General features: G+C 39.2%; 5 protein-coding genes and 1 pseudogene across 5 annotated transcripts in view; 3 read left to right on the plus strand and 3 right to left on the minus strand.

Moving 5' to 3' along the window:
• The window catches only part of LOC141613168 (DNA topoisomerase 6 subunit A-like), a 4,757-nt gene extending 1,550 nt beyond the window's left edge, over positions 1–3,207 (minus strand). The window contains exons 1-5 of the mRNA XM_074431909.1: positions 1,969–3,207; positions 1,385–1,463; positions 1,158–1,276; positions 1,000–1,073; positions 625–686 (exon numbers count right to left, since the gene is read on the minus strand). Coding sequence (XP_074288010.1) covers positions 625–686; positions 1,000–1,073; positions 1,158–1,276; positions 1,385–1,463; positions 1,969–3,207 — 1,573 coding nt within the window. The remainder of the gene's footprint in view (positions 1–624; positions 687–999; positions 1,074–1,157; positions 1,277–1,384; positions 1,464–1,968) is intronic.
• A 5,112-nt stretch (positions 3,208–8,319) lies between these two features.
• LOC141613169 (uncharacterized) lies at positions 8,320–9,627 on the plus strand. Its single transcript, XM_074431910.1, has one exon. It carries the CDS (start codon positions 8,320–8,322, stop codon positions 9,625–9,627), a length of 1,308 nt encoding a protein of 435 aa, XP_074288011.1.
• A 3,080-nt stretch (positions 9,628–12,707) lies between these two features.
• LOC141613171 (DNA topoisomerase 6 subunit A-like) lies at positions 12,708–13,941 on the minus strand (annotated as a pseudogene).
• Positions 13,942–23,716: 9,775 nt separating this feature from the next.
• On the plus strand, positions 23,717–24,946 carry LOC141613172 (DNA topoisomerase 6 subunit A-like). Its single transcript, XM_074431911.1, has one exon. The coding sequence runs from the start codon at positions 23,717–23,719 to the stop codon at positions 24,944–24,946; it is 1,230 nt and encodes a 409-aa protein (XP_074288012.1).
• A 184-nt stretch (positions 24,947–25,130) lies between these two features.
• On the plus strand, positions 25,131–35,046 carry LOC141613173 (cyclin-H1-1-like). The gene is made up of 8 exons (XM_074431913.1): positions 25,131–25,295; positions 25,461–25,539; positions 25,648–25,766; positions 25,851–25,924; positions 26,238–26,358; positions 32,740–32,808; positions 32,963–33,004; positions 34,969–35,046. Exons 1-8 carry the CDS (start codon positions 25,131–25,133, stop codon positions 35,044–35,046), a joined length of 747 nt encoding a protein of 248 aa, XP_074288014.1.
• Positions 35,047–39,004: 3,958 nt separating this feature from the next.
• Positions 39,005–39,730, minus strand: LOC141613174 (uncharacterized). The gene has a single exon (XM_074431914.1). It carries the CDS (start codon positions 39,728–39,730, stop codon positions 39,005–39,007), a length of 726 nt encoding a protein of 241 aa, XP_074288015.1.
• Positions 39,731–72,089: the final 32,359 nt, after the last annotated feature.

The raw sequence follows: 72,089 nt of genomic DNA on the forward strand, positions 1-72,089 counted from the left end.
ACTAATACAGTCTCAGAAAATGATATCAAGAATTTACACACACATTGAAGGTAAAAAAGATTTCTTGATATCTTTCAGCATATGATTATAAAGTAAAAAGATGCAAATGTTCATACAAGAAATATATTATAATGAAGACCAAAAAGGGATGCATCTTTAGAAGTAAAAGTTCTTAATACCTTTAACAAGTCCATTTGGCCACCTGTTGAATAGCAAAAGTCCTAGAAAAAACAAAATCAAACTTTCTTAAATCAAATTTTCACAAAGACATAATGTCAAACTGTCAAGGCAGCTGAATGAAATATCAAAAACTGCAGTGCAAGGGTCACACTTTGACAAAAACACGTCAACCAAAAGATTTGTAATTGAACATACCTCCATATCGTCAATAAACCGTTCAATTGAGCGGTACGGTGTGTAAACAATTAGATCAAATCCTAAACTCTGTGAAGAAAGGTTACACATAAGTCAACATAATAGTATTGAAATCAAACCAAAAGAGGTAGCTTATTGCTGTTCAAGATTTATTGATCCAAGATGAAATAAAGCCGAGAATGCATATGTACCTGAAGGACTAGCATCTCATTATCTAAAATCAATTGTTATCTAGCTGGATAATCTTACCAAGGTCCTCAGAAGACGAGTGATTCTCTTCTATCTTACAAGCTAGATATACACAGGTAAGCCTGCAATTTTAAAGAGAAGAATAGATGCTACAAGTCAACAAAGTGGTTAAAAATGTCTTCAAACAATAAAACTAAAAAGTGATGGATAGTTAGAGCTGTCAACATGATTTCTTCCCCCACATTTCCCAGTTTGATTTAGCCAAAACCTGTTTGTCCTCTTTCTATAAGTAACCTAAAATGGTGATGTCAACTCAAACGACCGAGTAGAAACGGGGTCTATAGTAAGATTGTTTATATTAACAATAGAGGACAATCTTTCTGGATGATAATATAGTTATTAATGGAAACACAAACAGCTAGTTAGATATCGTACATTACATATTTTGGATCATGCTCCATGACTGACCAATGTAGATAAAACCTCTTGTAATAGATCAATGCAGTCCCCTGAAAACCACCCAGAAATTAGGCAACTATAATGAACCATTATAAGAGAATTGCTTGAAATTGCCACATAGCACAACTACGGACCTGAATCTTATGTGGAAAAAAGAAGGCTCGGCAAACTTCATGAATCTTGTTTTCATAAAATGCATGCAACATACGTTCAACTTCAACCTTGAGTGGTTTAGCACTAACATGTTTATCACCTTAGCTCAAACAAAGAAGTCCCTCAAAACATCAGAAATATAACATTGAATAGATTATAAAACTAGCTTCAAGAGAGAGTAAAAGACATGATCTTATCAAAGCATTACCATTGTTTTCTGAATCCCTTTTCCGTTTAGGATGAGAGAATGATACATCAGCGTCAATCTCCAAAGAAGATGTACCATACTTCACCAACACCGAATATCAATGCACATTTTGTTATGTGGGAAAATGGATTACATAGCCTAGTGTACATATTCTGAGAATTTTGAGGTGCCAGCCAAAAGAAAACTGAAAAATCTATGTAAAATGTGCACAATAATCAAATTTTAAAAATGAATTGCATTACACACTACACGGGTCGCAAAGATCACAGTCAGTGAATGCAATTTCATCAGCTCCATCAATCGAAGACTGCTGCTTCCTATGTGCAAAATAGAAAACATAAACATGAAGGCAAGTGGGTATGCATGCAAGAATATTACCACAAACAAAAGAGATGCAACATGAAACCATTGTTTTTCATTCAACTTTCAATGATCACATACAAGAAACTCCACACCTTTGGTTTCTAACAACTGTAATTTTTAACATTCGAATTCTAAAATGCAAAGCACAAATAAAAATACAAAACACATAAAACCATCTTCCTGAAACAACCTCTCTAGGGGATCTAATAACACGAACCAACAACTACTACTGACACCCAATCGAGCTTCTGCAACTTATGAGGCAAATAATACTCAGTCAAGTACTGAAAACCAAAAGAACTAAGCGCCTGAATTTCAGCCTTTTTCTTTGTCTGAACCATCCGCTTCAGCTCCTTAACCCAGCCAGGATTATTCTTCACAAAATCCTCCTTCAACAGATCGTTCCCCACCTTAATATCCTGCTCGGTCATAGGCAACCTACATTGCTCCGGAATCTCATACTTCTCCAAATCACTAGGCCTAATCCCTAACCACTTAATATCCTGTGTAATCAAACTATAACTATCATACGACATATTCTTCGACCCACACCCATAAACCGACAATATCTTCAACCCATATGGATCACCATCCACCAATGCCAAAACACGTAACCCCAACTTCCGCTGAATCTTACTAAGAAACAACCTGGTAGCGACATCAGGCTGTCCTTTCCCCGTAATAATAATACAAGGAAATCGATTATAAAACTCATCCTCGGCCAATCTCAAAAACACATCATCTTTTTCCACTATTAGAACAAACAATGCATCAGTTTCCTGGGTAATAATCTCAACACCATCAATATTGACCGGTATCACTTTCCCACTTAGTCCCATTTTAGCACAATCAATCTTATGACCCTTTTCGGTAAATACTAATCTTCCGATCACCGCTCCTTTTGTCGGCGCCATCACACCCAAACTTGACCGAGTAAAACCAACCATACACGCAACATCATCCAAAACGGCGTCGCTCTGAGTCTGATCCTGAAACAAAGGCACATCATTATAATACAAATCACGCTTCGTAACATGAATACCTTTACGAGCCACCTGGTGAAGAAGCGCAAGAATACGCGCAGTAATGGTTGCTTTACGAACAGTAGAGACGGATTTAAACATGCGACTAGATGGATTGTTTTTAGGAATCAAACATTTCCGTGTAGGATGGAAAAGATGGCTAGAAGGAGCACGTGAAGGTACCGAGAAGCTAAAGCCTTTACCGGTGTTGATTGATTCGGCAGCATCCGAAATTAGGGTTTCGATTTTTTCCTGGACTTGTGAGGGTTTGGCGCGGGTGACTTCAACAAAATTACAATTGCGTGTGGATGTGAATGCTAACTCATCGGGGTCGCGGTCAGAAGGTGGTGTGAGTGCGATGTCGTAGGGGATATCGTAGGGGTCGTTTTCAAGCTTGGAGTTGATATCTCGATCCGATTCAAGGTCGGTGAGGATCATATTGTTGGATTGATGATGTTTCAATGGGTTAATGGGTTAATGACTTGATGTTTTGGATGCTCTTTTATATGATGGTAATGGCGTGCGTACTTAGAAATCCTAATGGGCTTTGTATGTTATCTCGTCTATATTTCTATCTAGACATGTGATTTGTAAAACCCGTATTTATCGGGGTTGAACCACAAGGATGGCGGGCGTTTCTACCTAGCTCGTTCAAGTCTCAATTTAGCCTAAGCAAATAAAACAGGTTGTTGATTATAAACTAATATGCAAACTAGATATGAAAATAAGGTAATATAAAAAGTAATTGATCAAATATGGGAAAAATTAAAGCCTTTGGGTTCACTTGGGTAATAGAGCATGAAATAAGGTTAAAATGAGATATGACCAAACTTCTTGAATCTTGTTTTCATAAAACGCATGCAACATATGTTCAACTTCAACCTTGAGTGGTTTAGCACTAGAATGTTTATCACCCTAGCTCAAACAAAGAAGTCCCTCAAAACATCAGAAATATAGCATCTATAAAACTATATTAAAAGGGTAACCTTAAAAGGCCACGTAGACAAAGCCATGTAGGCGGAAAAAAAAACCATGCGTGCATTACGAATGCCACATTGGCTTAGAAAAAAGCCACGCACACTCTTCCAATTGCCACGCACACACTCCCTATTGCCACGCATATCAATTTATTTAACCATTTTTTCCTTTATTTAATGAAATGACCTTTTAACTTTCCTTTCATCATTACTATATATATACTCAGTAGTTATGTACCATATTTTTTATTTTCCCTTCATTCATAAAATTGAGAGAATTAGTAATAGAATTTTTCATATATATAACTATTATATTCACCCTAATTTTCAATTTTATTCAAAAAAAATCTATAAAATCTTATTAAAAGACTAATCTAAAAAATGTGACATGGCAAGTTTAATTCTGATGTGGCAACTTTTAATGTGACATGACAAAAAAACGTGACATCAATTACCAAATTAAGAAAATTAAAAAATGTAAGTTAAAAAAATTAAGGTATAAACACAAAAAAAAGAAAGAAAAAAATATGGTAAACTATTGATCTCCTCTCATAATTTTTGTTATTTATTTACCTTATTTATTTAACCATTATTTCCTTTATTTAATGAAATGACCTTTTAACTTTCCTTTCATCATTACTATATATACTCAATAGTTATGTACCATATTTTTTTATTTTCCTTTCATTCATAAAATTTGAGAGAATTAGTAATAGAATTTTTCATATATATATATATATATATATATATATATATATATATATATATATATATAACTATTATATTCACCCTAATTTTCAATTTTATTCAAAAAAATAGCACCTAAAGTAAACATAGAAAAGTAAATTAATTATTCCGTTTTTTATTATTCTTATGTTTTGTATTAATTTGTTATTATTTTTTGTGTTTGTATTAATATTGCATGGGAATGAATTTCCAACTTTATTCAAAATTAAGGTATAAATTAAACACAAAAAAGAAAGAAAAAAATATTGTAAACTATTGATCTCCTCTCATAAATTTTGTTATTTATTTACCTTAGTTATTTAACCATTATTTCCTTTATTTAATGAAATAACCTTTTAGCTTTCCTTTCATCATTACTATATATACTCAGTAGTTATGTACCATATTTTTTATTTTCATTTCATTCATAAAATTTGAGAGAATTAGTAATAGAATTTTCCATATATATAACTATTATATTCACCCTAATTTTCAATTTTATTCAAAAAAATAGCACCTAAAGTATACATATAAAAGTAAATTAATTGTTTCATTTTTATTATTCTTATATTTTGTATTAATTTGTTGTTATTTTTTGTGTTTGTATTAATATTGCAGGAGAATGAATTACCAACTTTATTCAAAAAATTGGTAGGTAAGGTATAGCTAAAGAACTAAATTAATTATTTCGCCTTTTGTTTTTATTATATTTTGAATTAATAAGAATATTATTAGTTATTTTTTTTTTGTGTTTATATTAATATTGCAGGAGAATGAATTTTCAACTTTATTCAAAAAATTGGTAGGCAAAGTATACATAGAAAACTAAATTAATTGTTTAACTTTATATTTTTGTTATATTTTGAATTAATTAGAATTTTATTAGTTTTTTTTGTGTTTGTATTAATATTATAGGAGGATGACATAATCACGTATCAATAACAATGCACGAGATTGGAAATAATGGCTATGGATCTTCTTTATAGATTTTTACTTTGTTTCAATGACTTTCACTTTTGTCGGTTTTTCTTTTTTTCTATAATATTGTATTTGAAATATCGAATGGTAGCAAAAATCTTTAATAAGTTGTTGACATGTTGTTACATTATTGTCTTTCACTCTTTCCTACACTTGAGTCTCCTTTGTAACACTTATGTTCTATTTTTATTTTGTCAAACAGGTTACAAATCAAACTGCTAGCCAAACTGTTAAAGTATGCACATATGTCAATTTGATCTTATCATAGTGTTATAATATGCATAATAAATGCTATGCATAATTAGTAATTAGTTAGAAACTGATTCTTATTCTCCAATTCATTGTTTCAATTCCAATGCTTCCAGGCCTTTAAATCATTTTTTTTTGTTTTCTATCAAATATACTATTCTGTAACTCACAATATTTTTTGGATAAATAATTTTTTTTGAATGATTTGTTTATATTTTATTTTCTCATGAATTAGGAAAGGCTAATATTTCGTATGAAGTATAATAGTATTATTTTGATTATAATTCATGTCACATGAATTCGCCATGTCATATTAAAAATATGCAACATCATATTTAAATATGCCACGTCACATTAAATTTTAATCTAGGTGGCTTTTTGGATCATATGTTACTTTGTCTAGGTGGCGTTTATTTGTCATTTTAGGGTAGCCTTTTAATTACATTTTATAGATTAAACAAATGATTGAGAGAGAGGGACTACTCCATATAAGTTATTCACAAATTAAACACTTAAACACAATCAATTATTAACGATCCCGTGATTTTCACGGGCTCCAAAACTAGTTGAATAGATTATAAAACTAGCTTCAAGAAAGAGTAAAAGACATGATCTTATCAAAGCATTACCATTGTTTTCTGAATCCCTTTTCCGTTTAGGATGAGAGAATGATACATCAGCGTCAATCTCCAAAGAAGCTGTACCATACTTCACCAACACCGAATATCAATGTACATTTTGTTATGTGGGAAAATGAATTACATAGCTTAGTGTACATATTCTAAGAATTTTGAGGTGCCAGCCAAAAGAAAACCGAAAAATCAATGTAAAATGTGCACAATAATCAAATTTTAAAAATTGTTGGCATAAAAGATACTAGAAAATTTTCTAGGGTTTCTCCTAGGGTTCGTGTCGAGGTCTAGGGTTTAGGTCTTGGTTTCCTCCTCCGGTTCGAGGCTTCTCTCACGCTTTCAAACGTGAGATTGGCTTGCTTTTGTTTTGTTTTCTTTTGTTTGCTTTTTCGTTGTTGTGTAGGATCAGAATTTAGGGCTTTTTCCGATAGCTTCATCTTCGTGGAAAGGGAAAGGTGTTGTGGGAACGACTGTTGATGCGATTGCGTGGGACGAAGGGACTGATGAAGAAGATGCGAGGGGGCAGTTGATGTTGGTGGGGAAGATATGGGCACAAAAATCTATCAATGTGAAGGCGGTTGTTGAGACGGTGATCAAGATTTGGAACCCTATCAAACCAATTATTTGCAATATTATCGATGCTAAGGAGAAGACGTTTGTGTTTCGTTTTGGAGCAGCGCGAGATAAGGAGAAGCTGTTGGAGAATCAACCTTGGCACTTCGACAAATTTTTGTGGTGTTTCAATGAGCCAAATCATGCGGGTAAGATCACGAATACTCTTCTTTTTCACGTTCTATTGTGGGCGAGAGTATATGATTTGCCGATTTCTGAGCGAAAGAGCGAGGCTAATTCTATGAGGATGGGGACGATGTTGGGTTCGTACATTGGGATGGAGGTAGGGCCTAATCCTGAGATGGATAGGGCTATTCGGATCAGAATTTTTCACCATGTTAGAAACCCTTTGAAGGCTTCGATTCCCATTCGTCTGAACTCTGGGAAGGTGGAGTCTTTTGAGGTAAAATATGAGCGTTTACCGACGTACTGTTATGGCCGTGGGGTGCTAGGGCATGGGGAAAAGTATTGTGAAGAAGGTCCGTTCGAGGAAGAGGATTTAAAATTCGGGGATTGGCTTCGAGCTTCTCCGTGGAAGATTACAAAAACAGTGAAGGAGGGGACAGGGAAAGTTATGCGGTCTCTTAATACGGTTTTAGAGGAGGAGGGAAAGAAAGATGAGGAAGATGTTATTGCTAAAATTATTGATAAATTGCAGCATATAGCAGTGGGTTTAAGGGGAAGGAAGTCAGGGGCGGAGGAAAGGGATGATGTTAACAGAGGAGGGAAAGGATTGCAAGGAGGGTTGCGAGAGAATGTTCAGGTGGTAGTGGATGGAGGGGACATTATTGATGGTAGTGGTATGGGGGATTCTGGACAACACGTTGAAGGAGGGAGGAGGATGGAGGATCGTGGTGGAATGCAACAGCTGGGTGGTAGCAGTGGGAGGGGAGTAGACATTGTGGTGGAAGAGAGTGGAGATCGAGTGGAGGAACGGATGGATGGGGGAGTGTTGGCAGAAGCTTAGACAATGGGTTAAGGGGGCACAAAGAGGGGGATGCTGAGAAGACGAATATGGGGGTAATGGCTGGTCTGAGGGGAGGTGATATATTGAATGTGATGGGCGATAAAAAAGGAGGTACAGAGGGAAGGGGGAGTAAGTGGGTTTGGTTGCCAAGGGAAGGAGGTAGTAGGGAGAACCAGGAGGGCGAGAAGGTGTTGGGGGAGAAGAGGTGTCGTGGTTCGGAGGACAGATTGGAGAGCGGGAAGAAAGCGAAGAATTCGAAAGACGGGGGCGTCATTATACCTGAGGCGGTGGTTGAGAGTGCTCAACCCTGCCGGGCCCAATGAGTCTTTTGAGTTTAAACTGCCGGGGATTGGGCCACCCCGATGCAGTTGGAGCACTCCGTTACTTAATAAGACGGGAGGCCCCGGCCATGGTGTTTCTTTGCGAGGCGAAACTAAGTGGTCGTGAAATGAGGACTGTTCGCGCAAAATTCGAAGGGTACGCGGGATTGGAAGTTTATAGTGTGGGCAGGTCTGGAGGTCTCCCTTTCTGGTGGAGAATGGATATAGATTGTGAGTTTGTTTCAGCTTCGGTTCATTACATGGACTTTATTGTGAGAGATGGGTCGGGAGATTGGCGAGTGACTTGTTTTTATGGGTGGCCCGTTGTTGCTGATAGGCACCTTTCTTGGCAACTCCTGTGGATTCTTGGGAGGCAATCTTCGCTTCCGTGGATGTGTATCGGGGATTTTAATGAGATTTTGTTTGCTAATGAAATGAAGGGTGGGAATCGGGCGCAGTGGCAGATGAACAATTTCAGGGAGGCAGTGGAAGAGTGTGGTTTGGCTGACATTCAATATGAGGGATATGGGTATACTTGGGACAATGGAAAATCGGGTGAGGCTAATAGGCAAAGCAGGATTGATAGGGCAATGGGAATGGGTGAGTGGAAAGATAAATTTCCGTATGCTAGACTTATCCATCTTGAGCGAGAGTGGTCAGATCATTCACCGCTTAAGCTTATTTTGGATAGGCGAGGGGAGAGGGAAAGTTGCACATCTAAGTTCCGTTTTGAGCAAGTGTGGGTGGGGGAGGATGGTTGTGAGGAGGTTGTGGTAAGGGGCTTTGACCGTGGGGGTGAGGACTTGGTCGAGGCTTTACGAGCTAGTGCGATGGAACTTCAGTCGTTGAAGAAGATAAGTATCGGTAAAATTGTTAAAGCTATTGCCATGAAAAGGAGACAAATTGCCCGGCTAAATGAAGGAGGGAGGTCGGTGGAAGAGGTAAAAAAGCGAAGGAAATTGGTAGGCGAAGTGGCGGATTTGTGTCGACAAGAGGAGCAATTTTGGAGGCAACGATCGAGGGCGTTATGGCTCAAGGATGAGGATCGTAACACAAGTTTTTTCCATCGACAAGCAGGGCAACGAAAGGCGAAAAATCACATTGCTAAACTGGTGGATGACAATGGTGTGACGAGAGTGGGTGATGTGGCTGTTTCCGAGGTGGCAACGGGGTATTTCCAGAACCTCTTTAGGAAGTCGCAGGTGCGGGATTTTGGGGAGGTGCTGGTGGGGATGGAAGGACGGGTCACGACTGCTATGAATAATATTCTTAGGCGTGATTATAGGGAGGAGGAGGTGTTAGAGGGGTTGAACCAAATGCACCCGCTCAAGGCACCGGGACCGGATGGTATGAATGGGTTTTTTACCAAACTTACTGGCACATTGTTGGGCCATTAGTGACACGCACAGTCCTTCGAGTCCTTGGTGGAGATCCTATGCCGGAGGGCCTTAATCACACGCATATAGTTCTGATGCCGAAAAAGAAAGCCCCGGACAAAATTCAAGACTTTCGCCCGATTAGTCTCTGTAATGTGGTTTATAAGCTTATCTCAAAAGTCCTTGCGAACCGGTTGAAGCTATTCTTAGGTGAGGTCGTATCCAAAAATCAAAGTGCTTTCACTCCAGGAAGGTTAATAACGGATAATGTTCTTATTGCGTTGGAGCTTTTCCATTTTATGAAGAATTCTAGAAGTGTGGAGTGTAATATGGCTATTAAGCTTGATATGGCCAAAGCTTATGACCGAGTCGAGTGGGATTTTTTGGAAGCTACTCTGAGATAGATGGGGTTCGATGAGGCTTGGGTGGGAAGGGTGATGTTGTGCGTTTCAACGGTATCGTCGGCTGTTCTTATAAACAGTAATGCGAAGGAGTGTTTTAGTCCAGAGAGGGGATTAAGACAAGGGGACCCTCTCTCTCCGTATTTGTTCATTTTATGTGCCAAGGTGTTGTCCAATCTGTTGAGGCGTGCGGTGGAACGAGATGCTCTTCATGGGGTTCGGGTTTCGATGATGGCCCCTGTGGTTTCGCATTTACTTTTCGCGGACGATAGTATTTTCTTTTTGCGGGCTACAATGGAGGAGGCTGCTACTGTTAATCAAATTTTTCGCTGCTATGAACACGCTTCCGGGCAGCTTGTGAATTTAAGCAAAACGACGGTCTCCTTTAGCAAGGGGGTGGGAGAGGATCGAAGGGTGCGAATTGCGAATTTTTTAGGCGTGGAAAAAGTGGAGCAGGCGAGGTATCTCGGGTTGCCAACCGTGGTGGGTCGATCCAAAAAACCAATTCTTGATATAATTCATGAGAAGCTTCAAAAGCGATTACAAGGGTGGGAGGGAAGTACTTGTCTAGGGTGGGTAGGGAGGTTCTCATAAAGGCAGTAGCCAATGCTCTTCCTACTTATGTTATGAGTATTTTTATGCTTCCGGCGACTTTTTGTGATGAGTTGAGGAAATTGGTTTCGAGGTTCTGGTGGGGGACGGAGGAGGGGAAGAAGACGATCAGTTGGGTGGCTTGGAAGCGGCTTTGCAGACCAAAGAGCATAGGCGGGATGAAGTTCAAAGATTTTCGCAAATCGAACATGGCTCTTCTCGGGAAACAAGCGTGGAGGCTCCTTACATCCCCGGAGTGTTTGTGGGCACGGGTGATGTGTGGTAAGTACTTCCAAAATTGCAGCTTTCTTGAGGCCCGGGTTGGCCACAATCCGAGTTATACTTGGAGGGGCATTGTGGAGGCAAGGGACGGAATGGGTAGAGGGCTTCGTCGTAGGATTAGGAACGGGCAAGATACGCTTATCTGGGGTGATGCTTGGCTGCCTTCGACCCATTCAGGTAGGGTGGTCTCTCCATGTGTGGCTGGAAGGGAAATGGCGCGAGTGGAGGAGCTTTTGAATAGTGATGGGTATGGGTGGAACGAGCAGAAAATTGAAGAGTTTTTCCTTCCGTTTGAAAGGGAACGGATCAGAGATATTAAACTTGGGAGACTACCTCGACCGGACTCGTGGTATTGGGCGCTTGAAAAGGATGGTAATTATAGTGTTAAGTCGGCCTATAGGATGTGGGAAGGGACCGATTTGAGTATGGCGGAACCGTCAAGCTGGGAAAGGGAGAAGTGGATTTAGAGCAAGCTATGGAACACGCGGATTTGGCCTCGGATAAAGCTCTTTTTCCGGCAAATGTGCAATGACGCGATAGCTACAAAGGTAAATATTTCTTCTCGAGTCGGTAGTGAGGATGCTATGTGTCCTTTGTGTCGTTGTCACTATGAGTCGTCTCTTCATCTGTTTAGGGATTGTTGGGTGGCAAAGGGGGTGTGGGAAAGCTTGCAGGTGGAACCTCAGTGGGGGGGGCATGGTTATGGGTATCCGTGATTGGGTGGAAGGAAGGTGGAAGGAGATGGATGAGGAAGGGCGTGAGTTTTTGTTGGTGGGGTGCTGGGCTATTTGGGAGGCGAGAAATCGGGTTGTGTTTGAAGATACGCGGGTGGATGTGTGTGCCATAGTCAAGCGAGTTTGGGATGTGGTAGGGGAGATGGAAAGAGCATGGTTGGAAGTGTTGGGGCAAGATCAGGGGGATGATAGGAGAGGATATGTGGCGCGGCAGGAGGGTTGGCGGGTTCCGGAGGAGGGGTGGGTGAAGCTAAATGTGGATGTGGGGGTGAAGGAGGGCGTTGGAGTGAGTGTTGGAGCAGTGTGTCGGGATGCGATGGGAAGTGTTCTTTGGGGGCTGTCTATACAAAGGCGTTAGGTGTGGGACCCGAGGATAGCGGAAGCAGTGGCAGTGCTCGATGGCATGGAGGAAGCAGCTCGGATGGGGCATGATAGGATCGTGGTTGAAGGCGATTGTTTAGAAGTGATGGAGGCGCTGAAGCAACGAAAGTCGGGCAGCAGTTAGTTTTTTCTAGTTATAGATGATATTTTAAATATTTGTTCTTTATTTACGTCAGTTAGGTGGTCGCATATTAGTCGTATTAATAATGAGGTGGCTCATGCTCTTGCGCATGTGTTACCAGTGTCGGTAGGACGATATGTTTGGAATAGGTGTTTGCCCGATGTTGTAAGCCGTTTGCTTGAGTAATGATATGGATGTACCCTTTTGGGGTTTCAAAAAAAAAAAAAATTTAATTGCATTACACACTACACAGGTCGCAAAGATCAGTCAGTGAATGCAATTTCATCAGCTCCATCAATCGAAGACTGATGCTTCCTCTGTGCAAAATAGAAAACATAAACAGAAAGGCAAGTGAGTATGCATGCAAGAAAATTACCACAAACAAAAGAGATGCAACATGAAACCATTGTTTTTCATTCAACTTTCAATGATCACATACAAGAAACTCCACACCTTTGGTTTCTAACAACTGTAATTTTTAACATTCGAATTCTAAAATGCAAAGCACAAATAAAAATACAAAACACATAAAACCATCTTCCTGAAACAACCTCTTTAGGGGATCTAATAACACGAACCAACAACTACTACTCACACCCAATCGAGCTTCTGCAACTTATGAGGCAAATAATACTCAGTCAAGTACTGAAAACCAAAAGAACTAAGCGCCTGAATTTCAGCCTTTTTCTTTGTCTGAACCATCCGCTTCAGCTCCTTAACCCAGCCAGGATTATTCTTCACAAAATCCTCCTTCAACAGATCGTTCCCCACCTTAATATCCTGCTCGGTCATAGGCAACCTACTTTGCTCCGGAATCTCATACTTCTCCAAATCACTAGGCCTAATCCCTAACCACTTAATATCATGTGTAATCAAACTATAACTATCATACGACATATTCTTCGACCCACACCCATAAACCGACAATATCTTCAACCCATATGGATCACCATCCACCAATGCCAAAACACGTAACCCCAACTTCCGCTGAATCGATCTTACTAAGAAACAACCTGGTAGAGACATCAGGCTGTCCTTTCCCTATAATAATAATACAAGGAAATCGATTATAAAACTCATCCTCGTCCAATCTAAAAAACACATCATCTTTTTCCACTATTAGAACAAACAATGCATCAGTTTCCTTGGTAATAATCTCAACACAATCAATATTGGCCGGTATCACTTTCCCACTTAGTCCCATTTTAGCACAATCAATCTTATGACCCTTTTCGGTAAATACTAATCTTCCGATCACCGCTCCTTTCGTCGACGCCATCACACCCAAACTTGACCGAGTAAAACCAACCATACACGCAACATCATCCAAAACGGCGTCGCTCTGAGTCTGATCCTGAAACAAAGGCACATCATTATAATACAAATCACGCTTCGTAACATGAATACCCTTACGAGCCACCTGGTGAAGAAGCGCAAGAATACGCGCAGTAATGGTTGCTTTACGAACAGTAGAGACGGATTTAAACCTGCGACTAGATGGATTGTTTTTAAGAATCAAACATTTCCGTGTAGGATGGAAAAGATGGCTAGAAGGAGCACGTGAAGGTACCGAGAAGCTAAAGCCTTTACCGGTGTTGATTGATTCGGCAGAATCCGAAATTAGGGTTTCGATTTTTTCCTGGACTTGTGAGGGTTTGGCGCGGGTGACTTCAACAAAATTACAATTGCGTGTGGATGTGAATGCTAACTCATCGGGGTCGCGGTCAGAAGGTGGTGTGAGTGCGATGTCGTAGGGGATATCGTAGGGGTCTTTTTCAAGCTTGGAGATGATATCTCGATCCGATTCAAGGTCGGTGAGGATCATATTGTTGTATTGATGATGTTTCAATGGGTTAATGGGTTAATGACTTGATGTTTTGGATGCTCTTTTATATGATGGTAATGGCGTGCGTACTTAGAAATCCTAATGGGCTTTGTATGTTATCTCGTCTATATTTCTATCTAGACATGTGATTTGTAAAACCCGTATTTATCGGGGTTGAACCACAAGGATGGTGGACGTTTCTACCTAGCTCGTTCAAGTCTCAATTTAGCCTAAGCAAATAAAACAGGTTGTTGATTATAAACTAATATGCAAACTAGATATGAAAATAAGCTAATATAAAAAGTAATTGATCAAATATGGAAAAAATTAAAGCCTTTGGGTTCACTTGGGTAATAGAGCATGAAACAAGGTTAAAATGAGATATGGGTAAATAACAATGGTCAAGGGTTTACGCCTAATTTCTTAGTCACCTTAAGTTCCTTAACAAATTTATGATGTCTATGATGTCTTTGAATGATGCAAACTCAATGCATCTTTCTGGGATGATGGTATCATTGGATCTTGAAAAGGTGGTTTTGGCAGTGAAAACTATCTTGTATGGATGTTTGGTAACTCTATAATCGCCACTATTTTCGCTCACACGAAAATTTGTAATATACCGGACTTCACCTTCGACTACCAACGACTTGTGTTTCCATATAAGTCTCTTATGAATGGTAGCTTGTATTTTTTTCCCCTAAAAAATACGCATGTACAATAAAAGTTGTATAATTAATATCGTAAATCGTATGAACGTTAATTAACCTGGGTAGTTTAGTTTTACCTCAGAGTCCATGAGTATGAAGTCTAAGTTATTTGCTTCTTCTTTGTCAGGGTAAACTTGTTCCCATGCATAAACAATCCTTCCATTGATGTGCCAAGACTCTTTCTCTGGGGTGATTGACTCAATAGGATCAGAAATGTTTCCGGCAGCCATTGACGAACAATAAAAACTCTGTAAAATAATTGTGTATGTGAGTTTTAGTTATGAGTGATTATATTGTGGTAGATGTTGAGATATATATATAAAGAATGAAGCATGAATTTGAGTGACTATCCATTACGTTGGGTTGTTGAAAATTGCTTATTTTTTAGGTATTTTCTATGTGTTGTTAAGGATACACTAATCTCCACTATATTTTAGGCAAAATAATAGGGAATAGTGTGAATGTTAGATATGCAGTTTTAAGAGAGATTATTGTATGGTTAGGATAATATTGGTAGATTAGTACGTGAGATTAGTGGGTTGATTTTTTAGTGGGCCCAGGCGTATAGGATTGATAAATTAGTCTTTTGGGTAGGCGTTTGTTGCTTAGGCGGGAAAAAAGTGTTTTTGGTTTCTGTATTATTATATTGTATAGATTAATCAAATATGGGAAAAATTAAAGCCTTTGGGTTCACTTGGGTAATAGAACATGAAACATGGTTAAAATGAGATATGGGTAAATAACAATGGTTAAAATGAGATATGGGTAAATAACAATGGTCAAGGGTTTACGCCTAATTTCTTAGTCATATCTCATTTTAACCTTGTTTCATGAAATCTATTCTTCATTATTAGTTTAATCATTCTCTAGTTTATTCACGTTCTTCTCTATTCAATAGTTTACATTTAGTTATTTTGGGTTGTAATTGGAAGATAAGAAGAAATTCATCTCCTTTATCAATCCAAGTGTAACACCCCCGCACACCAGGACGCCTTACCAAGGACCATCCTAGTGTATGACGGTGTCACCATCTCGGTTTCCCGAGGAAGTAGATCAAATTAGACAATAAAAGAACAATTATGAAATATTAATGTACCTTATACAATACGACTCAATACAATTCTTTATACCAAAGATACAACTACAACACTCATGACACAACACCTCTAGACTGGTAGCGTGATGACTCGATCCCTCCAATCCTAGCAGCCACAATCAACGGTACCTGCTAAACCAACTGCTCACCACCCCCGAATGGATCACCGCAGATACCACAAAACAACACGGGGTCAGTACCGACTAATCAAAGGTAAAACAGGTAAACAATGTAACCAGCTGATCATCCTCTGACCCAGTCTCCCGATCTCGCTCAGTAACCGACTACCCACCGACGTGTGTAGCCCTGCCAGATTACCCATCGCAAAAGGTAATCCTCGCCGCCAGTGGGTGACCACAGCCCATCCCACATAGTCCAGCTCATCAACGAGCGACTAACAATCCCTGTCCCTTAATGTGCACATCCCCTCCCGTGACGGGTTCCACGGAGGGCGAACTAGGGTGTGAAGCCACTCCCGCAAGTGACTCCACCACAATCACACTCACAGCATCACAGCTGTCACAACACCACAACCGTCACAACACAACCACACCAACACCGTCACCACAACACCCAACCTCCGATGATCAGCAGATAACAAAAGATATGAAACAATAACAGTCACAATCAATTAACGGTACTGAGTAAGAAGACCTACCTCGACACAACCATGGAAGACATCTATAACAGCCAAGCAGGACTCCAGTACGCATCCTACAACGATAACCATTCCTATTACACAACTATCCTCAAAGAACTCCCCAAAAGAAGTACAAGGCAGAAACTTACCTATCGCACGCCTCGACGGCGGCACAGACGACAACAACGCACGCCATTCTTCCTAAGTGAATCCCGTCCTTCCCTTGGTGAAAGTTTAGCCTAAACTCATGAGAGTGTGTAGAAATGGGTGATAGGAGAGGGAGGCAGGCTAGGGTTAGAGAAAGAGGAACTGTCGAGGGAATGGGAAATTAAATAAATCTCGCGAACTTGCGTTTTATATTAACGCGTCAACAGCAGCCATACTCGGTCGAGTACCAGAGTACTCGGCCGAGTAGGCTCTACTCGGTCGAGTATTGAAGATACTCGGCCAAGTAGCCTCTGCTAGGTCGAGTAAGTCATCCTATCAAATATGTGTTGTAAGTCTGGTCTTTCCCCCTTTCCTCTCCAAGATCGGTCTTGGTCAACAGAGTCAGTCAACAAGGCCCTTAAATATCCTGGGTATTACAGTCTTCCCCCCTTAAAAAGAACTTCGTCCCCGAAGTTCCGTCTCCGCGACATCAACAACAAGGCCACGAAACCACAATCTACACACATAAAGACATACGAACTCCGGCCGTACTCGATACTACCACCACATCACATTATTCAACCAACAAACATACCACCACAGTTAACACGTACAAAATATACGAAAGGATACTCCCTCATAGACTCACAGCAAGGTACGTTCAACTCTCATACCATATGTTTTCCGTATACTAATCCGGTGAAAGCAACACAACGACTACCAAAAGTACAGATCCTACACACCCATACAGGATTGCACATTCAAGCTACCTACAATATGACATAGATACAACTTCAAGGAAACGTAATGAACTTCAATAACAACGTGTAACATAGTGTGATTCCAAATACCAACGTAGAAGTGGTTCAAGTATTACAGGCGTAATTTCATCATTTGTCCTCGCGACATTACTCTTCCCCTCTTAAAGGAACTTTGTCCCCAAAGTTCACCGCTAGATACTTCCCGTACCCAAAGCCAACGCATACATCATGACTGTGACATTATCCATAAACTCTTATAGCACAACTTACTTTATGACATTACAAGTTTGCGACTTATAGAGACAGAATGTTTCAGCAATTAAGTAGTGTATATAAATCCAAATATGGGGTTAGCAAAAGATAGCAGCTTTATTCGTAAACTTTTAGGTTGGACATGTACCGGCCACTAGTTTCACTCATCCAGTTGGGGCGATTATAACCGTAACCAAACATATACACGTATAAGACTGGTGACCGCTACAACACCGTCTGGGTATTGTGTTACATTTCTATATTGTTTAAAGACTCGGGTATCCCCCTGAACAATTAAGTTCCTGGATACTAACCAATGCTCTATAACTAAACATTCACAAATGAATATGTTATCCAAGCAATCGCATACCTGTGACATGATCATAGTTTACCTTTTGAACAATTTATTGCACAAAAAGACAGTCTAAGGCACCACAGACTCCGTCATACAATTATTCACATAACTCTTGCAATTCACATAACTATCACACGTCATGGTCTATGTATCGGTAATAATCGGCCGAGTATGGCTGACTACTCGGGCGAGTAAGCTCTACTCGGTCGAGTATGTTTGTATACTTGGCCGAGTAAGCTCTACTCGGACGAGTAGTGGCTATACTCGGTCGAGTTATGACAGGCAGAGAGCTTTTTGTCGCCCTCACGTAGAGCATTCACAAATTAACCTTCAACCAAACTCTTCACAACTATACCAAACATAACTAATTCCTAACATAACGAAATCCAACACGTCTCCATACGATAAGTTAAGTAAATAATGGCCTTATGGCCGAGTACAGTCATCCAACAGTAAATAATAAATCCCGAAAGTAAACATCCAACGCAAAAGTAATAAATCCAACACAAAAGAGATAAGTCCAACACCAAAGAAGTCAATCCAGGCAATATAACCACACAAGATCAATAACCAGGACCCTCCATGTCATCGTCACCACCTGCACCAGAAGTACCTGCACCTGAACTGCCCGCTCCTGGAAAGCCTGTTGTTGCTAAGTAATCCCCTCCGAGCTGGCTGCCGTAGTTGGCTCCCCACGGTCCCGCGAGGCAGCCAAACTCTGTCTCCTCCGGTGGTCTCCAATAACTCGGATCAACTCCGTAGCTGTGGAATACTCATGTGTCCACTCCCGGTCCCCTCCACCAGACAGGCTGTGCTAGCTGTGTCCCTATGCCTTGGTTAAGGGCCATCTCATGCATGTTGCGGAGCACTAAAGTAGTGGAGATCCGCTCAGCCAGGTCACTCGGCTGCATCCTGGCGTCGTGCATTGTGGGGTAGGGCGAGTACTGGTAAGGGCAGAAGTCAGGGGTGGAGTAAGAGGGCTCGGGTACAACCGGGTCTGCCCTAGACTGCCTCACCCTACGGCGCTCTCGAGGTGGGGGAGCTGCCTGCTGCTGTCCCTCGGGCACGGTGATAGGCTTAGGTAGGTCCAAGAGAATCCTTGGGTCAATCAGGTAGGTCTGGGGCGCAGGCCTAGGAATGGCACAAGGCTCCCACTCAGCCAAATGGTCAACAACAAGGAGATGGGCTGGGTCTGGAAGCACCATCCACATAGATCCCCTCACCTTCCAGGCATAAGACCCGTCATCCATCTTCCTCAACCATCTGTTCTGACGCCAGTACTGAGCGTCCATGGTAGGCACAATCTCTACATACTCGTTCCCCTCAGGAGGTGAGGCCTCAAAATCTGTTAAGCGCTGAGCTAGGCGGGTCACTATGGCCCCGCATGCAATGTGTCGGGTATCGGACTGTGCCATGCGCTCAAGACTAGAGCACACTACCCCTGGAGCACTGTAGTAGAACGGTTTCTGACGGTGTAGGTTAAGGTAAGACATAAGCAACATGACCTCATGAGAATTAATCTTACTCACGTCGTCCCTCTCATACAACAGGCAGGTCATCATCCTCAAGAACATACAGAGAACAACATGTTGAACATCTTTAATTAGCATGGAACTGGTGCTAGGAGTAGGTCGGCCAGTCAAGTATGGAAGGTAAAGAGGTGCACCGCTGTTCTTGGCCACATCACTAAGGTACCCTTCCCCCTCGGCCTCTAGACCCAAATGGTCAGCAAACTCGTCTAGGGTAAGCTCATGAACCTCATTCATGAGGCGAAAAGAGACAGTCTTTCCCTTTTTTTTCATAAACATAGGAGCTCAAAAACTCCAAGGTTAAATGGGGGTAAGATTTCTTCCTCACTTGATATAACCCTTCCATACCCAGAATCCGAAAGATATGAAATATGTCCTCTTTGATCCCTAAAGTCTCAAGAATACCAAGATTAATATAGCAGGTGGGAGGAAAAGGACGACGCATAAGGGCCACAAAAGCTTTACGTTGATTGAAATCAGAGAATATTACCGATGGATGTGCCTCCACCCGTGGAACTACAGGTTCACTGCTGACTGACCCGTCTCAATCTGGACATTAGCACGAGTTCTTTTGTTGGGTAAGCCTCTGGTTTTCACCATGCTGCAAAAGAACAAGCTTTAACAGGGGATTGACACAACAACTCTTATCGCAAAAGACGGAATGTTTTCAATTGTATACAGATTTTGAAACGATCTTTTAAGACAACTTTTATCAGAAAATCACCAAATACCTTACAAATTATATGGTTACAAGCTTTAAGTTGTCTCAAACCAAAGGATAAACATCAAACAAAGAGGGTTTCGTTTTTAGTAACCCTAGAATGCAGAAATCAAATTTTAACCATGAAATTGCTTAAACAAGGGCATACACGAGGTTTATATACGATTAAATCCAAGAATTAATAAGATGAAGACTCAATTTCAGTTGCTCACAAAGAGAATTCGAACTATAGCTGAAATTATACCATAACTTTGAAAAATAAAGAGAGAAATCGAATTAAAACCTTACCTTGAATTGGTTTATAGCAAGGGAGAAAGAATTAATCACCAAGGATTGACCCAAAAAGCTTGAGGAAGGTAGGGTATGGAGTTTTAGAGAGAGAGGGATGTGAAGATGGGAGGCGGAAATAAGAAAGGATGGGACGAGAATAGGGTTTTTGTATAACCCACTTAAGTCCCGATAAAGCAATACTCGGTCGAGTGTTGGGCATACTCGGCCGAGTGTCGACTACTCGGTCGATTATCCTTCTTGCTCGGCCGAGTTTTCAAGGACAGTAGCGATTTTAATTTTCACCAAACGGACACTCGGTCGAGTACCGTAATCTACTCGGTCGAGTTTCCAAAAGTGAAGAGGAAATCATATTTTTCATTATTCCTGCAAAATAAATAACATCGTTCGGAGTTCCGTGCAACCGGCTTGTCACTATTAGAGCTTACTTCTACCACATTAACACACACCAACACGAATTCTTTTGTACACACATCATCAACTCGTCATTACTTCTCCTTACCTACCTTACTTTTACTATAGAACAATTCACATGTCACCTTAAATATATGTAACTATTTAACCACAGTAAACTTATGTATTACATTATTACACATTCCGCTAATCATAATTTACTTAGCTTTAACCAACATTTACAAGACAGCCATTATCACATACGCAACCATTGTGGAACAAATAAATGGGCTTACCTCTAATCACTCTTCACCATAATTCATTCACCAACTCTAGACTTTTCCATACACATTGACACGCATCACCATAAACACAGATACACACAACGGCCACCACTAAGCAACCAACGACTCTTACTAGCTACCCTTATTCCCGTGTCTGGCTTAAGTTCGATGGGGCCATGATTTTGAAATGAGGGTGCCTTCTCACCCAAAATCTAGCATCGGTTGGGGCTCCCAACGCACATACACCAGGTTCATTTTAATTGACACCCTACATTCATTAGATTCATTGGTTCAGGTTCCAAAATTTTCGGCTCTGATACCACTTTGTAACAACCCCGTACACTAGGACGCCTTACCAAGGACCATCCCAGTGTATGACGGTGTCACCATCTCGGTTTCCCGAGGAAGTAGATCAAATTAGACAATAAAAGAACAATTATGAAATATTAATGTACCTTATACAATACGACTCAATACAATTCTTTATACCAAAGATACAACTACAACACTCATGACACAACACCTCTAGACTGGTAGCATGATGACTCGATCCCTCCAATCCTAGCAGCCACAATCAACGGTACCTGCTAAGCCAACTGCTCACCACCCCCGAATGGATCACCGTAGATACCACAAAACAACACGGGGTCAGTACCAACTAATCAAAGGTAAAACAGGTAAATAATGTAACCAGCTGATCATCCTCTGACCCAGTCTCCCGATCTCGCTCAGTAACCGACTACCCACCGACGTGTGTAGCCCTGCCAGATTACCCATCGCAACAGGTAATCCTCACCGCCAGTGGGTGTCCGCAGCCCATCCCACCTAGTCCAGCTCATCAACGAGCGAGTAACAATCCCTGTCCCTTAATGTGCACATCCTCTCCCGTGACGGGTTCCACGGAGGGCGAACTAGGGTGTGAAGCCACTCCCGCAAGTGACTCCACCACAATCACACTCACAGCATCACAGCTGTCACAACACCACAACCGTCACAACACAACCACACCGTCACCACAACACCCAACCTCCGATGATCAGCAGATAACAAAAGATGTGGAACAATAACAGTCACAATCAATTAACGATACTGAGTAGGAAGACCTACCTCGACACAACCATGGAAGACATCTATAACAGCCAATCAGGACTCCAATACGCATCCTACAATGATAACCATTCCTATTACACAATTATCCTCAACGAACTACCCAAAAGAAGTACAAGACAGAAACTTACCTATCGCACGCCTTGACGGCGACACAGACGACAACCACGCACGCCATCCTTCCTAAGTGAATCCCGTCCTTCCCTTGGTGAAAGTTTAGCCTAAACTCATGAGAGTGTGTAGAAATGGGTGATAGGAGAGGGAGGCAGGCTAGGGTTAGAGAAAAAGGAAGTGTCGAGTGAATGGGAAATGTAATAAATCTCGCGAACTTGTGTTTTTTATATTAACGCGTCAACAGCAGCCATACTCGGTCGAGTACTAGAGTACTCGGCCGAGTAGGCTCTACTCGGTCGAGTATTGAAGATACTCAGCCGAGTAGCCTCTGCTAGGTCGAGTAAGTCATCCTATCAAATATGTGTTGTAAGTCTGGTCTTTCCCCCTTTCCTATTAGTTGGGTATAATTCTCATCTTTTGTAAGTCTTGGTCAACAAAGTCAGTCAACAAGGCCCTTAAATATCCTGGGTATTACACCAAGTTCATTACTTTCCTATTAGTTAGGTATAATTCTCATCTTTTGTTTACATTTGCTTTCATTTGTTTACATTTATTGTCTTACTTGTTTGTTATTCATTCAAAGTAGTAGTCTTTATCATGTTTACCTTGTTTGTTTGTGTATTGTTGCACTTTGTTGTTGATTTCACACCCATGAAAATGTGTGAGTAGTTTTGTCTAGGACTTATGAGTATATTGGGTTGTCAATGGGTGTGAATTTGGGTTATTAACATATAGATTTGGGTGATTTGTTGGTCTTTACTTTCATGCACATGAAGTGTTTGTAAAAATATTTGAACGAAAGTTTGAACCTTTTCCTCACTTGTTTGACTTATCTTGGCGCCCTTTGCCATTGGATGACCTATCTTGGTGCTTAGGCTATTAGAAAGTCGATGTGTTATATGTGTGATGAGTTTATCTTAACTGAATGAAAATTTGTTAAGGAACTTAAGGTGACTAAGAAATTAGGCGTAAACCCTTGACCATTGTTATTTACCCATATCTCATTTTAACCTTGTTTCATTCTCTATTACCCAAGTGAACCCAAAGGCTTTAATTTTTCCCATATTTGATCAATTACTTTTTATATTAGCTTATTTAAATATCTAGTTTGCATATTTGTTTATAATCAACAACCTGTTTTAGTTGCTTAGGCTAAATTGAGACTTGAATGAGCTAGATAGAAACGTCCGCCATCCTTGTGGTTCAACCCCGATAAATACGGGTTTTACAAATCACATGTCTAGATAGAAATATAGACGAGATAACATACAAAGCCCATTAGGATTTCTAAGTACGCACGCCATTACCATCATATAAAAGAGCATCCAAAACATCAAGTCATTAACCCATTAACCCATTTAAACATCATCAATCCAACAATATGATCCTCACCGACCTTGAATCGGACCGAGATATCATCTCCAAGCTTGAAAATGACCCCTACGATATCCCCTACGACATCGCACTCACACCACCTTCTGACCGCGACCCCGATGAGTTAGCATTCACATCCACACGCAATTGTAATTTTGTTGAAGTCACCCGCGCCAAACCCTCACAAGTCCAGGAAAAAATCGAAACCCTAATTTCGGATGCTGCCGAATCAATCAACACCGGTAAAGGCTTTAGCTTCTCGGTACCTTCACGTGCTCCTTCTAGCCATCTTTTCCATCCTACACGGAAATGTTTGATTCTTAAAAATAATCCATCTAGTCGCAGGTTTAAATCCGTCTCTACTGTTCTTAAAGCAACCATTACTGCGCGTATTCTTGCGCTTCTTCACCAGGTGGCTCGTAAGGGTATTCATGTTACGAAGCGTGATTTGTATTATAATGATGTGCCTTTGTTTCAGGATCAGACTCAGAGCGACGCCGTTTTGGATGATGTTGCGTGTATGGTTGGTTTTACTCGGTCAAGTTTGGGTGTGATGGCGTCGACGAAAGGAGCGGTGATCGGAAGATTAGTATTTACCGAAAAGGGTCATAAGATTGATTGTGCTAAAATGGGACTAAGTGGGAAAGTGATACCGGCCAATATTGATGGTGTTGAGATTATTACCCAGGAAACTGATGCATTGTTTGTTCTAATAGTGGAAAAAGATGATGTGTTTTTGAGATTGGTCGAGGATGAGTTTTATAATCGATTTCCTTGTATTATTATTAAGGGGAAAGGACAGCATGATGTCGCTACCAGGTTGTTTCTTAGTAAGATTCAGCGGAAGTTGGGGTTACGTGTTTTGGCATTGGTGGATGGTGATCCATATGGGTTGAAGATATTGTCGGTTTATGGGTGTGGGTCGAAGAATATGTTGTATGATAGTTATAGTTTGATTACACAGGATATTAAGTGGTTAGGGATTAGGCCTAGTGATTTGGAGAAGTATGCGATTCCGGAGCAATGTAGGTTGCCTATGACCGAGCAGGATATTAAGGTGGGGAACGATCTGTTGAAGGAGGATTTTGTGAAGAATAATCCTGGCTGGGTTAAGGAGCTGAAGCGGATGGTTCAGACAAAGAAAAAGGCTGAAATTCAGGCGCTTAGTTCTTTTGGTTTTCAGTACTTGACTGGGTATTATTTGCCTCATAAGTTGCAGAAGCTCGATTGGGTGTGAGTAGTAGTTGTTGGTTCGTGTTATTAGATCCCCTAGAGAGGTTGTTTCAGGAAGATGGTTTTATGTGTTTTGTATTTTTATTTGTGCTTTGCTTTTTAGAATTCGAATGTTAAAAATTACAGTTGTTAGAAACCAAAGGTGTGGAGTTTCTTGTATGTGATCATTGAAAGTTGAATGAAAAACAATGGTTTCATGTTGCATCTCTTTTGTTTGTGGTAATATTCTTGCATGCATACCCACTTGCCTTCCTGTTTTTGTTTTCTATTTTGCACATAGGAAGCATCAGTCTTCGATTGATGGAGCTGATGAAATTGCATTCACTGACTGTGATCTTTGCGACCCGTGTAGTGTGTAATGCAATTCATTTTTAAAATTTGATTATTGTGCACATTTTACATTGATTTTTCAGTTTTCTTTTGGCTGGCACCTCAAAATTCTCAGAATATGTAAACTAGGCTATGTAATCCATTTTCCCACATAACAAAATGTGCATTGATATTCGGTGTTGGGGAAGTATGGTACAACTTCTTTGGAGATTGACGCTGATGTATCATTCTCTCATCCTAAACGGAAAAGGGATTCAGAAAACAATGGTAATGCTTTGATAAGATCATGTCTTTTACTCTCTCTTGAAGCTAGTTTTATAATTTATTCAATGCTATATTTCTGATGTTTTGAGGGACTTCTTTGTTTGAGCTAAGTTGATAAACATTCTAGTGCTAAACCACTCAAGGTTGAAGTTGAACGCATGTTGCATGCATTTTATGAAAACAAGATTCATGAAGTTTGCCGAGCCTTCTTTTTTCCACATAAGATTCAGGTCCGTAGTTGTGCTATGTGGCAATTTCAAGCAATTCTCTTATAATGGTTCATTATAGTTGCCTAATTTCTGGGTGGTTTTCAGGGGATTGCATTGATCTATTACAAGAGGTTTTATCTACATTGGTCAGTCATGGAGCATGATCCAAAATATGTAATGTACGATATCTAACTAGCTGTTTGTGTTTCCATTAATAACTATATTATCATCCAGAAAGATTGTCCTCTATTGTTAATATAAACAATCTTACTATAGACCCCGTTTCTACTCGGTCGTTTGAGTTGACATCACCATTTTAGGTTACTTATAGAAAGAGGACAAACAGGTTTTGGCTAAATCAAACTGGGAAATGTGGGGGAAGAAATCGTGTTGACAGCTCTAACTATCCATCACTTTTTAGTTTTATTGTTTGAAGACATGTGTAACCACTTTGTTGACTTGTAGCATCTATTCTTCTCTTTAAAATTGCAGGCTTACCTGTGTATATCTAGCTTGTAAGATAGAAGAGAATCACTCGTCTTCTGAGGACCTTGGCAAGATTATCCAGCTAGATCACCAATTGATTTTAGATATTGAGATGCTAGTCCTTCGGGTACATATGCATTCTCGGCTTTATTTCATCTTGGATCAACAAATCTTGAACAGCAAGAAGCTACCTCTTTTGGTTTGATTTCAATACTATTATGTTGACTGATACTGTCGTTTAGTACCAAAAATAAAATACCTAAGTACAACTAACAGAAGTCAGCGGTAAGTAGGGTCGATCTCCACAGGGAGGCGGTGTACTATCTATTTGTCTATTTATCTGTATAATGTCACAATGGGGGGTTTTGATTGTGTTGATTTAAACTAAAGATTAAAGCAAGGGAAATAGATGAGAGAAATTAACAATAAGAGAAGGGAAGTATGCTAGGAGTCGGTCCACCGTGGCAGCTACACTATCGGAATTACTGATGCGATTAGACTATTGATAAGAAGAGCTATGGTCGTCACCTTTCGGTCCTTAAACCGCCCTAGAGCGTAAATAGCTTAACTTTCGCCCTCACTACGATACCCTATTGTAATTAAGCAAGCCTTCCCTTCCAATCTTTCGATCCAGGTCGGGGTTAACTAGATTTAATGGTCTCCTGCATGCATTCATTTGACCTAGTAACAATTAAATTGCCTAATACAATTCCTACCGCAAGTCTAACCTATTCAAGTCAGTTAAAACATCGCTACCACGGCTTCCCTAATCCTAACATACTACGGGATTAGCTATGCATAATTAAAGGGGAAGCAAGAAATAAAGAAGAAGGAATAATAAACATTAAATTAAAAAGAAAGAAAGGAAGAAAGAATTACTGAAATAAATGATCCGGAAATGAAAGAACAAAGTAACAGTAGCAATGACCGAAGAAAAAGTAACGTGATAACTGGATGAAAAAAGGAGACTTAAATGTCGTCCTAAGCTTCCTATTTATAGGAAAATAGGATCAGCTAAACCTAATTGACGGAAACTAAGCTAAAAGCCCAACCTCGTAGCAAAATCCACTCGATCGAGTACTTAAGGCTCTCGATCGAGTGATATTCCTTAGCATTCCTCTCGATCGAGAACAATTCCTCTCGATCGAAGACTTCTTTCCCTTTAATCACTCGATCAAGAATAGGTAGCTTTCGATCGAGCAAATAGGCTCTCGATCGAATAGAAATAGTTCTCGATCGAGCACTTCTCAGCGCGTAATTCCTGCTTCGCGCAATGAACTTCAAACGGCTGCCATTCCTTCGTTACTTGGACAAATAGGGCGTGGTTGGTGGCGTTGGAAAGCTAAGAGGATAAGCTTCCACCTCCAACTGGAATCACCTTAATAACTGTTGTAGAACTCGAGATATGGCTCTTACAAGCAGGAACTAGCAAATTGAAGCACTCTCTTGGCTCGCCTAACTTCCTTACTCCAATGCGCATCTCAAAATAGTACTTCCCAAGCTCCGACTCAACTCATCTCCTAAATGCATGCGTAGGGACATGTTTTAGGCTGGATTCCGCATCTCTAAGCTCATTCCTGCAATTAATACAAGAACTTCCAAAGTATGCAATTCGTGGCATATTCGTAGCAAATAACTACTAAAATAGCATAAAGATGCGTGCAAGAATAGACTAAAAAGACTATATAAAATGCACGTATCAAATCTCCCCAAACCAAACCTTTACTCGTCCTCGAGTAAACTCAAAACTATACGCTAATGGAACGCGAAAATAACTCAGAGCTAGCTTAACTTGTCTACTTGAACCAATTTAATGCAACAAAGATTAACGATTTTAAGCTAAGCGATCAATACGCAAAACGAATTATGAGTGCATTCGAAAATATAGCCAACCTATCGACCTTGCAAGACCAACAAAATCGGACTCTCTCGTGGTCACTCTTCTCTCATGAAGCAAATGGTGAATATTTATATGTAAAAGAGAGAAGAAAGGACAGTCACTCACCTAACTGTGACCTACATAGCATGCATGCAACAAAAATGAAAGACAATTCAAGTACTAATGCACATACTCCAACCAATAATGTCCGTCACAGCCGAGGGCTTGCAAATAATTTGGGAATAGTGAGGTTCAGGTGAGAAAAGGCAAAACAAGTTATGGTAATGTGAAGGTAATAGCGTCAAGCTAGTTCTAACAGGACCATAATAAAACCATCCGGATCTCAACTGACTGAAAGACTAAGCACAAGTGCCCTTCTTTGGCACAAAACTCACTACCCAATACACAATCTCCTCAAAATGATATGAATAAAACGGAGGAGTGAGACCGTCAGAAGATAGAAATAGGCACAGACGGACTCAAAAATCAAACCAGCTAAAAAAATTTCCAAACTTTTCCTCCTCTGGTTCCTTCCTGTATACGTGATTTCTTGATTTTTTTTTTGATTTTTTTTTTCTTTTTATTCTTCACGTTTTCTTTTTCTTTCTTTTTCAAATTTTTTTCATTTCTTTTTTTTTCTTTCCTCCTTCCTTTATTTTCCAACAACTCCATACAAAAGAGATACGGCCAAACTGCAGACGAAAACTCATACCACAAGAGAACATACTAACTAGCTTGACTAGGCAGGCTTAGTTTGGGATGTAGCTAATGGGTCAAAAGGCAAATTTGGCTAATGTGGAGCTAAATGGGTGAAAAATATAAGGAAAGGGAAATTTGCAAGGCCCTCCCTACATGTGACACCAACCACGAACCCGAATATGTGCATTTTGACGAGAAATTGAATGTCATAAATGTGCAAAAGAGACGAACATGCTATGCAAGGAGTACTACTCAAAATTCCTAATGAACTGGTCATGAATGTCACCAGTTATGGGCTCTAAATCTCAGAATTTTTAAGTAGTTTGCCAATTTATAGGTCAAGTCTAAACAGTCAGCTTATATTTGAACAGAAATTCGTAGATTATGCGTATGACAAAGCTAAAAACTATCAACGGAAGTGCAAGGCTCAAGTAAATTGACAAGTTATAGTGCATTATCATCATGGAAATCTACCGTTCCGACTTAACCTATATGCTAAAATAAACGTGAAAATTTTTGAATTTTTTAAAAAAATTCAATTTTTAGGGATTTGAATTCAATTTTTAGGGATTTGAATTTTAATAAAAATGAACAACAATGCAAACATAAATGAAACGTGATAACTGAAATGCAGTAAAAACAATATGCAGACACAGATATGGATGCATAACCTCCCCAAACCAAACCGTACAATGCCCCCATTGTACCAAAACATAGAAAGGAAATGCAAACTCAAAGAGAAAGAGAGTAAATGCGGAAAACTCACAAGATGCGCGAATAAAGGGACCTCCCCAAACCGACCATGAAATGAGAGGTTGCTAAGGACCCGGAAAACCGTCTCAGGAAGCTAATCCAAGTCAACACGTGAAAGGGCATCCAAAATCAGCTCGATCGAAGAGAATTGTGGTCGATCAAGTGGTTTCTCATCTTGCAGGTGGTCGATCGAGTAGATGAAATGCTCGATCGAATGGATTTGGCAGCAAAAGTGCTCGATCGAGTACAAAAAGTACTCGATCGAGTGATCCTCAGCGTAATTCCTGCAAAACGCAATAAAAACAGCCCGCAACTAACAAAAACAAGCTTAACTGAGACCGTCTACGGTATAAAAACCATTTATTACAACTGAAATAAAATAAAGATGCAAAATAAAATCGCCGGGTTGCCTCCCGGGTAGCGCTAGCTTCAGTCAGGTCCCAGCTCGACCTTCTTTTCTTCAAGCTTCTCTAATTAGTCACAATCAAAACAGCTCAAAGCGCGCAGCATTAGATCGTACATCTGCGCATGTGCTACACAACAGCATAAGTAGCACAAAAGTGGAATACAGAAATAGGAATTAAAATTAAACAACCGTTTAAGTCTAACAAATTTCCTATGAGCGCTCCTAAATTTATCCACAAAATATAGGAGCGTGGGAGCAATTGACAATAAAGTGGGGTTCCATTTCAGATTAACAAAATTAAAATGATACGGACGGTGAAAAATCCTTAAATTATACGACCTACTGGGAAGGGGCAAAGCATTGGGATGCGCAGCAAAAATCAACTGAGGCAATTTACTATTAAAACAAACAATAGATAACTTATCGTTTACTACCTCGAGTCGGTCACTCTCAATGACGGAGTCATTGACAAAGGAAGATATTACCTCTTCCGTGCTAGGAGCAATTACCGACTCAGCTGCCTCTTTGACACCCTCCTTAGTAGAATTCAGCCCGTAAATCGCAGCCTCGAGTGCATCCAACTCGGCCTTGAATAGGGGAGACTCACAGTATCCATTATCATCGTCAAAATCGTCATCCAAAATAACCCCAAGTGACGAATCAAAGCTCCCAATGGCCAAATCAGTCGATCGAGCAGAATAGCAACTCGATCGACCAATTTCCTCCTGAATTCCACTCGATCGAGTGGAATAATCACTCGATCGAGCACCTTCTTCTGGGAATTCACTCGATCGACTAATATAAGTCACTCGATCGAGTGATTCTTCCTGGACAGGGCTGAAATCTTCGCGTGAGGCATTGAAATATGATAGAAACTCATCATCCGAGTCATAGAGGTCATCCTCAGCATTGGGCAACACGGTTTCCTCAGGGGAAAAACCGCTCTCAGCAAGGTATACCTCTTCTTCTTGCATCTCAGCTGCTAACTGAGCACCTACAAACTCGAGCTCAAGGAATCGAGCGTCCATATTTTTATTTCTCTCTTGCATTTGTGATACAAGCGTTACCATTGAATATGTCCACTCCGCGATCTCTTCTAGCTCCATCTCAGCTGCTAACTGAGCAACTACAGACTCGAGCCTATCAAAACAGCACTCAAGGAAAAAGATCAGAACGACCTCAAGGGAAAAATCCCCTGAGGCTAAAAACAGATAAAATTTAAACAAATAAATAAATAGATTGCCTCCCCGGCAACGGCGCCAAAATTTGATACTGTCGTTTAGTACCAAAAATAAAATACCTAAGTACAACTAACAGAAGTCAGCGGTAAGTAGGGTCGATCTCCACAGGGAGGCGGTGTACTATCTATTTGTCTATTTATCTGTATAATGTCACAATGGGGGGTTTTGATTGTGTTGATTTAAACTAAAGATTAAAGCAAGGGAAATAGATGAGAGAAATTAACAATAAGAGAAGGGAAGTATGCTAGGAGTCGGTCCACCGTGGCAGCTACACTATCAGAATTACTGATGCGATTAGACTATTGATAAGAAGAGCTATGGTCGTCACCTTTCGGTCCTTAAACCGCCCTAGAGCGTAAATAGCATAACTTTCGCCCTCACTATGATACCCTATTGTAATTAAGCAAGCCTTCCCTTCCAATCTTTCGATCCAGGTCGGGGTTAACTAGATTTAATGGTCTCCTGCATGCATTCATTTGACCTAGTAACAATTAAATTGCCTAATACAATTCCTACCGCAAGTCTAACCTATTCAAGTCAGTTAAAACATCGCTACCACGACTTCCCTAATCCTAACATACTATGGGATTAGCTATGCATAATTAAAGGGGAAGCAAGAAATAAAGAAGAAGGAATAATAAACATTAAATTAAAAAGAAAGAAAGGAAGAAAGAATTACTGAAATAAATGATCCGGAAATGTAAGAACAAAGTAACAGTAGCAATGACCGAAGAAAAAGTAACGTGATAACTGGATGAAAAAAGGAGACTTAAATGTCGTCCTAAGCTTCCTATTTATAGGAAAATAGGATTAGCTAAACCTAATTGACGGAAACTGAGCTAAAAGCCCAACCCCGTAGCAAAATCCACTCGATCGAGTACTTAAGGCTCTCGATCGAGTGATATTCCTTAGCATTCCTCTCGATCGAGAACAATTCCTCTCGATCGAGGACTTCTTTCCCTTTAATCACTCGATCAAGAATAGGTAGCTTTCGATCGAGCAAATGGGCTCTTGATCGAATAGAAATAGTTCTTGATCGAGCACTTCTCAGCGCGTAATTCCTGCTTCGCGCACTGAACTTCAAACGGCTGCCATTCCTTCGTTACTTGGACAAATAGGGCGTGGTTGGTGGCGTTGGAAAGCTAAGAGGATAATCTTTCACCTCCAACTGTAATCACCTTAATAAATGTTGTAGAACTCGAGATATGGCTCTTACAATCAGGAACTAGCAAATTGAAGCACTCTCTTGGCTCGCCTAACTTCCTTACTCCAATGCGCATCTCAAAATAGTACTTCCCAAGCTCCGACTCAACTCATCTCCTAAATGCATGCGTAGGGACATGTTTTAGGCTGGATTCCGCATCTCTAAGCTCATTCCTGCAATTAATACAAGACCTTCCAAAGTATGCAATTCGGGGCATATTCGTAGCAAATAACTACTAAAATAGCATAAAGATGCGTGCAAGAATAGACTAAAAAGACTATATAAAATGCACGTATCATTGACTTATGTGTAACCTTTCTTCACAGAGTTTAGGATTTGATCTAATTGTTTACACACCGTACCGCTCAATTGAACGGTTTATTGACGATATGGAGGTATGTTCAATTACAAATCTTTTGGTTGACGTGTTTTTGTCAAAGTGTGACCCTTGCAGTGCAGTTTTTGATATTTCATTCAGCTGCCTTGACAGTTTGACATTCTGTCTTTGTGAAAATTTGATTTAAGAAAGTTTGATTTTGTTTTTTCTAGGACTTTTGCTATTCAACAGGTGGCCAAATGGACTTGTTAAAGGTATTAAGAACTTTTACTTCTAAAGATGCATCCCTTTTTGGTCTTCATTATAATATATTTCTTGTATGAACATTTGCATCTTTTTACTTTATAATCATATGCTGAAAGATATCAGGAAATCTTTTTTATCTTCAATGTGTGTGTAAATTCTTGATATCATTTTCTGAGACTGTATTAGTGACGTTTAATGAATGGCTAGCTAATCCTGTGATTACTTTACTCAATAGGAGCTTCTTTCACAAAGTAGGTGATAGAATACTAGGGCTGATGTGATTGGTGAGTTGTTAGAGTAGTATATTGATATCCACAAAATAGGTGCTACAATTAGGTGATTGAACTCAATAGTGCTTCTTTACTCAATGTACTTCCCCATCATTTTTGAATGGCCGGTTCGCCTAGTTGTATGACACAAATGACTCTGTAATGGTTGATGTATTTTGTCATCGTAATTTTTAGCTGACCAGTGGCCATCGAGTTCCTTGATGCATGTTATAATGAATGGTCCTGCAATGATTGAGTGTATGCCTACTAATATTTCTACATATATACGGACGGATACCCTCTTAATTCTTTATGGCATATATGTCCCAACACTTAGTCCTTTTCTCTTTGCCATAGTTATGGATGAGTTGACGAGGGATATTCAGGACAACATCCCTTAGTGTATGATGTTTGCTGATGATATTGTGTTGATTGATGAGACGAAAGAGGGGTGGAGAGAAAGTTGGAATTGTGGAGGCAGACTTTAGAGACTCGTGGGTTTAGGTTGAGCAAGAGTAAGACTGAGTATTTGAGGTGTCCGTTCACTAAAGTGGCGGGGTTGAGATCGACAGATGCGGGGAGTATTATTTTTGATGGGAATGTTGTTGAGGGGTCAGATTTCTTCAGATATCTAGGATCTATTATTAAAAATGATGGGGAGTTAGACAGAGATGTGGCTCACAGAATTAAAGCGGGATGGTTGAAATGGAAGGGTGCTTCGGGGTTTTTATGCGATAAAGATATGCCCCAAAGATTAAAGGGGAAATTTTATCGCACGACAATTAGGCATGCCTTACTTTACGGTTCCGAGTGTTGAGATGGATGTGCGGACATACAAGGAAAGATCGATTAAGGAATGGGGTGATTAAGGAAAAGGTAAAAGTGGCGCCAATAGAGGACAAGATGATGGAAAACCGACTAAGATGATTTGGCCAAGTGAGAAGGAGACCTATGGATGCACCAGTTAGGAGGTCGGAGACTTGGAGAACGGAAAATGTCCCTAGAGGTAGAGGAAGACCGAGACAGACTTGGTTGAGAGTGATAGAGCACGATATGAGATTTCTGGAGCTTCAGGAGAGTATGGTGACGGAGAGGGCACAATGGAGGGAGAGGATACATGTTGATTTCTAGTATTTGATATTTTTTTGATATATTTAGTGTTTTTATTTAATTTAATTAAATTATTTGTTCTTCTCTCTTTTATTACATTTCTTTACCGACCACTTTCTTATATATTTTATTTGGTTTACTTTTAAGGCATTCCGGATCCTTAATTCTATTTCGGTTTTCAAAATCGTTTTAATCTTTTATCTCGATTTAAATTTTAAGTTTTTATAAAAGAAATCTGAAATTCGATTTTAAAACCTGTAAGTTTACGTTGACTTTCCATTACATTTTCGCTCCCCTTTTGTTTTTCATTTTCCCTTTTCTATTCACTTTTTGAGGTGTGTGTTGACTGCCTTCACCTATGGATGGTTCTAAAGGATGATTCATATCAGCCGACCCCAAATCATTTTGAGATTAAGGCTTTGTTGTTGTTGTTGTTGTTGTTGTTGTTGTTGTTGTTCCTCTCTTTTGCGATTCTGCCTCTATGTTCATGGTTTATATATGTATATTAATATTAGTTGAATAGATTTATCTGGAATTTTTTTTGAGAACTAGTTTATTTGGAATTGTTATCCCTTTGTAAGGATTACTTCCAGAATTTGCATCAAAAGTCATTCCTTGAAGCAGACAAGCAGATAAAGCCATGCTTACAGAAAATCTTTTCTGCTATGTAATTGTCGTATGGCTGTATGGGGTATTACTCATCCCGGAATTATCTTGCTGCAAGCTTCTTACCGGAGGATATTCAGAAGTGAAATATCATCAATGTGCGATTTCACTCTGGATGAGTGGATGTTTTTTAGAAGTTCTGATTAGATGACAAATTGCCGTGAAATAAGAAGTGTATTCTCATCATATAAGGAGCTTTCCTGCTTAAACTAAAAATCCATTCATCTGTATTGTGGTCTTTGCTATTGTGATTGTGGTCCTTGGAAGATATATTGTTAATAAGATTGTTTAGGTTAAACGTGTGTCTTGCCTTTCATTAATCAATCATAGAGTATTTATACATTATGAGACGGGACAAAGCCCATAAGAATTACGAGACCTAAGCCGGCCCTAATACCCCCCCTTAAACTGGAGCATGGAGATCAAGAATGCCCAGTTTACGAAGAAGAAAGTCAAACTGTGAGGAAGCCAAGGCTTTGGTAAAAATGTCGGCAAGCTGCAAATGGGTGGCAACATGAAACGGCCGAATCAGGCCATCAGAGATAGCGTCGCGAATGAAGTGACAATCAACTTCTATATGTTTCGTCCTCTCGTGAAAAACGGGGTTCTGAGCAAGACCGAGCGCGGATTTACTATCAGAATGAAGGTGCAAAGGCCGCGAAACAGTGACCCCAAGACTGGAAAATAAACCAACGAGCCACTTTAACTCGCAAAGAACAGCTGTCATGGATCGGTATTCGGCTTCAGCTGATGACAGAGACACAGTGGGTTGCTTTTTGGTTTTCCAGGAAATGGGGGAATCACCCAGGAAGACAATCCAACCAGAAACAGAACGACGAGTCAAAGGGCATCCGGCGTAGTCCGAATCACACCACCCAGAGATATTAAGAGTGCTATCAGATCGTAATAGAATGCCTTGACCCGGTTTACCTTTAAGATACCGAACTACGCGAAGAGCTGCATCCATATGCTCCTTACGTGGCTGGTGTAAGAATTGGGATAAAATATGAACAGCATATGAGAGATCGGGACGAGTAACCGCAAGATATACCAATCGACCCACGAGACGCCTATAAGGCTCGCAATCAGCAAGTGGCGCGCCCTTAGCTAAACCGAGCTGATGATTTTGCTCGAGAGGAGTAGCTACGGGTTTAGCGCCTAATAACCCAGTCTCCGAAATGATATCGAGAGCATATTTGCGCTGGCAAAGATAAATACCCTCGGAGTTGCGGGCTACTTCAATGCCCAGAAAATATTTCAAAATACCGAGATCCTTCATATGAAAACAAGTACCCAGATATTCTTTGAAAGAAGCAATGGCAGCTGAATTATTGCCAGCAATAACGAGATCATCCACATAAACAAGAACATGGAGACATACCTCGTCTTTGGAATAAGTGAATAAAGAATAATCAGAATAGGACTGAACAAAGCCGTAGTCCCGTAAAGCAGCTCCCAATTTTGCGAACCAACAACGCGGTGCCTGACGGAGACCATATAGAGACTTGCGCAAACGACAGACCTTACCTTCCTTACCCTTGCTAAAACCAGGAGGTAATTTCATATAGACCTCTTCAGACAAATCGCCGTGCAAGAAAGCATTGTGCACGTCCATTTGATGAAGTTCCCAGTTATTAATAGCGGCAACGGCAAGCAAAGTACGGATCGTAACCATCTTAACAACAGGGGCAAATGTTTCGCCATAGTCAATACCTGCAACCTGATGATTGCCAAAAATAACCAACCTTGCTTTAAAACGCTCAACACTGCCATCAGATTTATATTTGATCTTGTAAACCCAACGACAGCCAAGAGCTTTCTTATTCGGAGGAAGGTCTGTGAGCTCCCAAGTGCCATTATTTTCGAGGGCGGTAATCTCATCTTGCATTGCCTTACACCATTGCGGGTCCGTTATAGCAACACGAAAATTAAGTGGTTCAACACCCGCTGTAATTGCTGCAAGAAACTGACGATGCCGAGACGAAAATTTACCGCAACTAAGATAATTAGTAAGGGCATAGGGAGTACCTGAGGAAGAGGATGGAGTACGCGGTGAGTCGGGGGGCGTGAGGGCAGATGCAGTGGTAGTTTCAACAACATAGTCATTGAGGTGAGGAGGTGGGCGTTTTGCCCACTTACCACGACCAAGGACACTAGGAGTAGCAGGCGGATCACGTGCCGGGTCGGATGAAGGGACCTCCTGGTTACCTGTACCATTTCCTATATCAACAGAAGCACCATTAACCGGATCCTCCATGTTACCCGTAACATTACCTGTCCCACTAGCCGAAGGCACCTCATCAATGCCCGCATCAACACACGGGGAGGAAACATCATCCACGGGACACATCTCAGCCGGTTCAAAAACGGTATCATCCGTCACCGGGCCACTAGCATCGGTGTCATATGGAAAATGATTTTCATAAAAAGAAACATCCCGAGAGACAAAGAAATCCCCGGTCGCTATATCATAAACCTTCCACCCTTTTTTGTTATAGGGATACCCCACAAAAAGACATTTGCGACTCCGTTTAGCGAATTTATTACCCCGAGCCCTTTGATCATGTACGAAGCATAAGCACCCGAAAACACGTAAATTAATGTAAGAGGGAGCCACACCAAACAAAATTTCAAAGGGAGACTTATTTTGGAGCAACAAAGAAGGGGTCCGATTAATTAAGTATGCGGAAGTTAAGACACACTCGCCCCAAAAAGATAGCGGTAAATGTCCCTGAAACATAAGTGCACGGGCAACATTCAATATATGCCGATGTTTGCGCTCAACACGGCCATTTTGCTGAGGTGTACCAACACAAGAGGTGCGAAATAAAATACCATTTTGTGAAAAATAACGCTCCAAGGGCCGAAATTCGGTCCCATTATCTGATTGAACTACTTTAACACGTTTGGAGAATTGATTGTCAACCATATTAAAGAAGTTCATAAACATTTCCGGTACCTCAGTTTTATCGACTAGCAAATACACCCAAACCGCGCGAGAACAATCATCAACGATAGTTAAAAAATATTTTGCACCACAAGACGAGGGAATACTATAGGGACCCCATAAATCACAATGTATCAAATCGAAAATAGCAGCAGCCTTATTATCATTCAAATTGAAACTTGTCCGAGTTTGTTTAGCCAAGTGACAAACGTCACAAACATGTTCAGAAACAGAAGAAGAATTACGAACAAAGGGAATTAATTTAACTACTTTGTGCGACGGGTGTCCAAGCCGTCTATGCCATAAGTCAAGCGAATCATCAATGCTCACCCGATGTACCGCCGGTCTTGACACCTCACGCAAATAATATAGCCCATCCCGTAACTCACCGACTCCAATCCTCGTCCTCAAAGAATGGTCCTGAATGTGACAAGCATGGTTAGTAAAATTGACGACACACGCAGAAGCATTAATTAATTGGGACACGGAAATGAGATTGCACGTGAGATTAGGAACAAACAAAACATCATGAAGAATTAAAGAGCTATTTAAATGAACCGTCCCAGCAAGCCGAGCAAGAACCGTCTGCCCATTAGGAAGACTAATAGGACGAGATGGTACCGAACGAGACTCACGAAGCCACCGGACATCACCTGTGACATGATGGGATGCTCCCGTATCAATAATCCAGTCGGAGGACATACCACTTAAACGGTCATGAGAAGAAGCACCGGGCTCGGAAATAAACGCATTGACACGGGCTGGTTGTTTGGCAGCAGCTATACGAGCAGTCCGAGCACGCATATCCTCCAAAGTGCGCGGACGATCAGGGCCCCACCAGTCCGGGAATTTCTGACTTTTGATGAAGCAGTCTTGGACATCATGACCCGGGCGATCTGAGGAACATTTCAGTTTCGTCGCTCCTGCCGTTCCTCGCTCACGAAGTGCACGCCGCGATCGATGTAGTGGAAGAACCCGAATCCTTTCGAAGAGCAAAGGCCATAACTTCCGTTGGATCAGCCGTAGGAACATCCTCTCGCTTTTAATCGTTCTTCCTGAAGCACTACCTGGTAAGCGCGATTAAGGGACGGCAGAGGATCCAACGCCAATTGATTGGAGCGAATAGTGCTATAAAGGGAAGCATCGAGACCCATGAAGAATTTATGGAGACGCTCCATTTCCTGGCGCGCAAGTGCCTCCTTCGCAATGCCACAGGTGCAATGACCGCATTTACAGGCAAGGAGCGGTTCATGAGCAGCGATGGCCTCCCACAAAGCCTTCAAATTTCCGTAATAAGTCGTCACAGTCATGCCCTTTGTCTGTTTGCAGTCATTAAGTTGCGCTTTGAGCGATTGAATTTTAGAACCGTCAATAACAGAGAACCGTTCTTCTAATTCCTTCCATAAAACCGACGCATCCTCACTATAAGAGATGCTATCGCGAATAGACGAGTCCACCGAGTGCATTATCCATTGTACAACAGTGCAATGAACTACCTCCCACTGATCAAGGAGGAATTTATCAGTTGGCTTAGCAATAGTACCGTCACAAAAACCGAATTTGCGTCTCGATTTAAGAGACATACGCATAGAACGACGCCATTCTTCATAATTGTCGCTTCGGAGTTTGATGTGGGTAATAGTTTGTCCGGGTCCTTCTTGATTAGCAAGGGAAAAAGGAGATAGAGGATCGATTTTAGGATCGGAAGAGGAAGCGGAAGTGGGGATGACGTCCTGTGTCATCGTGAAGAAGAGCACAGAGACGTATTAGGGTAGGCGTGTTGTTTGATAAACCCCTGATACCATGTTAATAAGATTGTTTAGGTTAAACGTGTGTCTTGCCTTTCATTAATCAATCATAGAGTATTTATACATTATGAGACGGGACAAAGCCCATAAGAATTACGAGACCTAAGCCGGCCCTAATATATATATATTTTGCAAGTAGAGGTTATTGAAATAGATGGATCCTTTGTCCAACAGCAAGGGGACATGGGTGATTTTCTGCTATAAAGGGATTTAAAAAAAAAATGTGATAAGGAGAGGTAAAATTAGAAGAATTTTTGTTTGTTAAGACTTCTTGTAATGCTCCCTCCTTTGTAATTAATTACAAGTAAATTTAAGGCAGGCTGAGAAGGAGGTAATGTTTCAGCATACGATTCCCTAAAGAAATAGCCATAGGACTTACACATCTTTTTATGAACTAAACCATATAAACTATCCTGTTGAATCAATTTTGTTTTTGTCTTAAAAATGAGTTTCAAGTTTGGTGGGTTTTGCTCGTAATTTTTCCTTGCAGTTGGCACTGGCCGCGCTTCGTAGAGCAAATAATGAGCTCAGAGTTCTTGATTTTGAAAGGTGCTTCACTTTTATTGTCATTGCAATTTTTTGCTTCACATTGTGAGAACTGAACCAAGCCCTTGATGCTTTTGATTATTTGGTACGAATAAATAAGTAGTAATCTTTTGATAATGTTATTATTAGGCAAGAATATTGGGTGATTAGTTATACACAATATTATTGCCTTTATTTTAGCAATTAGCTCCTTGATTCTAGTCGGAAATTATGGTAACACCTTACTGTTACCCTATCTTTTGTATTATAAATACTCTTTGCATAATGAATAACAAATCATACGTTGCTTCTCTTATTCCTTTCTCGTCTCTGCCTCACGCTTCTAACATGGTATCGAGCAAGGTTTAAACCCTAAAAACTACAAAAAATTTCCATTTTTTTCCTCCTTGTCATGTCTGGCGGAGGTGTTCCTTTGACGGACAATTCCGTCTCAAAAATTGATCCTCTATCCCCTTTCTATCTCGGTTCGGGTGACTTACCCAGCCTAAAACTATCTACCATTCTTTTGAATCATCAAAACTATGATAATTGGAGTCGGTCGATGCGTATGTCGTTAAAATCCCGACGAAAATTTGGGTTCTGTGAAGGCTCGATTAAGAAGCCAACTGACGAGTCCTTATTAGGGCAGTGGGAGGTTGTCCATTGCACGATCGTTTCGTGGCTACGGGCGACAATCGATCCTTCTGTTCTCGAAAGCGTACCCTATGTGGAAGATGCTGCGGCTATGTGGAGCGACTTGGAGGAACGATTTGCTGTTGTTGACGGTACGTCCGTTCATTCCTTGAAAACCGAACTCGGTGAATGTCGACAAACAAAAGGTATGTTTGTTACCCAATACAATGGCAAATTGAAGTCGTTGTGGGATGCGCTCTCTATACATGAACCTCCTTTTGCCTGTGAATGCGGTAAATGCACTTGCGATATTGCTGGCAAAGCTATTAAGCGACTCGATAATGAACGATTACATCAATTTTTTATGGGACTAGACCGTAGTTTATATGGTGCCCTTCGTAATCAACAATTTCAACTCGACCCGCTCCCTACCCTTAATCGTGGCTATCACTCGGCCCTTCAAACCGAACGCCTATTACAGGCTGACACCCCTGCCGACACCTCTGATGTCATGGCGTATGCGGTTCCTTCCGCTACTCGGACACCTGATGAATGGAAGGCCATTCGCGAAAAAGAAAAACCTGAGCGTCGTAAATTATTTTGTTCCCACTGTGATATACATGGTCATGATCTTAGCTCCTGTTTTATTAAAAGTGGTAAATTTCCGGATTGGTGGGGGAGTCGGCCCCGTACTTTGGCCGAATTACGCCGCAGCAGGAAGGGTTCGAGTACCGGTTCTAGTGGCGGTTTGGGTTCTGGTTCGAGTAAGGGAGCGGGTTCTGGTATAGGCTCGAGTTCTGAAGGCACGGTTCATGCTAATGCTCTTCACGCTATTCCTTCGGATCGGTTATCTGGTACGTGCGTTTCTTGGATTATAGATACCGGTGCCTCTAATCATGTCACAGGTGATCTCTCCTTATTTACAGATAATTTCGTTATCCCACCTCGTGCCGTGGGATTGCCTAACGGGAAGCGGATAATGGCCTCTCAAATGGGCACTGTGCGAATTTCCAATGATATAGTATTGCGGCGGGTCTTATTTGTTCCTCATTTGACCTGTCACTTAATTTCCGTTTCTCAATTAATAACTGATTATGATTACATTGTGCAATTTACAAAAAATAATTGTCTTATTCAGGACCGTTCCTCGAGGAAGATGATTGGAGTTTGTGAGCTTCGGGATGGACTGTTTCTCTTATCTTCAAAGGACTCGGCTGCCTTGGTCCACACGGTTGACACGTCTGGTTCGTTTGAGCTCTGGCATCAAAGACTCGGCCATCCGGGTAGCAATGTGGTCAAATTTTTACCTATGGCTCATTCTTTTTCAGTTAATAAAAACTTGGTGTGTGATGTGTGCCACCGAGCAAAACAAACCCGAGCTAGCTTTAATTTAAGCGAGAATATTGCAGACGATATTTTTAGTTTGGTTCATTGTGATCTTTGGGGGCCGTATCGTGCTCTTTCTACATGTGGTGCTAAGTACTTTCTTACCATTGTGGATGATTGTTCCCGTTCAGTTTGGGTCTATTTACTACTAGCAAAGACCGAAGTCACTAGTGTGTTTATGCAATTTTTGTCTATGGTCCACACACAATTTTCGAAACAGGTGAAAGTGGTGCGGAGTGATAATGGGACGGAGTTCAATCACATGGCGGATTATTTCTTACAACAGGGCATTCAGTTCCAAACTTCTTGCGTTGGCACGCCCCAACAAAATGGGCGTGTCGAACGTAAACATCGGCATATTCTGAATGTGGCTCGTGCCTTACTTTTTCAGGGACACCTTCCGAAGAAATTTTGGGGAGAATGCGTTCTTACAGCTGCCTATCTTATTAATCGCACTCCCTCTAAACTCCTTGATCATAAAACGCCGTATGAGGTTTTGTTTGGCTCACCTCCGTCTTATCAAAATATGAGGGTCTTCGGTTGCATTTGCTATACCCATAATCAACAATATCGGGGCGATAAATTTGAACCCCGCAGTAAGAAGTGCATTTTTCTCGGATATCCGCACAATAAAAAGGGTTGGAAAGTCCTTGATATTGAGACCGGAACTATATTTGTATCCCGTGACGTCGTTTTTCATGAAGATACATTCCATACTTTCACTGATGTAGCTCGTCCCCTTATTTCAAACCCTCCCATTCATGATGATGAACCCATCTCTGATGAGCAGCCGAGTGCTCCTGAAACTGCCGCCGTGGATACCCCACCTGTCACGCCGGACTCTAACACTCCCACCACTCCCGACACTCCCTTCTCCGGCCCTGTTTCTGACGAAGACACACCCACGTCTGCTGCCATGGACCCGCCTAGTCCAGTTGGTCGCGGGTTTCGTGTCAAAATTCCAAATTCGCGATTGCAAGGCTATGTTCTTACCTCCATAAACAGTCCATCTTCTCCCGACTCACCCGCATCTCCGTCATCTACCTCAGGTACACCTTATACTTTAACTAATTTTGTAAATTGCAATAAGTTTTCTCCCCGGCATAAGCATTTTCTCGATGCCATCACAATGGGGGTTGAACCCCCTTCCTTCAAAATTGCTATTCAAAATGATGGGTGGTGTCAAGCAATGAAGGATGAGATCGATGCTCTTGAATCCAATGGTACTTGGGAGCTCACTAATTTGCCTCCTAATAAGAAAGCTCTCGGGTGTCGTTGGGTTTATAAAATAAAATACAAGTCGGATGGGTCGGTTGAGCGTTTGAAGGCTCGACTCGTTGTCTTTGGCAATCATCAGGTCGAGGGCATTGATTATGGTGAGACATTCGCTCCAGTTGTCAAAATGGTTACCATTCGTACATTCTTAGCTGTTGCAGCTGTAAAAAATTGGGAGTTACATCAGATGGATGTTCACAATGCCTTTTTACACGGGGATTTGGATGAGGAGGTATATATGAAATTACCACCGGGTTTTAATCGTGGACATGACGGTCAGGTTTGTCGCTTAAAAAAGTCTCTTTATGGACTTCGTCAAGCCCCGCGTTGCTGGTTCGCCAAACTAGCTACCGCCCTTCGTGAGTATGGATTTCGAAAGTCCTACTCCGATTATTCCCTCTTTACTTATTGCGTTGACACTACTCGTTTACATGTTCTAATTTATGTGGACGATTTAGTGATTGCGGGAAATGACTCAATGGCTATTTCTGCTTTCAAAGATTACTTGCACAGGTGCTTTAAAATGAAAGATTTAGGACCTCTCAAGTATTTTCTCGGCCTTGAGGTTGCTCGAAATTCGGATGGTATTTTTCTCAATCAACGCAAGTATGCTCTTGATATCATTACTGAGATGGGTCTCTTGGGTGCGAAACCTGCCTCTACACCTATGGACACCGATCACAAGCTTGCCGTCACCGATAGCCCTTTCTTGGACGATCCAGAACGCTATAGGCGTCTCATTGGACGGCTCGTTTACTTGGCCGTCACACGCTCCGACTTATCCTTTTCTGTTCATGTCTTGTCCCAATTCCTCACTAAGCCTCAGACTGCTCAGATGGATGCTGCTATGCGTGTTGTGCGCTATCTTAAGGGTAGCCCTGGCCAAGGTGTTTTCCTTAAAGCTAAGAGCTCATTCGAAGTCTCTGGATGGTGCGACTCGGATTGGGGTACCTGCCCTCTGTCTCGCCGGTCAGTCACGGGCTGGTTCGTTTTTCTAGGGGATTCTCCCGTATCATGGAAGACAAAAAAACAACATACGGTCTCTTTGTCATCTGCTGAAGCCGAGTATCGCTCCATGGCAGTCATCGTGTGCGAACTCAAGTGGCTTAAAGGATTGTTATCTTGCCTTGACGTACCTATTTCCGCTCCTATGAAACTATTTTGTGATAGTCAATCTGCGATACATTTGGCTCAAAATCCGGTCTTTCATGAGCGTACCAAACATATCGAGATTGATTGCCATTTCGTTCGGGATGCTATTACTGATGGCCTTGTTCTCCCGTCTCATGTCTCTACAAATGAGCAAGTCGCGGATATTTTTACCAAGCCCTTGGGCGTTCGTCAATTTCAGTATTTACGGCGCAAACTGGGCATTCTCGACCTTCATGCTCCAGTTTGAGGGGGGTATTAGGCAAGAATATTGGGTGATTAGTTATACACAATATTATTGCCTTTATTTTAGCAATTAGCTCCTTGATTCTAGTCGGAAATTATGGTAACACCTTACTGTTACCCTATCTTTTGTATTATAAATACTCTTTGCATAATGAATAACAAATCATACGTTGCTTCTCTTATTCCTTCCTCGTCTCTGCCTCACGCTTCTAACAGTTATAGTCTTTCAATACTGGCATTGTCTATGGTTTGATGCTTTAAATTGAGTTGTGGTAGCTATTAACATGATGCACTGTTTTTATTGAACCCCTGGTTTGACGAGATTGCTTCTAATCCAAAGGAGCGCTCTCCTGCTTGGTTTTGTTTAAAGTGATCAGACTATATCTCAGAAGAATCAAGCCTGTCGTAGTTTGTTAAGGATGTCTTTTTAATTGAACCACGCTTTGAATTTGCCTCTTTGTATATTATAGATTTATAGTGTCTCCTTTGTTTCTTCCTATAGCCAGCCTATTTTGTATGGTTTACAATTTTTGAGCTTTCATTAATTTATTGTGTGTTTGCCTTGCTCTTGTTTGTTCAACCACCACCCTGTCAGTGAATCTAATAATGTTCATTGACTGAAGGCCGAGGCATCCCGTGACAACTTCTCATCAAAAGAACGCTTTATGTTATGTTTTTTTGTATAAGGAAATAAAACTAAATGGGATATTCTACGGTGTACCCTCGAGTTTTTCGATTTTCTACCGTGTACTCCTACAATTTTGAAATTCTATGGTGTACCCCTTAACTCTACACAATAGTCTATACCATGACCTTATTTTTAGTCTTTAATATGCAAGTTTCTTAATTGACTTATTAAATCGTTTATTTAGCATATTCCAATTACTCGATAACCTAATCATCTACTTATTAATTCGTCGGTTACCCATTAACCCACCAAACAGTATTCAAATCTAACTAAAAATTCTTCAAATATTCATTGTCATTTCATAAATCATAACTAAGTTTCTTAATAGTAGTTTGTGCTTATTAAAAGTCATTTGTGATACTTTTCACATAGGATGGTGATACAACATTCACGAGTTAGAATAAAGGTCAAAATACAGTTGTTTGATAGCGATAAAGTTAACGGAGAGTTAAATAAGGTCATGATAGAGAAATAAGTAAGAAATTTAGGGGTACACCGTAGAAAACTAAAAAACTCGAGGGTACATGGTAGAATATCCCAAACTAAATTGAATAATGGATCATTGATCTCCTTTTAACGGTGGTCATCAGAAACTATTTGCTTTCAAACCATTTCAGGAGGTTTTGACATGAATATGCAAAATTAGTTATAATTGTCAGCGACTTCTTTATTTGCGTCTGGAAAAAAAGTTAAATACCACTTCCTGAAAGCTGTTTGTTTCACTTTCCTTTGTTTTAATAAAGTCCACCTGATGTTATTTCCTGGCTAATATCATGAAGATAACAACAAAAACCTGCTATGGCGAGGAGATGAAACGTGCTGCTAAGAAGCTGAAATGTTGTCAGGATGTTGGATCTCATGATGGGTAATTACTTGTTTCTTCTCAACCTCTTGTAGATTAGTGCCTTGTTTAGACATATTTTGCGTGATTGGTTACGCCATAGTAAATTTTGTGCAGTAAGAAGAGGGAAAAGAAATCGAAGCGCAGGTCTCATAAAACCTCCCAAGATATTCAATCAACGTCATCTGCTGCTAACGAGTATGATTCTTTCCATCTGTGAACCTTTGTTTCTGATCTTGTCATTGAGTTGTTGGTTTCTTCGTCGCAATTTGCTATTGGGATCTCTATCCTGATGTTTGGGTCATTCGAGTGTGAATCTTAATCATAATGTTGAAATGTATGTTTTTTTCTTTTACGTATAAAGGGATCCCACAAGAGAAGTATTTACAATTTACAAGTATAACTTCTCATAGTTAAACTAGATGACACCTGCTATGTAGAAATCTCTATGTTTTTGATTGGATGTTGCATGCTCTCTCCGTTTGGGGAAGTTGTTGATTATGACACCAACGCCTATGTGCGTGTTTGGCATTTGTTCACTCGAAGTCTACATCTCATTTTAAATCAAACACGTTTAAATTAATAATTTTTTTGAATTCTTTTTTTTGACAAAATAGCCAAAGGCTCACGAGTGAGCAAAGAGCAGTTGCTTATAAATCATGTAATATTGTTATTGGTTTCTTGGGACACACTTGTTCTCTACTCATATCGTGTTTGTTTTCAGGTGATATATTTTTACGGGGTTGTGTTCAAGTAAAAGAAGAGCGAGGAGTGTAACTAGCGGCTACGCAGTTATGTATCCTTACTGATTATCTTGAGCAGTATTGTTGCCTACCAGCCCCTTTCCAGTTGCCATTCTAATAGCATACTAAGCTGAAAGCTCGGGTAGCATTTGTTGCTGTTCATACAGTGGCAATTCGAGTACCTCTGGATAACGGCTCTGGCCATTTGTAACGGAAAGCAATTGGTTTCTCATTATTCCTGGTATTAATACACTGTATAATTAGAACTAAGATTTTAAGGTAATATTCAGTGATAGCATCTCTTGTAGACTTGTAGGTACGCTACAAGATAACTTACATTTTCTTCTTGTCCCATATATATATACAATATCTTATTTTCATACTTCCTCCATTTCATTCAATTCCATACGTTTGCCCTTTTGAACACTATTCACAAGTAGGGAGAATTTTCAATACAACTTCTAATATATAGTATAAAATATAGTCATGTGAGATCTTGTTTTAATTGTCTTACCGAGTACATTGTAAATAACAAATTTTTATAATTTTTACTAATATGTAACTAAAGATATGAACAAAAGAAAACGAGCATTGATATACGTGTATAAAGCAAATGTATGGAATTGAATGAAATTGAGGAAGTATTACTTTGTATTACTGCATCGTCTCCCGTATTATTGTCATATTTTCCTTAAGGGTTTTTTTGTCAAACACAACCTTTAAAAATTTTTTTTTTCCAAACACCACCTTTAAAAAAAAAGTTTGTCAAACACAACCTTTAATAATTTATTTTTTGTCAAACACGACCTTTTGGTCGGGGGGGATTCTGTGAGATTTTTATTAGGGTTATGATAGCTTTATTTGGTCTGAATTTTGGTATGTAGGTAGAGGGGAGTGCAAGGTAGGTCGTAGTTGTGGTGGTTGCGGTGGTTGTTGCTTGCAAGTGGTGGTTCGAGAGGAGTAAATTGACTCACGAATAAGTCATACTTTAACTTTTTTTTATTTGGATTTACCTCCACTTCGCTCCTTCATCCCTACTTTACACACCGATAGACCCCATATAAAGCCACCTATTGCCACCATATTGATAACCCCTGGAAAGCTTACACTCCCACCTTTCCAACGAGTCTAAAAACACCTCAAACCGACCACATCGACTGAAAATCACCGCATTACAAGTGATCAAACTTTGGTCAAAAGGTTGTGTTTGACAAAAAAAAAATTTATTAAAGGTTATGTTTGACAAACTTTTTTTTTAAAGGTGGTTTTTGGAAAAAAAAAAATTTTTAAAGGTTGTGTTTGACAAAAAACCCTTTCCTTAACAATAAAAGTTGGGCACTACTTTGTTTTATTTTTATATTTTTTAAATGATAGCACTTAATTTATAGTTGCAGTAAGAGAACTCTTACCACCTAAACTAACTTTTGTTCTCATGAGATGGTCTAATCTAGTAGTGACTAAATTGGTTCAATTTCTTAAGGTCTCCAATGGACGTATATAGTATACTCCATTTACATAGAATATGGGAATCCCGAAAAATCTATACAATCAAATAAAACAGAGTAAGTACGGAGTATAAAATAAGAAATTGAGAGATATTTCGTCTTGAATTAACTGTTGTTTGGTGATAAATTCCAACGCTAATAGAGGTGGCTTAAGAAACAATAGGATAAAAAATATAATATCGTATGGAGTCATATGGTATGATATATTGTTATAAGATTGAGAAATATTTATTATTATTATTGTGAAAATATTGTAAAATAATGATTTGAGACTTGTATAAATAGGGATGAATTGATGAGAATAAGAGGCGTAACCATCAAGATCACCAGCAGCCCTATTCCTAATGACGTAACTCGAAACGTCATGACTCTTCTTCTAATCGATATCATACATTACAACATATTAATCAAGCTTCCAGCTAAGTCGCTGTTACGCATCAAGTCCGTACGCGCAAGGATTGGTACAATTTTATTAAAACTCCTCAAATTTCATTAATATACATGTTAAACACACCTCGAATCCCATTTATTCCTGTGATTATTTAGCGATTTCTCTTATTAGTGATGTGAAAGATTCGACTTTTGTTCTATACGTTTCTTGACGCTCATGATTATACAAGTGGAAAGTGCATGGAGATTGAAACATTCCAGACCTATTGTCGTATTGTCGGATCTTCCAATGAATTGATTTGCCTTAAATTTTTAGGATCCGTTTAAGTGAATATATCAAAACCCAAAAACTGTAAAGTATGATACAACGGTTCCAAAACCAAAATTAACTAATGTAAATACAATGTTCGACATAACAGCGGAAGACTTCTAATAGACTCGTGGTGACACATCCCAGCTATCCCTTGCGCATCCAAATCATACCTGCTCAATAACTGCTCACCATCCCCGAATGGATCACCACAGTTTTTAAAACATTTAAACGAGGTTAGTACTGATTACACAAAACAATACAGCTGAAACAATATACAATCCAAACTAACCAACCAATCTCCTTCACAACTCCACACACCTGACTACACACTAAGTGTGTAGTCCTGCCAGAATACCCATAGCAACAAGTATTCCACACCGCCAGTGGGGGACCGCAGCCGTTCCCACCTAAGCCCCGCCCATCTCATCCAAGCAATAAAACCCAAGTTCCTAAATGTGCACATCCCTTCTCTGGCGGGTTCCACAGAAGGCTAATCAAGGGCGTGAAGCCACTCCCGCAAGTGACTCCACTCAGCCGAGGACGCACTTCGCAAACCACAGACAGTTATACAACCAACAATACAATCAAAAATCACCAAAACAAATACCGACATGATATACATTAACAACAACAATCAATTATCACCAATGCCATGTAAACAATACTGAGTAGGGAAACCCTACCTGGAATAACAATCACTAGAGCGTCACAACAACTAATCAGTAATGTTCCTCTACGAATCCTCCTCCTATAACACATATGCATACAATTATCACCTAATCAATACAATCGTCCCAAAACCCCCAAATCTACCCAATTAGGGTTTTAAACAAACTTATGAAAACATTATAAAAATTATACAAGAAGCTTATCCTTGACACTACGATCACAACGGCGTAAAGAACAAGACAATCCGACGATCCTAGCCCTTGGGATTTGCCAATAACGCGATCAAAGCGAACTACGTAACTTCTTTTCTCTTGAAAGGTTTTAGAAAGCAAAAGTGATTAAAAATAATGACGGAAGCCTTTTATATTAATCACGCGTTATTAACAAAACCCGGCTAGAATAACCCGTAAGACTCACTTACTCGATCGAGTAGGTGACTTACTCGATCGAGTGTCACACGTACTCGATCGAGTACCCAACATGCAGAAACTGTTTTGCGTAAAAACATACTTACTCGACAGAGTGAGCCCCACTCGATAGAGTACCCATAGACATAGAGAACCGTAGTATTACAATGTTGAAGTTAGTTGGCAGTTGAGCATTTACTGCCTCATATTTGCGATTGTTTTCCTTATAGAAGTCATCTCCCTGGAGGTACATTAGTTGCTCAGCTCCTCCAAATATTGGAGTCGCTTTTCAGCTTCAGTAGGACCTGGTGGAAGATTGACTTCTATTTGTCCAACAAAGGATGGAAGATTATCGTGTATGACCATGTCGGGAATGGCATCCTCTGTAGGAGGAAGTCTAGCTTCTACAGCGACAATACGGCCTTCAATATCATTAAGGCGAGCATAAGCTTTTGGTCTTGGCTTGTCTGGAGACGAATGAGTGCAGCTAGGATTTGATCATTGCCATTTACGGGCTGTTCGGATCGACCATTAACGCTTCCGTGACTAGTTCCCACCATTTTGGAACCGAGGATAAGAAATCGACGATGAATCAAAACACGATCGACCATTTTCGCACTCTTACTCAAAAAAAGACTTGACTCGTGAAGTGGGTGTGTGACACTGTGTCAAGTGAGGTTTGAAAATGACAAAATTTGAAATGTTTGTCCTAGACAACTGTAGTGTAGTTTTAGGAGTGCTGACTCGAAGTGAGGTTTGAAATGGGTTTGAGGCCCGAATTTTGACTCGACATTTGGACAGAGTTTTGGCTTATTTTGCGCTATTTTAGGCCATTTTTTCGAAAATATTTACATTTTGAAAAGGATTTCATCTTACAAAATTTTGTCATGGTTTTGTTTACAAATGGTGATCACGTATATGATACAAACATATATATGGGCATTATAACGGTATGTTGAGTGCATTTAAAGGGTTTTGGCATAAAAAGGTGGGTTGCCATACCAAGCAATCAAACCATGGTCTGTGGAGAGTTCCGTGCCAAACATGAGTAATGTTGGTTCTTAGTCCATTCCCTCGAGTAGTGAAAGCGCTTGATACAAACATGAGTAAGCATTATGGTATGCTTGTCGCCAATCGCTATCCATCTTTAGGCCTAGATAAGAATTTGGACCGTCCAGACGGGATAATTGGTCGAGTGGGTTGGGTTAAGCCTAGGAAGGCCGAATGAAATGACCTAAGAAGGTCGAGTAATGAAAACCGAGAACTGTCTCGTATAAACTATTCCCTAACCTTGTTCAAGTCCATGGGTAACACGTAAGTGTATCATCCCCAGCGGAGTCGCCAAACTGTGGACATGGGCCACCCGTGCCGCGCGCACCCGCGCGTTGGTCTCGAGGCGGCGGCACTTCTCCCACAGAACCTTGGGTTTGTCCAAAGCACGTCATGGGTCGTTACCGATTTGTGAGGCATTGAAACCGGTGAAAGGTTGAATAAGCCTGCATTTGTGGAGTCGCCACCAATTTATTGTGGAAAAATTGGAAACCGTTCGAATACTTCGCGTCATATCAAGACACAAAGTAATGACATAAACACTAAGAACTCGTTACCCTTAGCCTCCTATGTCTAAAATGACTCTCGAAGATGCAAGGTTTAATTGATGATAGGCTATCGCACACTTATGCAAAGATAATATTTATACCCTAGGTAACAAATTAATGTAGTACTTAGGGGTCAAACTCATTTTGATGTGAAAGGACAATTTTGTGAATAAACACTCAACTATCCTCGACTTATAATAACGTGCTCGTAATCTAATATGGTAATCAATCAAAACTAGTAAAAGCCAAAACAATCAAATGCAAGCATGATAAAGAAGCCAAATGGGTAGGAAGAAGGCAATATGTAATGGGCAAGAAAGGGGTGTTGGAATATGTGTCCTTCGACAATAATGCAATCACAACTGTTGATCATGATGATCACATGTTTAAGTCTCATTTTAAAGAATACAATTGGGAAGTAATATTTTACTGTCAACTGGTCCACACATATCGGTAATGATTGGCTGACTAGAGTTTGACATTACTGTCGTGAGACGGTGGTGATCAGTTGATCCCCTTAGGTCATACCTAAAGGGTAACACTCTTAATTGATCATTTAATTGATCGTATGACGATACGGGTTAATTAAATTACTTAAAATTGACGGACGATTTTGGAAGTAATATAAAAGTGTCTCATTGTAATTTGATTAAATAAGATACGGTCTAAGTAATCGAATTGTTTTATTACTTAGATGAAATTATTATTTAAGGAAACAATTGCATTTGAATGAATAAATTATTATAAATACAAGATGTTGTGATTTATAATTGGTAAAATATTTTGGTACAAGTAATTATGAATTACTAAGTCGATTTTGTATATGACGCATTTTTTATTAATGCGTTGATTTTTCATATGTTAAAAATACATAACAATTTTTATGTGACATGTTACATGTGACAAATTGACAAAATAATGTGTAAAATGGATTTTCCATTTTACACTAAAAGGACCGAAATAATGGGGAGTATTATGTATATATTATGTTAATTATGTTAGTGGTAAACATAATCATATTAGCCTAATACTAGCCTTGCATACCTACTTGATCTTGTGAAGACAACCTTGTGCATGCATTGGCCATTCCCTCCCCCCTTCTACCCGGTTTTATGAGTGGAAAAGCCATGAGTTTTTCCCTCTAATTTTACTATATACATTATATCAAATGTAAAAGGATTATTCATTCATTACAACATCTAAAAATAAGAGTTTTTAGTGAGATAAAATCTTCCTCCTTCTCCCTTTCTCTTAACCGAAATTATTGAGAGAACAAAATAATTTTTGGTCAATTTTATACAAAATTAATATTTGTTCTAGTAATAATAATATTAATTTTATTAAGTTGTTACTTTGGGTATTAATCCTTGGGAGGGATTCTCTACTTGAATCCTTGTTTATCCATTTAAGGAACCTCAAGAACAAGTGAGTAGGAGAACTCACTTGTGCCCATAAAATCCGAAATCTTCAATGTAAGGGTTGATGATTTCTTCCTTTATAATATTGTTTGCATGCATAAGATCAATGTTTAATTTTATGACTAAATTAAATCAACACATATATGAATATGTTTAGTAATGAGATATAGATTTCTAACAAGCGGTATCAAGAGCCTTGGTTGTTTGCATGCAAATCGGTTATAGTTTTTCCGAGTTATACGATTAACATATAAAACTTGTAAATTTGTGTTATTATGATATATCACGAAATAAATTTTGCATGTTAAAGTTTATGGTCCTAAAATGTATTTAGGATATTTTGGTTAATTTATGGATTTTTATTGTTCATTTTATATAATAATGGCATTAAAAGTGTGATTTTATGATTAAAATGTCATTTTCGGACTAAAATTAGCTAAACTTCTAATTTTCCAATGATTTTTGGATATGTTATCACATGTTTTATTTTTAGATTACCTGTATTTGTTCAGATTTTTTGGAGTTTTTATGCTCGAAATATGGATTTTTCATGATAAAAATCAAATTTAGATGAAAAATAGGTTAATATGAGATAAATTTCGAATCTGGTCATAGAAATTTAGTATGTTGTCACATGAAATTTTACAAGATGTGTGTAAAAGAATATGCTATATTGAAGTCTTTATGCATGATTTATGAATTTTTAATGAAAAATAGCATAAATAGTGACTTAATTAGTAAATAATTGCTAAAACATACCTCATGACTAAGGAAAAACGTCACATGTTGCATTTTAATTATCTTTTTCAGATCTGAAATTGAAAAGTTGATGAATATATTTTTCTCATGTTTTTATGATTATAATTGATAAATCTGATAAACCGCAACATAGTTTTTCCGATAAATTTTCGAAATTTTAACCTAAGTATTTTGAACATTATGAGTGTCATGGTTTTTTTTCCAGAATGTTCATGAGTTTAAAGTTCAAATTTCAAATTTATTTGAAATTTTTGTGATTTATTTGAAGTTTATAGCTTTTTATTGTAATTTTGAGTCCATTACTGAACAATTTTTTAAGAAATATAAGTTAATTATAGTCAAATAGTTAGTGGAGACTAATTTTGTGTCCTAAGTTGGTTAGGGTAATTAACTTTTGCATAAATTTGATTTTATGTAATTTATTGTGATTTTAAAAGGTTGAATCACACAAATCCGTAAAAACCGTTTAATATATGATATAGGCTCCTTAAAGGCAATTTAGCATAAAATTCGGCATGTTCATACATATTATAATGCTGCATTTTATTTATGATTGTCATAATTTTATTTTATGTAATTTTGAATTATGTAATTTTTACTTAGTATGGCCTTAGTTTTTAATTGGTATTACCCGAAATGTATGGGAATATCGATTCGGTTGTAATTTTTGTGATCTCGTATAACCGTTTTGTAATTTAATAGATTTATTTTATTTTAATTACAAATGTATAATAGGAATTTATGTAATTTGTTATGTAATTTTATTATTCCGGAGTTCCTTGAAGACGGTGTCACTCAAGAAGGCGATACATAAAGACGGTGTTACCTCGAGATGCGTGCCATAACCGAAGTTCAAGGGACCAATGTGTAGATACCTCATTTCTGCACCTCCCGCAAACCACCCGGTGATGATTGGGCCTCATATTTGGTACGCGGAACGATATGTGACAGTTCGTAAGTTTATCGTCAAGTGATTGCTCAAACATTAATGTCTACCTCATAAATGTCATCTACACGCCGATACGGTCGTTTTGACAGTAATTAGAGTACATTTGGAGTCCGGGCCTAAAACCGTCTTCATTTTCTGATAACCGTTAAATCCCGAGTCAGAAAGTTCTGGAATGTTCCGGATATTTCTATTCCATATTTTAATAAATATTTCACAATCTTTAATATTTGGTAAACAATTTCGCGTAATATTCATACAAAATATTAAGGAAAACCAAATTATTTCGTTATTCCATAACTTAAACACGGAATTCTTTCTTCCGCAGGAGGAAAACACTTGGGAATAGACGCAGCAGGTGCTGCGCCTCTTCCAAGAGACGCAGTGTCTGCTGCGCCTCTTCCCAGGTCCTTCTCTGCGTAGTTTTCGTATCTTTTTCATATCTTTCCGAGATTCACTTCAAAAGTCTCTCCGAAAACCCTATTCTTTCACGTGATTAGTATAAATAGGAGCCTTCGCTCCTCATATTTCTCACGCGAGTGTCCGCCCTTCTCTTCTCCCTTTGCATTCTAGACCTTTGTTCTTACTTTTTGGCGTCTACGTGCTTGAACATTCGACCACGTAAGCTCGGATCCTTCTGAGTACCAGCCTCGTTTGCATGACCGACCAATTTGACCAACTCCACAATCAATCAACTTAATTAACTTAATCGTTTTCCTCTTACGAGGGCACTTTCTTTACATTCGCGTCGAGCATCACTAATCGATAACTTAGTTCATCTCGTTTCGTCAACATGTAAGTCTGAGGGTGTATAATCTCTCTTTTATTATTGTATTTTATTTTATTGTAATCATATGGTAAGGTTTATGTCGAAAATATCATTAAAACCGATTTCAAAACCGTGCTTTACAACCACTTTTTACGGATTTCCAGAAGACAAACCGTCGAGAAAGGACGCAGCAACTGCTGCGCCTCTTCGAAGGAGCGCAGCACCTGCTGCGCCTCTTCGTGAGGTTGCACGTGTGAATCATGTCTCATTGGTATGATGACTCGAATTTCCTTCAAAGGTGTTGGAATGCGCGCTGCTGACCTATTAGGACTCATACACACGGATGTGTGTGGACCTATATCAATCACCGCACGAGAAGGCTATAGGTATTTCATCACTTTCACGGACGATTTAAGTAGATATGGCTATGTCTACTTGATGAAGCATAAAAGTGAGTCCTTTGAGAAATTCAAAGAATACCGAGAATCGGGTACAACCAATCGGGTAGAAAGATTAAAACACTACGATCAGACCGTGGTGGCGAGTATCTTTCACACGAGTTTGATCAACACCTTAAGGATCGTGGGATTGTCTTACGATTAACTCCACCGAACACCTCGGTTGAATGGTGTGTTCGAACGGAGAAATCGAACACTACTTGATATGGTTCGATCCATGATGAGTCACACCGTATTGCCGATTCATTGTGGGGTTATGCTCTTAACACCGCTCTAATACTTAATCAAGTCCGTCTAAAGTCATGTTGACAAGACTCCATATGAACTATGGAAGGGAATGGTCCCTAACTTGTCCTTTATACGGGTTTGGGGTTGCGAGGCTTATGTCAAGTGGAGACACGAGGATAAGGTCGGCCCGCGATTGGTCAAGACATACTTTATAGGTTATCCTAAAGGAATATTTGGTCATTACTTCTATTCGCCGACCGAACAAATTGTATTTGTTGCGGCTAGTGCGACGTTCTTAGAGAAGGAGTTTCTCGAGAACGCGAGGAGTAATAGAACCTTCGAACTGTCGGAGATTTCAGAACCAAATGCCGAGCAACCATTGGAGGAACCAGTTCCTTCAATCCCGGCTGCGGTTAGTATTCCTGAGGAACCTAGGAGGTCGGGAAGAGTCTCTATTCCTCCGGACAGATACATTGGTATGGTCGAGAAACATGACATAGATGACACTCTACTCTTAACGAGTAGTGAACCCGCAACCTATAAAGGTGCCATGACTAGTTCCGACTCAAAGCTATGGCTTGAAGCCATGCAATCCGAGATGGACTCCATGTATGAGAACAACGTATGGGATCTTGTTGACTTACCTGCTAAGGTTCGTCCCCTTCAATGCAAATGGCTTTACAAGATAAAGCATTATGTGGAAGGTCAACAAGATATCTATAAAGCACGACTAGTTGCTAAAGGTTTCACCCAAGTGCCAGGTTTGCACTACGATGAAATTTTTGCACCCGTAGTCATGCTGTGTTCCATTCGGATTATCTTAGCGATTGCCGCTTTTCATGACTATGAAATTTGGCAGATGGATGTGAAAACCGCTTTCTTAAACGGTTATTTGGAGGAAGAGTTGTACATAGTACAACCCGAAGGTTTCATCGATCCTGAACACCCTAAGAAAGTGTGCAAGCTTAAGCGTTCCATTTATGGACTTAAGCAAGCTTCTCGGAGTTGGAATCATCGTTTCGACCAGGTGATAAAAGAGAATGGATTTACTCGATCGGTCGAGGAACCATGTCTATATATCAAGTCGAGTGGGAGCAAGATTGTCTTCCTAATATTGTATGTTGATGACATACTCCTGATTGGGAATGACATACCTCTCTTAACTTCGGTAAAAGTATGGTTGAAGAACCATTTCCAGATGAAAGATCTGGGTGAGGCACAAAGAATTTTGGGCATCCGTATCTATCGAGATAGATCACGTCGGATGTTATCTCTCGATCGAGTCTTATATTGACAAGATTCTAGAGAGATTCAGCATGACTAACTCCAAAAAGGGGTTTCTTCCTATGGCTCCAGGGGTGCATTTGAGCAAGTCTCAGGCACCAGAGACATCGGAAGAAAAAGAGCGCATGACCCGGATTCCTTATGCTTCGGCTATAGGATCAATCATGTATGCCATGATATGCACACGTCCAGACGTGGCATATGCATTGAGTATGACGATTCGATTCCAACAGCATCCAGGTGAATCACATTGGATGGCTGTCAAGAACATTCTTAAGTACCTACGGAGGACTAAGGATTGAGCATTGACTTATGGAAGCGAGCAAAAGCTATGCGCAACCGGTTACGCAGATGCTAGCTTCCAAACAGATCGAGATGACTCGAAATCTCAGTCTGGATTCGTTTTTACTCTTAATGGCGCTGCAGTCAGCTGGAAGAGTTCCAAACAAAGTGTTACAGCAGATTCTACGACTGAGTCCGAGTACTATGCCGCGTCTGAAGCTGCAAAGGAAGCGATATGGATGCGTCAATTCTTACAAGAACTATCTGGAGTGCCTAGTTTGAATGACCCGATCACCATCTATTGCGACAATAGAGGTGCCATCTTCCAGGCTAAGGAGCCTAAGTCTAGCAACAAGTCTAGACATGTACAACGGAAAGCTCATCTAATCCGAGATTACATGGAGCAAAAGGAGGTAGTGATAGAAAAGATTGCTATAGATGATAATATAGCAGATCCTCTCACTAAACCATTACGACAAGATAAGCATGAAGGGCATGTTAATTCCATGGGAATTAAACGTGATCCTGAGTTGTAGTACTTTTATTATGGATTAGATTCATTTTCTCGTGTACTCTATACGACATCATCGTTTTGATATTTATATATTTTGTTTTTCATGTGGAGTTGTACGACTATTTTGAACACCACAAAGTGAACTGAACAAACATTATATTTTGGTCCTTAATTGCCCACGTGAGCTGATAACTCTGGCAATTATTTTGTGACGTTGGTTGATGGTGGGTTCAACGAGCCATAAGTCAAACGGTTGACTGACCAATCACAGAGGCGAGTTATACGGATATCTCGTAGGACACAATTGTGACAACGACGTGGAGTCCTAAATGTTTTATAACATTCGGTGCCAGGTCGTGGATAGGACCTCCATGGTGATCCTAAGAGTCGATTCTTTTGACTATCGACTGTCTCTTGAGATTAAGGAAGATTTTGGGTGACTTTGGTTTCTTTCTCACGGTCATCCGTAACAGGGGGCCAAGTAGATTTTTTTCTGGGTCATTTCATGCTGTGCTTAGATCGGCAGGAGTCGAGTTGAAGGAAATATTCAGCCTTTATCGGTACTCGATATTTCTCGGGGCCACTCGAGGAGTCAGAATCGAAATGCATGGCCATGCTCGAATACGAATTCGTTTTATCAGATAAGTTACTCTCTAGTCGGGGAAACCACTCTTGATACAGATCGATTGTAAAATACGACCTTTGCGGATACGGATCTGCAAATTGTTTTACATTGAGTGGGAGAAATTTTAAATGGATATGAGAATCGGTTATCGCACATACACTTGTACGGACAAGTGGTAGTTTGTTGGAGCTGGTGTCCTCCAGTTAGTGCGGATAACGTTATTGCACATACACTTGTACGGACAAGTGGGCGCTTGTCGGGGCTGGTGTCCTCCACAGCTAGTGCAATGACATATAAATCTCTAAAAGGATCAAAGGGTATACTTTTGTATTATTATCAGTTGGTCCACGTTTATCAATAACGGTTGGCTTGCTAGATAAGTTTGACGTTATTGTCATACAGATGGCGGTGATCAACTGGTCCCTAAAAGTCACACCTATAGGATACGTTTGAGAGATGTGACGGTATGAAAATACAGTCATGTTGATGCCTTATATGACTAAGCAGTTAGTCGGAGTTATTGACTAATAATTAGTCAAACGCGATGTTGAGATAATTATTTAATACGGATTAAATAATACTGGCTAAGGTGAATTAAGCGGTTAATTCGTAAATTGAATATAAACGATTATATTTAATTAATGTATACTAGTTGAGATCCCGTGCTAAAGCACGGCATTTGTGAGAGACATTAGAGAATTTAACAATTATTTAATTATATTTAACTTATTTTTACTCCATTTGAAATTTTAGTATAGAATAAACTTAATATTAGTAATGTTTTGTATTAAGAGATAGAAAAAAAGAAGGTTCAACACTGTTACTCTATATAAAACTGTTGAAACTATTTTGTGTGTATATGTGTTGTAATAAATATACTTATGTATATATTAAATAAAAATAAATAAAAAAATTAACCAAAATTTAAATGCTCGCGTTGTATAGAGTAGAAATAGATATTAAATTAAAGCGTGAGAAAAATATATATTATTGGCAATTTTTTCGTTTTAGAAGTAAAAAAGAATATATGATTGCTCTTATCTTGTAGTAGGTTAGTTGTTGTATGTAATTAATTAGTATTGGCCAGTTGTAGGTATATAAATATGTAAATGAAATAGAATTATATGGAATTAAGTAGTTTGGCCCAATTGTAAATAGAATATAATGAAGCCCAAATATGAAATATTCATTTAGGCGGGAAAATATTAGATTTTTCTTATTCTTTTAGTTTAGTGGAGATTAAATTGATTAATTATACAATATTGTCATTATCGGACAAATATTAATATGTCGACTAATTCATGTTACTAGTCGATATTTTAATAACCGATAACGGATGACGATTTATAATTAAAACCCGTCATATACATTTAGCGATACGAGTCGGACCATGAGTTAAATAAGGAGAAAGTGGAAAGCCCACTCCCTCCCCTAAGCAAACTCACGGCCGAATGAACAAAAGGAGAGCTTCTCTCCTTTTGACCTAAGGATTTTGTCATTTGCACAAAAATTAGGGTTTTGGAGGCATTCTCTCTGAAATTCTAGATCTCACATCAGAAAACTCACAAAAACTCTCTCAATATTGCAAGCAATTAGAGAGTAATTTCTAGCACAAGGGGCATAGTCTCAGACGATCTTGGGTGCAACGATTAGGAGGAAATCTACGTTGATTTCTGCTCTTAGGCCGTTTTATACATAGGACCCGAGGTTGATTCTTATTTTTCCATCGTTTCTCTTGTTTTCGTTTATGACAATTAATCACATGTTAATTTGCGTTATAGTCCTTAATTTTAAGGGGTTTTTTACGAATATTATCCCACAGTTTCACCCAGGGGTATCTCAGGTATGGTTTCTTCTTATGGCTTGCGAGCTTCCTTACGTAGTCTAATGGACTTTAAATGACCCTCCCCGATAGTCAACAGACTCTAAAATGTTCCCGACGATAGGTCCTTGGCTCAGACCCCTTGAGCCGCGTCGCGTCACCATAGTCGTCAATTGACCTGATGGCTATACTTAGACTTTCGCCTTCTCCAAGCCTCAGTCAAAGTGGGGGCTCTGTAGATACCTCATTTCTGCACCTCCCGCAAACCACCCGGTGATGATTGGGCCGCATGTTTGGTACGCGGAACGATTTGTGACAGTTCGTAAGTTTATCATCAAGTGATTTCTTAAACATTAATGTCTACCTCATACATGTCATCTACGCGCCGATACGGTCGTTTTGACAGTAATTAGAGTACATTTGGAGTCCGGGCCTAAAACCGTCTTCATATTCTGATAACCGTTAAACCCCGAGTCAGAATGTTCTGTAATGTTCCGGATATTTCTATTCCATATTTTAATAAATATTTCACAATCTTTAATATTTGGTAAACAATTTCCCGTAATATTCATACAAAATATTAAGGAAAACCAAATTATTTCGTTATTCCATAACTTAAACACGGAATTCTTTCTTCCGCAGGAGGAAAACACTTGGGAACAGACGCAGCAGGTGCTGCGCCTCTTCCAAGAGACGCAATGTCTGCTGCGCCTCTTCCCAGGTCCTTCTCTGCGTAGTTTTCATATATTTTTCATATCTTTCCGAGATTCACTTCCAAAGTCTCTCCGAAAACCCTATTCCTTCACGTGATTAGTATAAAAAGGTGCCTTCGCTCCTCATATTTCTCACGCGAGTGTCCGCCCTTCTCTTCTCCCTTTGCATTCTAGACCTTTGTTCTTACTTTTTGGCGTCTACGTGCTTGAACATTCGACCACATAAGCTCGGATCCTTCTGAGTACCAGCCTCATTTGCATGACCGACCAATTTGACCAACTCCACAATCAATCAACTTAATTAACTTAATCGTTTTCCTCTTATGAGGGCACTTTCTTTACATTCGCGTCGAGCATCACTAATCGATAACTTAGTTCATCTCGTTTCGTCAACATGTAAGTATGATGGTGTATAATCTCTCTTTTATTATTGTATTTTATTTTATTGTAATCATATTGTAAGGTTTATGTCGAAAATATCATTAAAACCGATTTCAAAACCGTGCTTTAAAACCCCTTTTTACGGATTTCCAGAAGACAAACCGTTGAGAAAGGACGCAGCAACTGCTGCGCCTCTTCGAAGGAGCGCAGCACCTGCTGCGCCTCTTCGTGAGGCTGCCGCAGTTCCTGCTTCCTTTCTTCTTCCTTCGTCCTCTGTAATTCGTCAAACTTTTTATTTGTTATTCGTTTGTTTGTTAATTCTTTGACATAATAGCACAATAATTCACATGTATATTGTTTATTCATCATTAATACGTATAATTCATTGTTAAATCCGACTTAAATCCCAAGTAATCCATATTTGCGGGTTTTCGTCATTAAATTCAAACTCGGGTTTTGGAGGTTCGATTCATTCATATTGAGTCTCTGCAATTCGTCATTGATATATTCCCACCTGTTATTTATCATATTCATCATTAGTTCATCGTATCCATCGTATTTAACCTAAATAATTTGTTTAGTTAGTTTAATTCGTTAATCCTCATTAATCTTGTAAATATTAATTCATTTTAATTCTGTCTCATCCATGTTTTATTGCTTTCATGACTAATTCATATGTAATTAACGAATTAAATCACTTTCATCCGAGTCAATATATTAATCAATCCCTAAAATCACCAATTAATATTAACGGCTTGCAATCCCGGCTTCACAGCCAGAATTGAGCCAAGGAACTGACGCAGCAACTGCTGCGCCTCTTCCAAGGGACGCAGCTCTGTTGCGCCTGTTCCTGGTTGAGTTCTTTCCCTGAACTTCCGTTCTGCCTTGACCTAGTTTAATTAGCTTACGTATAATTAACTATTATCCGTATTATCGCCTACTGATCTGTTCTTTAGTTCTTTCTTTATTCTTCTTTCTCAAATTATCCGTTTTAGAGGTATTTTCGACATAAATCGCCAAATCCGTTGTAATTATTGTAATTCCCATTATTGTAATTATCATTATAATTTTCTTTATCATATTGCTTGCTTGCCTTCACATGCAATTAACTTAAATCTCTACTTTGACCCAAATTGCATGCTAAATTAATTGTCTACCGACTTAGTCTAATTCTCACATGCTAGGATCAAAACTTGGATGTTGCATTGCATGCATATAATCGACGATATATCGAGTATAGACAACTTCCTTAATCATTAGTAGAGGCCTCTATCGAGGCGGGCGGGATTAGGTGTTCGATCAAAAGAGCTTCCTAATACGTACCCTCACCCCTTACTCCAGATCTCTGTGAACATCCGTGTTCATTGGCATCCACGAGAGTCATTCTAGACATAGAATGCTAAGGTCAACGATTGATTAGTGTTCATGTCACTACTTTGTGTCTTGACATGACACGAGGTATTCGAACGGTTCTAATTTCCCATAAAAATTTGTGGCGACTCCACAAAATGCAAACGCTTGTTCTCTCCTCCCAAGCGCCCCCGTGGGCCCGCGTCCACACAATGGAGTTAGTTTCTGAATATGTAATAGTTAATTAGATTTTCTATTTTAGGAAGGCCATACTAGGATTTATTTTATGCTTTGCATTTTATTTATATGTCGCATGCATCGTTAAATCGCCATAACTAAAACATGCATCATCTTTTAATCGAGTTTATCGACCGTGTCAATTAGAATTATCGTAGTTCACCACTTTAGTTCACTTAAAACGTGATAGATAATAAATTGACATGACCTCTCGCTAAAATAATCAATTGAGAAATAGCCTTACCAAAAAGTAGAAACCATGAAAACCTATTTCGTGAGGGAGTGCACTCGATTTTTCCGAGGTACAAACCTTGTTACGTAGGGGAAGTGGGTGATAAATGTCTACCCACCGAGTTTATAAAGATGAGGGTTGTTTTCGGCTTTACCGATGCCCAAGTTGATGTAAATTTGGATCATGGACACATTTATTCGAAATTTGGGTTGAACTCAACGAAAGTATTCTCGACGGTTGCCGGATGTGTTTCGGGCTAAAGATAAATTTTAATGTAAATTTATCGACCAAGAGTTCTACAAGTAGAATCGATTAAAAGGTTAATCCACCGAGTTATATTGATAAGGGTTGTTTTTCGGCTTTACCGATGCCTAAATTAATATGAATTTGGGTCTTGGAATCATTTATCTAGTTGGGTAGAGGTCACTAGATAAATGCAATAAAACTTGTTTAAATTTAAATTTATTTTCACGAGTTTTATTATTTGCAAAACGACATATGCTTTATTCCTTCTATTTTTGTTTTGTAGACCGCTTTTATTTCTCATAACAAATGGCCAATCCAAACACCAACGCCACGCCTCTCACTAATACTTCATGGCTCCGATCCTTCATGGATCGATGTAAACTTGAAAAGAATGGGTCAAATTTCTCCGATTGGGATGCCCAACTCAAATTAGCCGCCCAAGGTGACGACAAGCTTCGTTACCTTACCGAGGCCTCTCCACCCGAACCTAATGCTAGGTCGAGTGCCGCTACTAGGGAAGCATATGAGGCTTACCATAAGGAGTCTGCCGCAATGAAAAATGTGTTGATCTTTGCGATGGAGGCGTATCTCCAAAGGAGAGGCTTTAAGATGGGCACCACTAATGAAATCTATTCCAAGCTTGTGACAATGTTTTCACAAACTCCGCGGATTGTCCAATATGAGGGGGCCGCGGCATTATTTGATCTCGACTTCAAAGAGGGCCATAAGGTTAGCCCTCACGTGCTCAAATTAATGGAGCTAGTCGAGACCTTGAAGATTCAAAAGGTTGAAATCCCCAAAGAACTCATTGTAGATAGGATTCTATACTCCTTATCCAAAGTCAAAGCGTATGTTCAATTCCGGGTGAATTTTAACATGCAAGACAAGGACGTGTCTCTTGAAGAGTTGCACAAGTTACTTGTGCAAGCCGAAAGAGACATGGGGTTAAATGTTAACCCACCTAAGGATGTGCTTAACATAAGCACCAAAAGCAAGGGGAAGTTCAAAAAGAATGGGAAGAAGGGTAAGAAGCAAGCTCCCACTTTCACCAAAGCTAGGACTTATGAAGCTAGCACCTCCAAGATCAAGAAGGGTCCTCTTGATAAATGCCATTATTGTAATGGTGTTGGACATTGGAAAAGAAATTGTTCCAAATACCTTGGTGACATTAAAGCTGGAAAGATCACTCCAGTAGGTAAATGACTATCCTTTCTTTTATGTTTCTAATTCAACTATGGTATTGTGATAAAAAGTTGTGATAATGTATCCCCTTTTATTGTAAATAGGGCCTCCACCAAGCAAGGACAAGGGAAAAGAAAAGCAAGCTTGAGAAACCATCGAGAAGATAGGAGTAGCTTCCATGAAGCTTGGCTTTTTATTGTCTTATTTTAATTTACGTTTTGGATTTTAGAACTTTTTGATTTCCGTGTTCGACATGGAAATGTATTTTGGATAATGGTTGTATTTTGGATAATAGTGGCTTGGTTTGCAACCCAAGTCACCCGTTTTATCGTATTTTATCCTTGTTCTAAAATTCGTCTTTACATGCTTGCTCATAGAAACTATGATCATTCACTTAAGGTGATCTAATAGACAACTATAATGATGGAATTCATTATATGACCATAAGCTTAAGGCTTGTATATGATCAATTATAAAGTGATATTGAGTTGATGAACTCTCTTAAAGGAATGTCAATCACCAAGTACAATCGTAAAATCTAAAACAATTAGTCAACCTATGAGATAGTCCTCCTTATACTTCAAAATCATTATTTGTGTCTCACATGCTATCTTTTGAATCTCTAGTGTATTCATTCTAAAGATAGAGTGGGAGAAAATGAAGACACAAATAACACCAAGTGTGTACTTGTGTAAATGAGATCTACGCAAGGGAGAATGATTTGGAAAAAGGTATACCTATTTATATAGTATACTCGAATAGATGAGATCTATGGTCTCGAATAGATGATATCTACATGACAAAAGAGACCAAGTGAAGTAATCAAAAGAATATGTTCTCAAGATAACTACACGAGGAGACCAAAAGAAAGTTTTGGAATGAGAATGACTAATTTAAAGTCTTAACAATAAGTTTTGACTAAGTTTATGAACAACATTTGACCAATAGTTTCAATATTGATATTTACTTAAAAGCCTAAATGATTCAAAGTTGCATCCTAGAAAATAAATGTTGATATACCGATATCCACAAGAGCTGAGTTAAGTATTAACCACGCTAATGTCATTACTTAACCTCATTATGAAAATAAAATGGTTAAACCTCCTTCCGAAAAGGGTATTTTGAGAAGGACGTGTATTTGACATAATTCACATTTAAATAATGACATTACTACGCATCATTTTAAATGAATGAGTTAGAGATTAAAATCTCTTTCCATAAGGTTAAAGATTGAAACCTTTTCAAAATAGGTATTTTGAAAGGATATGATGGGAACATATATGGTTTTATCTTAATAACTTAGCAAAACTATATATTTCAATTCTTGAAATGTTTCGATTGAGTAGTCAATTGCGAAACATGTGGAATTGAGTGGGAGTTGGAAATTATCATGTGAAGACATGGAATTTAGTGGGAGCAATCATCTTGTAAAAGTTTATAACTCATTACTCATTGAAGAATGACGAGCTAATACTTTCTTTCACAAAGAAGTATTTGAGTTTTCAATTCTGGATGAAAATGGACTATGATGAATCCAATCACATCATGAGATGTTGGATAAGTATTGAGACATACACATCAAATCAACGTGAAACGTAGGTTATTCAAGTCAATGAAAATGGAATTGCCATTAGCAGTCATGGTCGTTCATTGAACCTAAGAATGGTTGATCACATGATTATTAGTTACTAATGTTTCCGCCATTAGAATAATCATGCACATGTCCAATAATGAATCATATGCATAAGAGCATGATGATTCATTGGCAAGCCATAGAAGAATCGTCATGAATTCTCAAGGAGAATCCATTGAACGATTTCTGTAATTGAACAAAACACTATGTTATGTGTCAAGAGGTTGCACATATTAAAGTTCGAACACATGTAAGGATTTATGAAAATACTAAGCTTTTCAAGCTAAAAGGAGAAATAAGAAGTTTGGAAAAGTACTTAGTTGAAGTAAGAAGTTACTCAAAACTAATATTTTCTAATATGCTAGGACTTGTGAGAAGTGCTAGGCTAATCATCTTGACAATTGTTCCAAGACTTTACAAAACATTTACCTAGTGCATTGTGAGTGGGTGGAATACTTGATCAGTGCAAGTTATATCATTCACCACAAAATTCATTGGTTATATGATAATCGACAAGGAAGATTCTTTCAAGATAAAGAACCCAAACCGAGGTTGGGAACCTATATGTGTACTTGGTAAGGTTCATGCTATGAGAGATAACATGAATGTAAAGGAAAAATGTGATAAAAGAAGTTTGAACACATGGACAAATGGTATGTCAAAAACTTCTATCACAATCAACAAGTGTTAATACACTTACGATATACATCACAAGATTGTAATACAGTATTGACTACCCGAGTGTGATGTCGACATTTGTCGTTTGAGTTATTATTAACTCACTTTATACTTTGTTACATCCAAACGGATTGTAGAGACAATTGAACCCTGTTAAAGTGAACACGGATTAGCATTGTATTCGCCCATAGTTACTTATATGAGGTGACGTCTCGAAGTGACTAGAGTGTGATGCGATTGATGACAAGTTCAAGTGCCATGGAGTCATATGAGAATGACTAGTCGATCACATAGGCAGACTGTTAGGAACACTTTGTCGGGCCTTATGACCGCTTATAGAGTTCTGGCAAATTTATATAGCCTGGTCGTCGCGAGAGCTACTATAGTATTCTAATGAGTCGATTCTTTTGACTAAAGACTGTTCACCTAAGATGACACAGTTTCAGATTAACTTTGATTTGTGTTACTACGACCTTCGTAAATGGGGTCAAATGGGTATATTTTGGGTTATGATGGCTGTGGCTAGTCGAAGGGAATGAGTGCGATAGGAATTATCCACCCCTAGTCAGGGTTATAACAATATCTCAGGGCCACTCGAGGAGTAATGAACTGGAAATGCGTGGCCACGCTCGGAAGATATCTATGGTAGATAAATCCGGTCAATCAGTTATTCTCCAGATCGAGGAAACCACTCTCGATATGATCACTTGAAAGTACGACCTGAAAAACACCTTGCATTGAGTGGGAGATAGTAATAGGACAAGAGAATTGGTGACGCACACTTATCGAGGACAAGTGGGAGATTGTTGGAATATGTGCTCCGATAATAATGCGATCACAACTGTTGATCATGATGATCACATGTTTAAGTCTCATTTTAAAGAATACAATTGGGAAGTAATATTTTACTGTCAACTGGTCCACACATATCGGTAATGATTGGCTGACTAGAGTTTGACATTACTGTCGTGAGACGGTGGTGATCAGTTGATCCCCTTAGGTCATACCTAAAGGGTAACACTCTTAATTGATCATTTAATTGATCGTATGATGATACGGGTTAATTAAATTACTTAAAATTGACGGACGATTTTAGAAGTAATATTTACGTGTCTCATTGTAATTTGATTAAATAAGATACGATCTAAGTAATCGAATTGTTTTATTACTTAGATGAAATTATTGTTTAAGGAAACAATTGCATTTGAATGAATAAATTATTATAAATACAAGATGTTGTGATTTATAATTGGTAAAATATTTTGGTACAAGTAATTATGAATTACTAAGTCGATTTTGTATATGACGCATTTTTTTATTAATGCGTTGATTTTTAATATGTTAAAAATACATAACAATTTTTATGTGACATGTTACATATGACAAATTGACAAAATAATGTGTAAAATGGATTTTCCATTTTACACTAAAAGGACCGAAATAATGGGGAGTATTAGGTATATATTATGTTAATTATGTTAGTGGTAAACATAATCATATTATCCTAATACTAGCCATGCATACCTACTTGATCTTGTGAAGACAACCTTGTGCATGCATTGGCCATTCCCTCCCCCCTTCTACCCGGTTTTATGAGTGGAAAAGCCATGATTTTTTCCCTCTAATTTTACTATATACATTATATCAAATGTAAAAGGATTATTCATTCATTACAACATCTAAAAATAAGAGTTTTTAGTGAGATAAAATCTTCCTCCTTCTCCCTTTCTCTTAACCGAAATTATTGAGAGAACAAAATAATTTTTGGTCAATTTTATACAAAATTAATATTGTTCTAGCAATAATAATATTAATTTTATTAAGTTGTTACTTTGGGTATTAATCCTTGGGAGGGATTCTCTACTTGAATCCTTGTTCATCCATTTAAGGAAGCTCAAGAACAAGTGAGTAGGAGAACTCACTTGTGCCCATAAAATCCGAAATCTTCAATGTAAGGGTTGATGATTTCTTCCTTTTTATTATCGTTTGCATGCATAAGATCAATGTTTAATTTTATGACTAAATTAAATCAACACATATATGAATATGTTTAGTAATGAGATATAGATTTCTAACAAGGGGAACAAATGAATTATGGATTGTGGAGCTAATGTCAAGCTAGCAACAACCAAATGTAAGGATGCTCAATCCCAATTCTAACCCAATTTGCAATTCAAATCATAAGAAATCTCTCCAAAATATATGAATAATGTATGAGAGTTTCTTACATCAACTTCTTCTTATCTTTTTCTTTCATTTCAATTCTTACTTCTTTTTTTCATTTCATTTTCTCGTCATTTTCAATTTTTTCTCAACATTTTTCTTTCTTGATTTTTTTTTTCATTTCAATTCACCATCATTTTTCTTTCATCATTTTCATTTCATTTCTTTCTTTCTTGAGCATTAAGACCAAGCTCACATGATATTCAAACTTTGAAACAAATTCCAATTGAGCACCCAAACAAGGCAAACAAAGCTACTAGCTCAACAAGGTAGGCAAGTTATAATGTAGCTAGGGAAAAATGTTTGTGAAGGGGGTCAAGAAGGCAAATATTTTCTTGTGTGGTTCCAAAATGCTATAACAAATGAATGCATGCTTACAAAGAGATGACATGAGAACCATACTTGTGCATTTTGATAAAACACACATCATAAGGAGACACCTAGCTACACTCACCTAAGAGAGACCGGATATGGATGCATCGGTTCAAAGAGGTTCTACCTTACCAATTTGTAGCTTGCCAAAAGTCAAGATCAAGCCTATTCAGTTCATTTTTCATCTTCCACCTACTATGTCAAGACATCCCCAAGGAGCAATATCCATCATAAAAGAATAAATCATTAGCTTAAGCAATCATTAGGATATACAAGAGGGCATAAGTAGGACAAACAAAGAATTAGAAGCAAAAATTCACACAATTTTTTCAAAAATTCTCACTAAATCTATACTAACTAAAATGCAAACTAACTAATATGCGAATGCAATCTTCCCCCAAGCTAAACATAACATTGTCCTCAATGTGCCAACAATTAAATTACCCAACTAAACCATAAAAATGGCTCCAAGCACAAAATAAGAAGGACTAGAGGTCATATTTAATGGGTTGCAAGACTTAAACTAAAATGCAAAGCAAATAAAACTTACTCGACTTGCTAGCCTCCCCCAAGCTAGCATGTATTCGGAGGACTCTTCCATTCATAAAAAATTCAAGAAAAAGGCCAAAATTTGAAAATTTGAAGAATGAATGATGTTTACAAGTAATTAGGCAATTTTTAAATTTTTTTAAAATTTTTTAAATTTTTTTTTTTTTTTTTTTAGGAAAAAGTTACGTCCCCGATCGGGGCCACCAACCCCGATCAGGGTTGACCATATCTTACCGGATTTTGAATTTTTCCGCATTTCTTTCAGCTCCTCCATTTGTTAAAAGTTACGACCCCGAACGGGGTTGTGTCCATGGGGAAGCGTGAATTTTCTCCTTTAAGCCTCCTTTTCTTCATTGTTCACCTATAAATCACAAAACAAACATCGTCAAGACTAGTATTTTATTCCTAATTCTACGAGAAACAAAATATTGCGGAAAATTAAAAAGAAGAACAAACTAGTTTTTTTTTTCCAAATGGATCCTCCATCGTCCTCTTAAAAGCACGTCAATGCCCTTAGAAGTAAATCATATACTTGTGCATGGGCAATACAAAAGCATATATACGCATTTGATAAGATATTAGCTTGAAAGATCAAAGATAAAGTAGGATAAATCTTATCAAAATGCGTATCCGAGATTTCAAATGAGAACCACCGTATCACTCCACTCGTCAGTAAGAGAAGGATCATCCCGCTTAAGACCATAAAACAAATTGTTAGTGCATAACATATCATCATAAACGGTCTCAATTGGGTGGTATGAAAATTCTAAATGGCAGGAGTCATTAAAAATGGGGGGGGGGGGGGGGGATGCATCCCACTTAACCTCTATGTTAGCATCACTAAGTCCTCCATCAACTTTGAATTCGTCAACTACATCGCACGTGAATGGATTTTCAAAGGTTTCACATGTCTCGGGTAAAACCCCATCCGTTTCACTATGGTCGGGCTCAAGCTTATCCATGGCACGTGTGTCAACTACCTCCTCCACGAAATGGTAAATTGGATAGACAATAGTGGGCATTT

The sequence above is a fragment of the Silene latifolia genome, chromosome 11 (genome assembly GCF_048544455.1).
Source record: "Silene latifolia isolate original U9 population chromosome 11, ASM4854445v1, whole genome shotgun sequence".
Lineage (NCBI taxonomy): Eukaryota > Viridiplantae > Streptophyta > Magnoliopsida > Caryophyllales > Caryophyllaceae > Silene > Silene latifolia.

Coding starts and splice junctions, on each gene's coding strand:
- LOC141613169 (XM_074431910.1), top strand. CDS start 8,320: ATGGTGTTTCTTTGCGAGGCGAAACTAAGTGGTCGTGAAATGAGGACT.
- LOC141613172 (XM_074431911.1), top strand. CDS start 23,717: ATGATCCTCACCGACCTTGAATCGGACCGAGATATCATCTCCAAGCTT.
- LOC141613173 (XM_074431913.1), top strand. CDS start 25,131: ATGGTTTCATGTTGCATCTCTTTTGTTTGTGGTAATATTCTTGCATGC. Junction 32,809..32,962: donor GGTTTATTGACGATATGGAG/GTATGTTCAATT, acceptor TGTTTTTTCTAG/GACTTTTGCTATTCAACAGG. Junction 33,005..34,968: donor GCCAAATGGACTTGTTAAAG/GTATTAAGAACT, acceptor GATTACTTCCAG/AATTTGCATCAAAAGTCATT.
- LOC141613174 (XM_074431914.1), bottom strand. CDS start 39,730: ATGACACAGGACGTCATCCCCACTTCCGCTTCCTCTTCCGATCCTAAA.